This window comes from Neomonachus schauinslandi, chromosome 9 (assembly GCF_002201575.2).
Source record: "Neomonachus schauinslandi chromosome 9, ASM220157v2, whole genome shotgun sequence".
In the NCBI taxonomy this organism is placed as follows: Eukaryota; Metazoa; Chordata; class Mammalia; order Carnivora; family Phocidae; genus Neomonachus; species Neomonachus schauinslandi.
The window spans coordinates 107,905,254-107,975,423 of NC_058411.1; the positions used below are offsets into that span (position 1 = coordinate 107,905,254).

Sequence of the window (70,170 nt, forward strand, 5' to 3'; positions counted from 1 at the left end):
GGCAAATAGCAAATGGGTAACAAGAGAAGGTTTTGAACATCATTGTCACTTAGATGTAAACCACTCAGAATTTAATCCACTTTGTAAGAAAATTCAGATAGAAGATCAATGAGGTGAAGTAAAAACATGCAACCCTGAATTTGAATTAGAAGTATCAATAGATTTCATGATGTGTTTTATCTTTAACAAATGTAAAACACACACACACACACACACACACACACACCACTTAGCTCTGCTACTAAAGGGATCCAAAAACAATGACCAATCCATTAGCACCAAGCACCCTTAGCCCCCAGATTATGGTCTCTAAATACCACTTCCCACTAAAAGGAACGAGGGCTCCTTGGAGACATGGCTGACCCCAGATCTAGGACAGAAAATGTACAAGATGAGTTAGGAACATTATCTTATATCAGCAATGAAGTTATCAAAGACTACCAAAGTCATATCAAAAAAACTCAGGAGGTATCTTGAAGAGGATGATTTGAGAAACAATAAGGATAATTCCACTTGACTGAAGCATATAAAATATGTTTAAATCCACAAGTTCATAATGTTATTTTTAAAAAAGAAAACCCTAATTGGTCAGCTGTTGAGAATACTAACTTACTACTTTAAAAACTGGCAAGTAAAGGAAATGAATCAAACATTTATCCTGCATTTAAACTATACTTCAAGATAATCATATGGTTGATGAGGGGCAGTTTCTCTTTACAGAAGCATTCAAGCAAATAGATGGAGGAGTGACAGAATTAAAATGTCACCATTTTGTAGCCCCTAATGAACTCATGAATCTAAATGATGATCATCAGTGACAGCTAATATATAAAAGGAGAAACATCTAGATAGTGTGTGCTTCCTCACGGATCAATGAATTATTCTTGACAGACCCCCCCCAAAAAATCAAGCCTTGAGTTAATCAAGCTGAGATCTAACAATTTAGCAATCAGCCAAATTCAGACTGTGAGAAGCTCTAAGAACAAATAATTTTGTTTCTTAATGAATAAGGGTGTGTGTGTGTGTGTGAGAGAGAGAGAGAAAGAGAGAGAGAGCATAAGATGTGAAAGAGGAACCTAAAAGACGTATCAATTATAGTTGCTTTGTATGGACCCTATTTGGATCCTAACAAACAATTTTTTAAAAAATTATGAGACAGGGCGCCTGGGTGGCTCAGTCGTTAAGTGTCTGCCTTCGGTTCAGGTCATGATCCCAGGGTCCTGGGATCGAGTCCCACATCGGGCTCCCTGCTCAGCAGGAAGCCTACTTCTCCCTCTCCCACTCCCCCTGCTTGTGTTCCCTCTCTCTCTGTGTCTCTCTCTGTCAAATAAATAAAATCTTTAAAAAAAAATTATGAGGCAATTGAGGAAAGTTGAGTACAGATTGGGTATTTGATGACACTGGAAATTATTGTTCATTTTTTAGGTGGGATCGTAGTATTGGTTATATTTTTAAAATAGATCTTACCTGGTGGAGATATTTAAATATTTACTAATTAAATGTTGAGATATCTGGGATTTGCTGCATAATAGCCCACTGGTGGTGGTGGCCAGTAGAAATGGGTGGGGTAAGATAAAACAAGATTAGCCCTGAGTTGGTAACTGTTGAAGCTTGATTAATGGGCACAGAGAGATTCGCTATACTGTTCTCTCTACTTTGTATCTGTTTGGCATGTCTCACAACGAAAAGCTAAACTAATTTAATTCATGTTGTCTCTGCGTGAGATAGTTGCCCTTGTACCCCTACAAGATCATTAGAATCACAAACATCCAGGCTGGAGAGGAGCCAAGGATTGCTTATCCAGCCTTCAAGCATCAGTCCATAGATGAGAAGACCAAGTTCTGGAGAGGCCCAGTGATACGGGCTAAGATGACATGGTGACCTGAGGGCTTTGCTCCTCCGCCACTGGGCTTGTGCACCCCCAACCCAGGTCCATCCCCCACCTCGCCCCAACGAAAGGTGGTTTCTTATCAGGTCCTGAGTGGTCTGGCTTTCCTCACTTGATCTTTAATTATGAAATATTCCAAACACGTAGAAAAGATCAGAAAATAATATGACGCTACTGAAAGTCACTACACAGATTTTAAAAATGTGAACAATTTAACATTTTCTTCAGATTTTTTTAAAGGTAATAAAATTAATAGGTATAGCTGGACTCCCACCTGACCCTCATTTCCCTTCCTCCCTCCCTCCCTCCCTCCCTCCCTCCCTCCCTTCCTTCCTTCCTTCCTTCCTTCCTTCCTTCCTTCCTTCCTTCCTTCCTTCCTTCCCTCCCCACAGATAACCATTGTCCTGGTGGCATGATGTGTTCTTTCCACTCATGTTTTTATATTTTGATATATATACTCGAATTTAGAATTGTTTTATATTTATATTTGACATAGCAGTATCGTATCATATATTTCCTTTTGTAACTTGCTCTGTTCACACATTGTGTTTTTGAGATTTATCCAAGTTGATACATAAAGATCTAGCTCATGTATTTTAATGCCCACATATAATTTCATTGTAGGAAAATGCATAGATTATTTTTCCTTATGCATTCCCCCAATAATGGACAGGTTATTTCTAGTTATTTCTGCTACTTCAAATAATGGGGCAATGAAAATCTCCATGTACATCTCTTTGTACTTGTGTTTTTTTGTTTTTGTTTTTGTTTTTTTTTAAGATTTTATTTATTTATTTGACAGAGAGATAGAGAGCGCAAGTAGGCAGAGTGGCAGGCAGAGGGAGAGGCAGAAGCAGGCTCCCTACTGAGCAGGGAGCCCGATGCGGGACTCGATCCCAGGACCCTGGGATCATGACCTGAGCCGAAGGCAGCCACGCAACTGACTGAGCCACACAGGCGCCCCTGCTCTTGTGTTTAAGAGCTTCTCTTGGGTATGTACCTGGAAGCTGAATTACCAGGTCATAGGGTTGTGTTGCTTCCACTTTGCCAACTATTGCCAAATGCTCTGCAAAGTGGTTGATGCCAGTCTGCTCCCACAAGCAGTGTTTGACAATGCTCCTCATTCCCCATCCTGGTGGAAGCTTTGTATTATTAAACTCATGAAAGACTTGTCAATCCGATGGGAATGAATTGTCCTGTTTCACTTTGTTTTTTGTTTTTGTTTCTTTAAATTTGCATCTCCCTGATAACTAGCGAAATGGGGCATTTTCCACATGTTTACTGGCCATTCATTTTCCCTCTCCTGAGAGTTGCTTGTTTCTGTCCTCTACCCATTTCTCTGGGTTGTTTGCTCTCATGTACTGACTTGGGAGAATTTATTACGTATTCCAGATACCACTTCTTTGTCAGGTAAGCATCCTGCATGTATATTTTTTCATGTCTTGTAAGTTTTTCATCTCTTGCTATGCAGGTGTTTAAAATTTTAAATTTTAATGCAATCAAGTTGACCTTTCCTTTTCTTCATTATAGCTTTCGCTTCCTGTGTCCTGTTCAATAATCCTTTCCCTCCTCACACCACTAAGGCTGTTCTCCAATATTTTATCCTACAAGCTTAAAGACTTTAATCCCACTAGAGTTTATTTTTGTGTAGTGTGTGAGGTAGAGATCCATCTTCCCTCCATAAAGGTGGCCTATTGTCCTAGAATTATCTGCTGATGCTTTTCTCCACTGACACATAATGCCACATTGGTCATACATAGTTGGATTCTTATTTATACAGGGGTCTATTTATGGACTTAATTCTGTTCCACTGGTCTGTTTGACTGCTTCTAAGTCAAACTTAGCTTTACAGTAAGTCTTGATTTCTGGAGGGCTAGTCCTCCTTTCTTATTCCTCTTCGAAATTATACTTGCTATTTTTTGGTCCTTTACTGTTCAGATAAATTTTAGTGTCAGCGTATGAAATTATATAGAAAACATCCTAGTTGGATTTTGTTTAACATTCTGTTACAGGTTTCTGGAAAAGACAGCATTTGAAATAAAATTGGATTTTCTCATCAATGAATATGGTATAATGTAGGATCCATGTAGGTCTTTTCAAAAATACTTCCTTCAATAAAATTTTAGATTTTTCTTCATAAAGGTCTTGTGTAGCTTTGCTAAGATCAATTCATGGGTAAGTTTTCTTGCTACTGTAAATGCATTTTTTTCTTTATATTACATTCTTCTAATTGGTTATTGCTTATGAATAGGAAAGCTATTGATTAATGAATGTTGATCTTGGATCCAGCAACTTGACTAAACTCTATTTGTTTTAATTGCTTATATATTTTCTATGTATACAGTCATATTATCTGCAACAAATAATTACAACTTTTTTTTTCATTTCACTCATTGCACCTTGTTTATTCTTTTATTTTGTCTTATTACATTGGCTAGAGCCCCCAGAACTATGTTGAATAGAAGCGGTAATAATGATTATTCTTGTTTTCTTGCTGACTTTAAACCAACGCTCCTAAAACTTAACCACTATCTATGATTGAGCCACTGGTCTGGTTTAGCTATCCATTGTCAGATTAAAGCCATTTTCTTTTATTCCTAGTTTGGTACTTTAGGAAGAGTCATGACTGGGGATTGAATTTTGTAAAATGCCTCCTCTGCTCCTTTGATTGGTAAAACTAAGTCTTCCGGGTATGCTGGAAAATAATCTGTGCTTGGGGCACCTGGGTGGCTCAGTCATTAAGCGTCTGCCTTGGGTCCAGGTCATGATCCCAGGGTCCTGGGATCGAGCCCCGCACTGGGCTCCCTGCTCCGCGGGAAGCCTGCTTCTCCCTCTCCCACGCCCCCTGCTTGTGTTCCCTCTCTCGCTGTGTCTCTGTCAAATAAATCAAATCTTAAAAAAGAAAAGAATCTGTGCTCTTCAATAGTTGGTTATAGGGTTTGATGGGCTCAAGCTTGCAAATTATGCTATTCAAATCTTCTATATCCTTATAAATTACTCTTGGCTTGATCTACCAGTTTCCGTTAGTGGGATGTCAAAGACTCCTGTTCCTCCTTGTAATTTTGTCAATTTTTGCTCTATGTAGTTTTGGGCTTTTGTTCTGAGCTTGGGACCTCCCTACTCTGCCTTTAAAGTTTTTAAATTTATGACATTAAAGGATTCCCCTCCCTTCCTTCCTTCCATTTTTCCAACCTTCCTTCCTCCCTCCCTTCCGTCCTCCCTCCCTTCCTTTCTTCTTTCTTTTTCTTTCTAGGTAAGCTAGTAAATTTGTTTTAGTTTAATTTTATCCACGATGTCTCAGTGTCCACATGGTTAAAGGGAATCCTTATTAGCTTGCTGTTTCATTTGCCAGCACTGAAAATTCCAGACCCGCTTTTTTCAAACTGTGTAACCTATTATCAGCACACGGTTGCATCAGGCAGCTGTAATATCAAGGAGAGACAAAGGCTCCAGCCCCGTCTGACTTTCATCCAGCCTCCACGGTCCAGCAGGTCCCGAGAGCCCGCTTCTGAGCCATCAACCCTGCCCTGTCTGATCTGCCTGGAAGAGAGCTGAGTCGGGGTCAGGGTGAGCGCACCGTGGAGTTTTCTGGGCCCCGACTAATGGGGACCTAATGGACACGAGCAGGGCCTGAGCTGGGCAAGGATGGAGTTGGGGAGGGGGCTTCTTATCTTTCACTTTCCTGCTTACGCTCTTCACTTTGAGATCACTGATCTCCTCCTCTGCGCTGCGATCAGCTCTTTCCCACCTCTGGCTGAGAAAGTTCTATATGGGTAAGCATTGTCTTATTGATTTTTGCATTCCAGCACCTAGAACCATGCCTGTCATATTAATTCTCACTGCATAAATGTTGGTTGGATGGATGGGTGGATACAAGGATAGTTTGACAGATGGGTGGATGGATGGATAGAAAGATGAGCGAGTGGGGGATGGATGGATGGATGGATGGATGGATGGATGGATGGGTGGGTGAGTTCTAGGTTCTCAAGGGAGGAGGCTGGTTTCCATGGCTTTTCTTGGCTGCCTCTTTCCATGAAGAATTTTTTCACCCGTACTGTTGAAGGGGCAGGAGCCCTCATCCTCTGGATTCTAATCTTCCAAATATCAGTCCTGCCCTCCCTGAAAGTATGCTAGGGATTTAGGGGAGAGGGAGATGTGATTTGGGTGACTCATGGTGAGTCTCTTGCCCTTTCTGGGCCTAATTGTCCCATTCATAAAATTAAGAGCTCAGTAGAGAGACCTCTTCAAATACAAAAGGTCCAATTTTAGGGTAATGTTTAAAAACGTTGCACAGGTACTGGAATAGAGTGCATTTTATATTGTTATCATAAGAAAAAGAAAATGATGCATAACCATGCAAATTTTTAAAATATTAATGTTTGTTTGCTATACTTTACATTAAAAATAATGTTCATTTTCAAGCACTGCATTCTTGGAAAAAAAAAGTACACTCCATCATGATGAAATACTTGATGGCCAGGTTATACCATTTAGCATTCTTGCTAAGGATCTGTCCAGCTGCAGTATCCAGGGATCTGTAGCTCTGTACCTTCTCATAGATGCTAAAATTAGAAGAGTCACTGCCCATGTTGGGGTTGAGCAGCTTACGGGTTGGGAAAGGGGATAGAGAGAGGCCAGGAGGCCTGCGGCCTGGTCAACTGTGGCTTGGGATGACCTGGACACTTGTACATAATCTGATGTGGACTAAAAGCATGAAAGCTGCCTTCTCGCAACCATACCCTCCCCATTTTTAAAAACGGATCTCCTTGCTTTGAGCAATGGCAGAGTTGACAGAACTCCAGAAGTCAGCCCACTTCTTGGCTTCAATTAGGAACATCCAGATGCCCTGCTCCCAGAGAAATAGAATAATCTCAAGCCAAGACCACCCCGGGGCCACTGAAGTCCTGGGAGCTGCCCTCCAGGGAAGCTGGTCTAGCTGGGCAGATGGACAGGTATGGTGACATGTGGCCAATGCCAGGACTGACTGGGCCTGCGTTTCTGCAGGGTAAGGTTAGGGGTGACTTCAAAAATAGTATCAAGGCCTCCCTTCCCATTTGCTGTGAGTGGGCCCCTCGCCTTGGACTAGAAGAGCCCCTCACCAACGTACAGATGCTGAGGAGTCAGCGAGGGGCTGTTAAAATGCAGATTCAGCAGCAGCAGGACTGAGATTCGAGGTTTCTAACAAGCTGGCTGGGAAGCAGAGCAGAGTGGTGGGTGAGAGGCGGAGGAGGGAGCACGCAATGGGACCATCTGCGTGGAGAGGCTTGGCGAGCCGTGTAAGGGACAATGGTGGTGACAACAGGCGGGAGGCAAGGCGCTTGCAGCTGGGGCCTGGGATGTGTCGCCAGCAGCGCGGACAGAGTCCAATTTGGGGCTCTATGGCCTCCCCACCCTCGACTGGGAGCCTCCGGGGTTAGGACCAGATTTCGGTCGGCTCTACATCCTTGCCTGTGCCCAGGACATCTGGGTACAACAGCCTTCCAGAGGTTGTTCCCCCCCCGCTCAGAAATGGTCGTAACCACCTCTGCCAGGGCAAGACTGTAGGTGAGCCTTCTCTGATAGACATGCTGCTTGTCCTCTCCCTGAGGCTTACAAGCCCAACTCCTATCTTAGCACCGGTAGGCAATCCCCAGGCGGGTCCTGGGCACATGCACAATCTTCTGGTCAGAGCCCATCAGCTGGCCCTCTATCCCTCTGCTTCAATGCATCAGCGTGGACAGAGGAGTGTGATGTTCTACTGAAGGCCATGCAACCAATACAGAGCTATTGGCCACACAGCGGCCCCAGATCGGCATTCCTCCTCCTACCTGCTCTACCTGCTGGAAGCTTCTCTAGAAGCCTGAGCGGACATCCCTCTCCAGCTGGACAATCCCTCTGTGCATGCAGTCCAGCTGTCCTTTCTAGGCTAATGGACTGCTTTATTCTCCTTTTTAAAAACGTCGTTATTCCCTTTTTTGTGTAAAACGACAGTGGATTTAGTGGATTTAGAAGGACTTTGACCAAATACGGAGTTGGAAACCATGTCAGTCCCCAGCTTTAGGAGAGGTCTCTACTGGGTGCAGGAAATCCCAGAGCCTAGGAAGCACCCTAGCCCAGCCCTGCCTCCGAGGGTACTGGCCAGCACGTCCTATCCTACCCCTTCTGCAAAATCCCCCCTCCAAACGCCTTTACCCACAGCTTTGTGAACCGGAGACTGAGGTCCCCCGTGTGACATCTAACTTGAGACGTAAGATGGTGAAGGCTTTCAGAGTCCAGATGTTCATAGACATTTTACACTTGAAGTTCTTCGCATTTCATTTTTTGCCAAAACGTCTTGCACGGACGACTGTCTAGTAAGAATCTGGTGTAAATCCTCGGTCCTCCCCTCGGGGAACTTTATCCTGCATGCGCATCCAGAGGAAATCCCGGCTCCCACCCACCACTCCCCAGTGTGGAGACGGGAAGGCAGCCTGGGGAAGGCAGGGAGAACACTCCCCCTCACCATCCTGCGAGATCAGACTTTTAGGGGCTGGGGGCAGCGCGGGAAGTGCTTTGAAATGACAAGAGCTTCTGTTTAGGGATGACAAGGGAAATCACCCAGAATCCAGGGCATGAGGGTGACAGTGGTCCCCCTCTCTTTTCGGGGAGGTCTGACAAACGGGGGGGGTGTAGAGGCAATAAAACACAACAATCAAACCAACCTTTAAATAGCAACTTTTAAAAATATAAAAACAGCTCATTACAATGACTTTTCATTTTCTTTTTTTCTTCAGGAATCAACTTTCTTCTACCCTCACCCTCCCTTGTGGCTAGAGCCTTTAACGAGACACGGCAGATGCACATCCAAGACCCAGAGAAAGAGAGAAATTCTCCAGACGGCCCCTCCCCCACCTCAGAAAGGTACAGGGCGCCCGGCCAGTCTCCGTGGCCTCTCCACGGCCTCTGGGTCATGTCAGGGGAGCTGCTAGCCTGGAGCAAGATCACTGAAGACCAGCAGTTTCCACTGGGGCCCCTTCCTCCCTTCTCACCAGACGGAATCACACATTATAAAATAATCCATAAAAATGCAGTATCAAAATTATCTTCCATATGCTACATCCATGGAGAGCCCACCACCAGGACTCACATCGGCCTTTAGCTTTTCCTTAAAAGAAGAAAAAAAAAGACCAAGAAGAAGAAGAAAAAAAAATAATAATAAACCCAAGTCCTAATACCTCAGAACATTTTGGTACCAAAGAGTGGTACCTGCAGGAGACAATTTTTCTACCTGTAACCTGTTTGGGCTCCAAAGAGACTGAAAGCCGCAAGAAGTCACCACAGTGCCAAGACCGGTGTCCCCACCCGACCCCTGGTCCCCTCAGCACTGTTGTGCTGCCCGGGGTGGGCGGGGGGGAGACTGTCCCTTCGGACTCACAACCCTTGCAGGTTGATTACACTTTTCCCCTCTAGGGAGAGAGGATGGGGTCAGAGGCAGGAAAGGGGGAGAAGGCATTTTTATAAAGGACATCAATTCTAATTCTTTTTATTAAAAAAAAAAAAAAAAAAGCACCCACATCAGTTGCTATTTTTCTCTGGTAGCTCCCTGAGCTGAGTTGCTATGCTTTCCTCTAACTTTCTGTCCTTTGAAGGTTGTGTCCGAAGATCAAGAAGGGCCAGAGATGGAGTTCCTTTGCGCCTCCACCTCCCATCACCATAACCAAGTGCGCACCAAAGAGAGAGAGCGAGCGAGCGAGCGAGGCGAGAAGGAAAGGGAGAGCAAGAGTCGGACCCCTGAGAGAGAGGGAGGAGAGCGCAGGCGGCCACAGAGAATCCGACCTTCGTCAGCCTGGCTGGCCACCATGCAAGCCTTGCCGGGCTGCCCGTGCAGCCTGCAAGGGTCCCGACAGGCCTTGGGCTGCTCCCAAGTCCACAGGGAGGTGCGTTCGTCCCAGGGACCCCCCCTCCTCCTGGTCAGGCTGGTCACCAGCTGCAGCTCCCTTCCTCTGCCCCTCCACTCCCTCTCCATTTGGGTCCCCCTCCCTGCCTCCCCTTCCCAGATAGGGATGTCCCTTTAAAAAAAAAAAAAAAAAGCCACCACCACGAGTGGGTTACAAATACAGCAGGCGAAGTACACGGCTAGCGTTTTCGGTGGGAAGGGGCCTCCTCCCCCACTGACCAGTCCGAGATAGAGGAGTCTGTTATTTACATTTTTTCACAAATGTTGTGCGCTGCACAATCGGGAAAACGAGATCCCCCCCCTCCCCCAGCACAAACACCTGGTCCACTCCAGTGTCCCCGACCCAGGGCAGGGGGACAGAGCAAAAGAGAGGGGAAGGAAAGATGGAGATTCATGAGGGCGTCTGTCGGGGGGCTGGAGCCCCAAGCCTCCAAAGAAATCTACTTGTAGCATCTGCCAGGGTTGTGGACAGGGAGGAGGAGAGACATCCATCAGAGTCCGTGAGACACAGGAGTCCATGCCCAGGGGTCCAGACCGTGGCGGGCGCGCCCTCTCGGCCTGCCGGAGCACAGTCCTGGACCGCTCGGCTGCCCACCGCCAGCCTCCGCCAGCCTCGGGGCCCCTCGCGGGGTCGCCCTGTCACCGCCGAGTCTTTTTCTCCCAGAGTCTGACAGCCCAGTTAGAGTCCTTGTTTAGTAGATGACCTCATAAACCGTGGCCTTCTTGTCACCAGAGCCTGTTACAATATATTTGTCATCCGCCGAAATGTCACAACTCAAGACAGACGAGGATTCCTTGGACTGCAGGGGGAAGGCGAGGACAGGCAGGAGGGTGTGGGGAGGCAAAAAGGCAGAAATTCACTTTCTTGGTACGCAGCATGATTTCCGCTGTCTGCGTCACACCCCGTCTGCCGGCCCCAGAGCTCCAACCCCAAGCGCACCCAGCACGGCCTCCCCCAAAGCAGCCTGGAGAGGCACTTTCGGGGACAGATGCCCCGTCCTTCGGCTTTTCCACCAGGAAAGGCTCATGACCAGGGCCCAGGGTGATCGTGGAGTTGTATGGCTCGAAAGAGAGCACTGGAGGACGAGATTTTCCTCGGTTTACAGACAGGAAGGAGCACCTCTGAGCAGGGCATGGGCGTCAGTGGGCCGGTGCCAGGAAGGGGACCTCCGCCCGACCCGAAGCGTCCAGTGTAACGAGGGTTACACGTGTGACATGCTGGACGCCACCCATTCCCAGCACGGATCCTGAAAGTGGCTTGTCGGCTGGGAGCACAGGAGCATACTGTGCGTGCGTGCGTGCGTGCGGTCAAGACTATGTGTAAGTGAGAGCTGTATGTTGGAACCCAGATCTTGAAAAACCATGAAAAGCCTCTTCCTGCTCTCCCATCTCTTTCCAGACCCTTTCTCTCCTACCCCCTTCTCACTCCTTACACTGAGGTGTCGAGATGAAACACAAACTTACTTGAACATCAGGGAACGCTGCTCTGAAAAGAGCTGCCCAGGGCACCTCCTGGGAGTGCTCAGGCCACAGACCAGAGCCAAGAGCATGACTTAACTCCCCCTTGTTCTAGAAATCCCATAAGAACCCCCACTTAAAAGCCCTCACCCTATGGGTCAGACGCCACCAGCTGCAGTGTGTGTCCCGCTGATGTGTCCCAGGCCTTGGCTCTGGGAAACCCACCCTGGATCCCCAGCACGTAGGGGCTGGAAGGGGCCATCCCCATCCCCATCCCCATCGCCAGGGGCAGGCCCCAACCCGGGGCAGCGGCCCGGGCGGTGGGGGGCGGTGGGCGGTACCTGGAATATGCTGGCTCCGTATGGCGTCCTCCAGGCATTGAGGAGATTGTCTTTCCCAGTGCTCACGAACCACTTGCCTGCAGGCGGGAGGCAAAGGAGCGTCAGCTTGGGGCTGGCTGCCCTGAAAGCGAGACCCGCCCCAGACATGGCCGGCTGCCACGGAGATGTGGTGTCTGCCAGCCAGTGCTTAGGTAAGAGGCTTGGCTGGTGAGGGGCATTTCATCAGCGAGACCCGTATCTGACTCACAGACTGCCCCCCCGCCCCCCTGCCCAGAACGCCTCTCTGCAATCACGGGGGAGGGGTGGGCGCAGCCGGGATGGAGAACGGTGGGATTTGCAGTAAATCACAGACATGACACTTCCCCAAAAGATTCTTTTTAAAGATATCAGTGGAGGGGCGCCTGGGTGGCTCAGTTGGTTAAGCGGCTGACTTCGGCTCAGGTCATGATCCCAGGGTCCTGGGATCGAGCCCCGCATTGGGCTCCCTGCTCAGTGGGGAGCCTGCTTCTCCCTCTGCCCCTCCCCCTGCTTGTGCTTGCTCTCGCCCTCTCTCCCCCTCTCTCTCTGTGTCAAAAAAAAAAAAAAAAAAAAAAAATCAAAAAAAAAAAAAAAGCTATCAGTGGAGTGAGCCTTCTCGGTTTTATGACTAGAAGGCGGCAGAAAGTGCTAGAAATGGCAGAGCCCTGCGGTCTGGAGACCCAGCCAGCCGCAGCCGGTGGCCGGTGAGCGCTCTTACTTGCAGGCTGCTCTGCCAGGCTCAGCCCGGGCTAACGTGCTATTGCTCTCCAAAGCCTCACGGGGGGCCCGGGCCACTCCCGGAGAAAGACCCCCTGGCATGCAGAGAGGATGCGGGGTGGCCAAGGTTTCGCAGCCAGTCTGGGGAGAAGCAGATCCAACCCAGGGCTGTCAGCCATCAGAGCCCGCGGCCGCAGCCAGCGGAGGAACGGCCCCAAGGCTGAGAGTGCCGTTCCCCTGCCCCAGGCCCGCAAGGGCTGGCTCTGGCCTGCTGCTGTGCGTGCTTGGGTGCTTGGTGCCCTGTGGCCGTATCCGCACCCAAGGAATAAGGATGGGGGGGGAGCGGGGGGAGACAGTGGTCAGGATCGCGAGGCTGGATTCCAAGATGTGGCTGGCGTGCGGGCTCTGCCTTGCTCTCAAGCTTTGGGCCCCTCATCCGCGCCGGCTCCCGGCTCCCCCAGGCTCACCGCAGTAGGCGAACTTGAGCGAGAGCACGCAGCTCTCGTGCAGGTGCAGCTGGTACTTGTCCGGCTTGGTGTGGTGTAGGACCTCCACATTGCTGCTCTCCATGCCCACGGCCAGCCACTCCCCGGTGGGGCAGTAGCCCAGCGAGAAGATCTGCAGGGGGCGGCAGACCGGGCTCAGCTCCTCTGTCCCCCTGACCCTTCCCCCGGGGCCCCAGGGGCTCCTCAAAGGCCCTGCTCAGGGACCCCGAGGGCAGGGGCCCACCGCTCCCACTCCCATCACATCCCCACGTGCCATCTGCAAGGCAAAGCCCCTCTCCTCTCCCTCAGCCCTGGAATGCCTTGCAGGGGCGAGGAAGTAGAGGCTCAGAGAGGTTGCTGACTCTAGAAAGTAAGCGGTAAAGCCAGCATTCCAACTCCGAGATGTCACAAGCATTTCACTTCCCAAGTTATACAAGTTTCCCTGTGACTTTTGCCTTTCCTTAAGAAAAAAAGTGAATAAAACACTAAAATATTAAATATATAGTTAAAATATTTAAATAACACAAACAACAATGGAAAATAAGGCTACCTAACATTAACAGAGTATCTTCTATGAACCAGGCTACGGCTAAGGCTTTTAGAGGGATCATTTCAGGTGCTCACACCAGACCTGCGAGGTAGCTACTACCGTGCCCATCCCATGAGGGAGGAAAAACACCGGGGCCAAAGTGCTCAACAGTAGCGTTGCTGAGAATCAGTTCTGAGCAGTTGGGTCAAGTACATCCAACTCCAGGGCCTTGTTGGTTCTAGTCTATTGCTGCCTCCTCCAGGAAGCCTTCTGAGGTAGCTCAGGGTGGTCACAGGTCCACTTGCAATGACCACCTGTGAGGGCCCCCGTGTCCCCTGACCCAGCCAGTGGGACCCCAGAAGGGAAGGGCACACGCTGGCCTTGGGGAGGGGAGGAGCACACACACCTGGGAAGTGAAGTCATGCTGCTGCAGCTGCCGGCCCTCTCGCAGGTCCCAGGAACGCACGGTGTTGTCCAGGCCTCCAGTCCACAGCTTGGTGCCATCGTGGGAGATGTCTATGCAGCTGGCCCCGTCCGTGTGGCCCTGGAACTGCCTACAAAGGCCAAGCAGGGAGAGGGGGTGAGCCCTCCAGAACCACCGAGTGCCGAGGCCGGCTGTGTCTGAGCAGAAGAGGAAACGGAGGCCCAGAAGGGGGTGGCCCATGCACCCGCGGTCCTCTGGTGAGCTCGCAGCAGAGCCGGGCCTCCTCCCGACAGCCGACTCCGGGGCGGGCACGCCACCCTGCACCGCCTTCACCATGCCCGCTTCACACCGGGGACACGGAGACACGGGCGCGGAGTGACCGGCACGGGGTCATAATGGGGGTAGGATTCCCACGGGGCCACCGCTCCCGAGGCCCCACGAAAACCACCAAGTGACACTGTCCCCGACCTTCCGGTCTCGATGCCCTCCTTCCTCAGTTCTCTCCCTCTGCTTGTCTCCGACGCCCTGAATTCCACCACACCACGACTCCCCTCCCCCCGGAGCCTTCTGCAGGGGAGCCCTCCATCCCCTGCCCACGCGGAGCACCTGACCCATGGCTGCGCCCTCGCACAGGGCAGGCCTGGCTGTCTCCTCACCCGGGGGTCCTCGCCCACTCTGATGTGGCCACCCTACGGCCAGAAGCACCCCGGACGGGTCCCCGTTATGACCAGCGCGACCTTCCCGAGGACGAGGCTCCCCTGCTCCCTCGCGCAGCCTCACCTGACCAGGGTCTGGTTGTGCAGGTCCCACACGGCGATGTTACCGTCGCTGCAGCAGGAGAAGCAGACTTTGGCGTCGGGGCTGATGGCCAGGGCGTAGCAGGCAGGAGCCGAGGACGTCAGCTCGGCCTTGATGCGGGGTGTGGGCGAGGCCAGGTCCCAGATGGTGAGCGTGCTGGCCTCGCCGCCCACGATGAGCGTGCGCCCGTCAGGGAGCAGCTTGCAGGAGCGGATGTAGTTGTCCCTGTTCTGGAGGGAGAAGGGGCAACATGGAGCTCTGCCCGCCCCTCCTCCCAGGGACCAGAAGAATCGCATCCGGTGACACCGGGCGCCCTCGCCACCCTCCCCACCCCTGCTTGCTCACATCCCGCCCTCGCTCCCGGCAGCTGCCAGACCGTCCCCTCCCTCATCCACAACCCTTCAATCTTTCGTGCACTTCTTCACAAACTCAGGGAAGCTCGCTATCTCCACTTAAGGATGGTAAGTAAAGCCAGGGCTCAGGGGTCAGCCAGCCTGCTCGGCTGCCCAGCCAGGCTGCCCCTCGGCCGGCTAGAGGAGATGCCTGAGGTCCTGGGGCCTCACCAGGCAGTCCAGCTGGGAGATGGGGCTCTTGCTGCCCGGCTGGCTGATGTCCCAGATCTTCACACAGCCCTTGCCACCTGTATAGACGTGCCGTGTGGGGTTGCTGATGGTCACGGCGCACACCACCTCCCCATGGCTCAGTGTGTTGATCTGCCGGGCATGGCGTGGGATGCCGGGGCCTGCCAGGGCATCGTGGGGGAAGGGCACGGGCTGCATCTGCCCATCGGCACTCACGTGGAAAGAGTACGCTCTGAAAGGGAGAACCGTCCCTTCCGTCATCCCTAATCCTCTCAGTTCGCACGAGTCCTCCCAGGTCAGATGGCACCACCCCGACTGGCCCACGTCTGGGCCCCACCCCCAAATCTTAGGGAACCCAGTCACCCCAACCTCCCTGGCCTGGTTCTACCAGGGTAGAGGACTGCTTAACATCCCAGGCCTTGACTTCTGCTCCTGCTCCCATATACCCTTGGCTCCAGATTGCGTTTCCCACCATCTATAAATCCCCATGGAAAGGGTTCAGCTTGAATGTTACCTCTTCCTTTACAAGCCCAGGGGTAACAGGGAGGGAAAGAGGTGTGCCCCCCCCAGGAGGAATCATGGAGTACACATCGGAGCCGGGGGTGAGCCAGCATGGTCTACCTGCTGTTCTAGGCTGGGGGTGCTTCCAGCAGCTCCAACCCAGCGGGGCTCCTGAGGCCAGGGCCACTCACATCACTTGGCTATGGAGGCCCCATCAACTGCGGCGTTCCCCATCCCCAGTTCCCCACTCAGCAGGAGCCCCAGGGCCGGTCAGGAGTGTGGCCAGGCAGCTGTCTCCTGCGGCTACAACCTGGTCTGTGAGTACCTCTAGCGGGCAGACACCTTCTCGAGGGGAGGTCGGCCAGGGCTGGGGAGAGGGGTGGGGGGTTGTGTGCTTTCCCCAGCTAGCATGCAGCAAGCACAGCCAGAACTTACGGTTTCCCACCAGGAATGGAGGCGAGGCTTGAGGGCAGGCCGGTGGCCCTCATGGGAGGGTGAGGGTCAAAACCAACCTGCAAGGCAAGACCAGGCCAGCCCTTAGTGAGGGAGGCCGCCCCGCAGCCCCCTCCCTGGCCTCTTCCTTCACCACTTCCTAGGTCCTGCCCACAGCGCTGCCTCTTCAAAACCCGGAAGACAGAGCAGAGCCTGCTGTCTCAGAGGAAAAACAGGCCCAGCAGGCCAGGTGTCTTGCCCAGGACAGTGGGAGGGACAGCGTGACAGTCCAGACCCACCAACTCTGAGCCAGTGTTCTCGAGCCCCACACCCGCAGCTCTCCCTGCTCCACCAGGCAGAGCTGATCCGGCCCCACTTCATTCTCTCCCCTGGTGTCCAGTGGGCCCGTCATCTCAGAGAGAGGAAGCCACCCAGGAGAGAAACTGTCTCCTGAGAAAGAACCCCTCTCTGTCGACCCAAATCTGAACTCACTCTCGGTATAGCAAGCAGCCTCATTTACCAAACCCAGGCTACGTGGAAGTCACTGGACAGCTTTTGGGATTCCCATCCCCACACAGCCCAGAAAAAGAGAGGGCAGCCCCACTTTCCAGATGGAAAAAGACGGCCTGGGTGGGTGGGCGGGGTGGGGGGGGCGGTGCTGAGTTGTATGAGGTCACATGACGACTAACAGGCCAAGTGGGGGTGGGGCCCAGGTCTGCTGACCCCAAAGCCTCTGTCCCGTTCTTTTTCTAATAAACACTCCGCCCCAGAGGCAGCTGCCTGACAACCCCCACCAACTCCCCACTCCTTGCCCCGCCCCCCCAAAAGGAGCCAAAAGGTCTACGTACAGCTCCAAAGCTCACCATTGGCGATCGGCCATAGGCGGCGGCGGCTGCAGCGGCGGCCGCACTCATCTGTGGTGGGATGTTGTGCAGGCCGGCGTAGGCGCTCGGGCTGGTGAGCGAGCCGTTCATCTCGTGGTGGCTCATCATGGCAAAGGGGGCCGCGTAGGAGCTGGTGATGGAGATGGGCGTGCGCAAGGCCGAGGCTGCAAGGAGGCGGGCATCAGCCAGGGGAGACCCTCAGGGGGAGTGGGCCCACCCCTCCTTCCAGGACAAAGCTCAGGCTGCCAGAATGCCTCCCAGCCCAGCAGCAATCCTTCCTGCACTCGAAAGCTGCCTGCTCCAGGCCGTCCTCTTGGACTGAACCCATCTAACTGGGATCCTGGTCTTCGCGGTCCAAGCAGGTTCAAGCTGAGAGATATGCCCACCTCTTTTTACACAGCAGGACATGGAGGCCCAAAAGGGGGTTGTTGGGAGTCTCAAGGAACTAATGACACACATGGGGACAACCTGTCTGAAGCTCCTTCCACATGCCGAGTCCAACAGTGGCCCCAATAAGCCCTTGCCATCAGTTCTGACACATCAGGTGTCCACGTCCTCCTCAAACCTGACCATGGAGTCCCCCTGGAGGCAGGCCCCGGGACAGCCCCAACTCCCGCGTACTTCCTAGTGCTCTGGCCTAGCTGTGTGGCTCCAGCCCTGGCCCGCGGTAGACCCCGCCCTCCAGCGCCGTCGCCCCAGCCCCTTCGTGCCTACCCATTATACCTATCGGGTCCATGCCTGGAGGCTTGCCCGGCATCGACCGGAGCCCTGGGGTCGTGCTGGTGCCTGGAGTCGGGGCATCGTTCCTCGGAGTAGGTGTGTTGGACTTGAGCCCAGGGGTGGAGGATTTGTCGTTCTGAATAGGGAAGACATGAAGATTCCTTTTTCTCGAGAGCTGGGCATTTGGAGCTGGCCACGACACCCAGTGCCGGCTCCAGTTCTGAATCTTCTGCCCCACGGCCCCTCAATTCTTGCCCAGCCTTATTTGTCAGAGACAGTGGCGATTGTTCCCATTTTACAGATGCAGTAACCAAGGCTCAGAAACATTAACTGGTAGCACAGGGCCCAGCCAGTAAGTGGGAAAGCCAGTATTTGAACTGGGGCTAAACCCCAATCCATGTTCTTTGTAATCCACCCCTCTACCCTCCAATTATGACCACTCCAGCTTGGCCCTTTCCAGAATCTTCTCCCTCCACCCCCGCCTGCCCCAGCCCTCCACTTCTGTGGCACCAGTGGCAGACCCCACATACATGACCAAGGTCTTTGGTCTTGGAGGAAGGTGTGCTGCTGGAGGAGGCTACTGAGGCGGGGCTGGTGGGGGCATCCTTTTTCAGGCCGCGGGCCTTGTCCAGCCCGTTTTCAGGAGGGGAGTGTGCCGGGCTGACCCGGGGTGTCGCTGGGTCCTAAAAGCACAAGGGATGCAGAGATGCACTGACAGCAACAACCAGCCTGGAGTCTTCCCTGCGCTGGGGACGGGCCGGGAGCGCACACAGCTGACGGGGAGAGGACCTGGGCTGAGAGAGACTGGGGGCCCCAAAGTTGGGGGCGACTAGTTCCCAATGATCTCGTCTCACCCCTTCATCCCACAGATGGGGAGACTGGGGCCTGGTGGGGGTGGGGGATGGTGACCAGCCCAGGATCAGACACAAGTTCAGGACTCAAATCTGGGCAGTGGGGCCTCTTGGCCTCATGCAGCTCCAGGTCCTCCTTTCCTGCTGAGGCAGATCCCAAAGGACTCACAACCCCTACCCTCAAGATCCCGGGCGGTGGTGGGGAGAACAGAGCTGACCTGGAGGACCAGGGGGAGCAGGAGCTGGCCCTCGCCTGCATTCTCTCCCCTGGGCTCCCATCCTAGCAACCCCGGCCACCATGCAGCCAAGCCCTGTCCTCCTCCTCCTGACCAGCCGAATGCCTCACTGCCCTGCTCTGGCTGCCGGCCACGTTGGATGGAGCAGTAGCTGGGACACAACAGCTCCCAGCCAGGGGAGGAGCCGCCTCAAACCGCCCCCCCAAACCGAGCACGCTGCAACCTGGGCCTGTCCGTGCTCACCTCGTTGGAAACATCCACCACCAGATCGTCACTCTTGTCCCCATCACTGTCCTGCAACCGAGAGAGAAGCCAGTCAGGGGCCACCCCCACCACACCCCCAGGCAGAACCTGAAGCACCCCCTGCTTCCACCAGCTGGAATCTGAACCCAGGGCCAAACCCCACAGTCCACGCGCTCTCCCCTCTGGCCCACCGACGTCGGCTGTCTGCTCGCCCAGCCCCCTAGCCCTGTTCCGGGTCACTGCGCTCCATGCCCACTGGCAGCCTCACCCACACCTGCCCCATCACACTTGGCTCCTTCCAGCAGCTTCACAGCCACCATCACGGACGAGGAAGCGTGCTAGCCTCACGTCATCACTTCCGCCACTCTGTGTGGGAGGGGTGACCGCCTCGTCTCCCAGAAATGCAGCCGAGGCACTTGGGTGACACCTCCAGAGCCGCAAGAGGCAAAGCATGGCCCCCTTCCCTGGGTCTCAGCTCTCATCCGAACAGCCTGGCCCATAGCAGATACCGTGACCACACGGTAGGCTCAAAGCGTGGGGGCGTGGGGGATGGCCCCCTGGAGCAGATCAGGGATTCTGGGAGGGCCGTGATGGCAGCATGGGGCCCCCTGGCCTGTGTGGGGGGGCACCCACAGTTCTCAGGCACTCCCCATCCTGGCTGTGGCCCACGTGCTCACAGTGTGTGTGTATGAACCTGCGCCGCCACCCCCCACCGTCCCCCGGCCCGGAAACCCAGCCCCCCCCCCCCCGTGCCCCTGACTCGCCCCCGAGTCAGGCCTGTGGGTTCTCCCACACCCCAGCCCCCACCACCGACCCGTGCTGCCCAGTAGACGTACGTATCGGCTCAGACTATCCTTCTCCTCTGCTTTCCGCTTCTTGGCCTCCATGCTATAGTCTGCAGAGCCCCGGTGCTTCTCACTGGCCCGGAGGCTTTCAGAGGGCGACACGGAGTTATTCTGGAAACCAGAAGGAGATTCAGTGTGAACACACCATGCACACCGAGACATAAGCTAAGCGCAGGGGCCTCAAGAGGTCAGTGGAGGTGTTGTGTGTGTCCTGCAATCCTCCACTCCGTCGGAGCCTTACCAGGGAAGCCTTCCCAGCAATCCAGACTCTCTGCGGGGGAACCCTGCGAGCACAATTCCCTTTCGTAGCCACGACGCTGCTATTAAGTAAATAGGCTTGTACTGAGCTCTCTGCCTTCTGGCCTGTGGGACTTTATGTTCTAGGAGGGCCGGATCACCCCTCCTTCACCACCCCCCTTGGGCCAGCCATGCACATTTGCTCAAAGAAGGGATAAGCAAAATTTGCACTGAGTCTTGAAAGATGGGTCTCAGAGGACACACAGGGGCCACGTCCAATACTTCCATCTGCTGACCCCGACTGGAATGGAGAGATTGACAGGGAGGGAGGACGTCGGGTTGCCGATAGGCCTTCTACGTGTAGGTGGGCAACTTGGCGTTTTGTATGAACGTCCTACTCCTCCATCACCGGGTCTCAAGCACTTCAGAGAAATAGCAGTGTTAGAAAGAAACGAGAATTGCAACTTCATGAAGCCTTTCCCTCTGCAAGGTGGGAAAAGGCATAAGGGCAGGTGGAATCGTTCTCTTTGTAACGATGGGAATGCAGGGGCCCCGAGAGGTTGGGAGACGTGCCCAAGGCACCCCACGGGAGGCAACGTGAAGGAAACCCGAGCTGCTCAGGCCTGGAAGGGTCTAATGAATTCTCCCTTCAAATTCCAAAGCAAGCAAGCCCAGCAATAGTTTGAAATGCAAGGCCTGGGAAGAGCAGGGCCGGGCCGGTAGACCAACCTGGAACAGCACGGGCGGGCGGAGAGCATCCCACAGAGGATGGGGTCCGGCTGACTCGGGGCGCTAGTGGTGGCCAGGAACGCTGGCCCCCGCGGTGTGGCTGGTGGCACCGGGCTAGGGAGCAGGGACGGAGGATCTACCTGCAGCAGTACCCGCCAGAAAACCTGTGCCCTCCGGGCCGGGGCCGAGACAGTATCAGAACCGGCGCCCCTCTAGGGGGCTGCTGAGGTCTACTCCTTTCCAAGGGACCAAACTACACCTTCCTTCATCACTCAGCATTCACGCCCCGCCTTTCCTGAGCAGCCACCCTAGATCAGGCCCAGGGCTGGGTGCCAGGGATAGGGGAAGGAGCCAGACACAGCCCCTGCTCTCCCAGGGTGCACAGTCGGACTGCAGGGCAGGGGAAGTCCAGTCCAGCCACATCCCCATGCAGCGTGGACGTGCAGGACCCGGCCATGCGGGGACACAGAGGGCCGTGGGCAGAGAAGGACATCGAAAGGCAGGGGTGGGGTGGGGCGGGAGGGAGGAATGAGCCTCCACTTCACGTCTCCCCCACTTTCTTGGAGACCAGTCCCTGGCATTTGGGGGGGCGGGAGGGGAGGACAGTGTGGAAACCACAGAACTTCATTTCCTTTCCTAAGCTGGTTTCTGGGCAGCCCTTCCCTGCCAAGTTTCTGCCTGAAGCAAATTAAAATGGCAGAGTTATCAAGCCTTGAAGAAAAAATGGAGGTTCTAATGGAAGTGCAGCTCAGCCTTGCCCACAGCCGTGCGGGAGCGGCGGTGAGGCGCACAGAGCCGCAATTCAATTAGCCGCTGCGAGCGCCCGCAGAAAAATCAGCGGCATTTCATTTCCTCCGACGGCCACCCTGCGCTAAGCAGCGAGGCTCTGGGGCCCTCTCCTCCAGGGTGGGTGGGCGGGGGGGCGGGGAGCGGGGCAGAGGGGGGGGGGCGCGCGGCTGCTCGGGTTTCTCCTTGCGACCCGGTACGTGGCTCGGAGAACAGCGAGCTCTTTCTTCTCCTGCAGTCAGGCTGAAAACCCTCGCTGCTACTGGAGAGAGTCATGTCAGGCATTTAGCGGCATCGATCCAGCCCGCCTCTGGCTGGCAGGCAGCCAAAAAACTAAGTATTTTTTATTGCTTCGGCGAGGCAAGGAAATATGAATGAAGCTACCTCTAATTGGACTCCAGACTAACCCCTCTGGGACAGCTTCCAGCCCGTGCAGCCGTCCCCCTCCCGCTCGTCCGCGGCCCTGTCCTTCCTGCGGGGGCCTCATCTGTTGACAACCTGGTTTGCAGAGGGCTGCTCGCTGCAGGTTGCACAGCGTTGGCCGCCGCGGCCACAGGCGGACAAGCCCTGCTGCCTCGCCCGCACCGGGCCCGGGACAGATGGCGGCTTGACGCCTTCCCACCGGACTCCCCTGAGTCTGCCGTGCAAGGGTGTGGACCAGCGCTGCAGAGTGAGGAGCTCAGCTCTTGGGGGGTTCCCCGGGGGATTCTTTTAGCAGAAAGCTTTCGCAGACTGGGGCACAAAGCCAAATGCAAACAGCAATGGGGAGGAGGACGATGTGAAGACAGAGGGCGTCGGGCGTCAAACCCTCGTGTCACTCGGCAGCGGGTCCTTGTTAACCGGGTCACCTCCCGGATGCTGGGTGCTCTTGTGAGGGGGCTTCCTGACTAAGCGGGGAGGCTTGGCTGGGCAGGAATATGGCCGTGGCACAGATACAGAAACTAAGGCTCAAAGAGGCCAAGAGAGCCACCCGGCGTCCCATGAAGCCAGGACCAGACCAAGGCCTGGAGGGGTCCAGTCCACCCTCCACTCCTATCTACGCCTACCACCTCTCCAAAAATGCCACCTTCTGAGGATCAACGCTAAAGCAATCAAAGTGGATTTTCAGCTTCAGTTTTTCCTTTCTGATATACTGAGCCATTGCTGGGCCCAAAGGCGCACCTGGATTTCTGAGCACGTCGGCAAGTCGAGAGGGGACGAGAGCACTATTGCTAATTGGGATCAGCCTGGTGGAGGGCTGGGCGGGAAGGGGGTCGGGATGGAGCTGCCCGAGGAAGCTGCCGTCTAGATGGTTAGTTAACTGCCTGACCTTCCAAGTCCTACTTAACACGAGGTAATAACCAAAGCCATCCTCACAGATTAGATGGCCCCAGATACAAGGACAGCGATGAGGAATGAAATAGCTTTGCTAATCGCTGGAGGATTTTTTTTATCCAGACTCCACTGCGCTTACTCAGAAGGCTTATTCACTTGAAACAGAACCTCTGAGCCTCAGTGTGATCAGAAAGATTTACAACAAATCTCAGAGCTGGCAGACATGCAGAAAGCCTGGCCTTAATGCTTGCTTGCTAGCACTTTCCTAAACCGAGTTTAAGCCCAGAACACAGAGAAACCTCGGGCGTTCGGAGGAAGGGAGGAGGATACAGGATCAGACAGGGGACAGCCAACTTGGGAGGAGGGAAGCGACCCTGCCCAGGACACAGGACCCCCAGGCTGCTTATGGAGGCCCGGTGACTCCACAGACTGGCCAGCTGACCTCTCTGGTTAATCACCACTCATAAAAAAGAGGGTTAGAGCTCACTTAAAGCTACTCATTTGCCAAATGATGGACGGAAAGCCTGGAGAGACCCCCCCCACCCCAGGATCCCACCTGCTCCGCCCCCCGCACCCCAAACACACTCCACACGCTCCAGAGTGCTGACACTTACCGCGCTGGATTCTCTTTCTTTGGGGACGGAAGGCCCGGACAGGAGGGGGGGCAGGCCCCCCAAAAGAAAAAAAAAAAAAAAAAAAAAAAAAAAGGGAAAAGGTCAGTCTCACACAGCTGGCTTTTATGCTTTGCTAGTGGATGGGTTTTAAAATGGGCAGCAGGCCTAGCTGAGTCACTTGGGGTCAGCCAAGGCAGGGCCATTAGGTGACATTTCCTATTCCCGCAAATTAACCGCCCCAGTCCCCCACGCTCCCCCTGGCCACCAGTCCTGTGTGGGCCGGTCAGGGCTGGGGGGGTGGGGGCTGTGGCCCTGCTCTGCCTGACACACCACGAAGGGCACCCAGATCCCTGGTCAACACTTTTTAAAGCCACCAGCTTGCAAAGGATCTGGGTATTGAGCATGTTGTTGTTTAAAAGGAACTGAGGGAGTGGGTTTTGTTGTTTTTTTTAACTAACACCATTCTGTGCGTCTTTGCGGAGAAGCCTGGTCATCCTGCACAGCAGCTGAGCACTAGCTCCCTGATTCTCCTCTCAGCTGTGAGGACACCTCTCCTCTGCCAAGTGCACCAGCCCTCTGCAGGGACACGCAACTCAGTCTCTGCTTCCCACACTCACCTACCGCCCTGGCCTGGGCCGGATACCCTGGTCAACAGCCAAAGGCCAATCAAATCATGGTGTACACCTTCAACTTACACCATTTTGTATGTCAATTCTATCTCAATAAAACGGGGAAAAAAGTGTCTAAGGGCAGACACCACACGAGTTGGCAACTTTTGGAAAGGGCCTGCCAGGGAGCCCTGACTTTTCCTTCCCTGACAAACTATGCCCTCTTGGGCCCTAGTGGGCGCAGCTTCCAGGGTCCTCACGGTAAGGGCCCAGTGAAGGGGGCGGGCGTTCTCGTTCCAAGTATTCCCGATCATCTCCCTGCAGTAGAGTGATGGCTATCTCTGCTTAAAGACAGTCGACGTGCAAGTCTTTACTTGAGCGCCAACTGTGTACCTTTTCCAAGGCACCTACGCTGGTGAAAAGCCAGGAACTTGGCCCCTGTTCTTGAAGGACTAATGATCTTGGTGAAGACAAGACATTCTCCAGGGGCAGGCTACAAGAGGACAGCAACCTAGGGCTCATTCTTGGGAATTGGAAAAAGGTCCCCAGCACAGACTGGAAGGCATCTTGAAGGAATGGGCCTGGGCTGGCCCTTTAAGGATGGGCAGCGTGTAGCTGGGGGGATGGGAGGACGCACGAAAGGTCTTCCGGGCCGGAGAACACCCGGTACATAGCAGGGATTGAGGGGTAGTCATGGAGGTGGGCAGTGGGGCTCCGATTCCCATGTACCAGGAATTCGACAGATAGCACCACATCTTTTGCTAACTCCTCCCCAGGGTGACAACACTTGCTGTGTCCCCTCGCAGTAGGACCTACAGGACATCCGCCCTGCCCCCACCCCCAGCCCAGCCCTGCCCTCTGCCCCAGCTCTGGGCCGCACCTCTGTGGTCCAGCTCATGGTGGTTCTTCTCGTCCTTCACCGTCAGGTGGGCCTGGCTGCCCAGGGCGCCAAGTGCCAAGAGCCCGGCGCTGCTCCCCGTCACCGGGGGGATCCCTGGGGGCTGGAGGCCTGACGGGTGGGGTGGCAACTGGACCGGGGGGCCGTGCGTGGCGTGGGAGAGGTGCTGGGCCTGGAGCTGCTGTTGCTGCAATGAAGTGGGTGGTGAGCACAGCTGAGCAGGGACGGCGGGGGAGGCCGCTGGGGGGTAGGGAATGCCCCCAAACCCTGTACCCCCAGCTCAGTCCACATGCTGTCTGGCTGAAGCAAGTCTGTTAACCGACGGCAATTTAGGCACAAGACTTTTGTCTTCAAACTCTCCACCCTTCCCCCCACCCCAGTTTCAAGACAGAATTCCTCAGTGTACATTTCCAAGCCCGAGATAAAGAAAGCATGCATTTAAGAACCAAAGAATCATCAGGGCTCCCTCTCTGTTAAGGGGGATCCATTTTTAAGCGAGCAGTCACACTTGCTCATGCTTGCGTGCCTTCCAACATTCGCAGCCAGGGGCTCCCACCCTGCGCCTGTAACCTGGGAAGCTTCCCGAATTCTCAGGAACTCCAGGCTGGCTGGCTGAGCCAGGGCCAGGCCACAGAAGAAAATCCCTGAGATCAAGGGGAGCTTGGGGCCAGTGGAACGAGAGCTGATGTCGGCGGACATCAGAGAGGAGATCAGAGTGACAAGAGTGGAGGTTTGGCACTTGACGGACCAGGATTCAAATCCCGACTCTGGTACTTCCTAGCTGTGTGACTCCAGGCAGGTCACTCATTAAGTGATCTCACAACAACCGCTAACATTTACCAGAGGGCTTACAATGCCCACCCCCCTCTCCGTTGTTCTAAAATCTACACCCACATTAAGGTAACAGTGTGAACAATCCCAGTCGAGGTTTGGCTCCCTGAGGCCCCAGGGACCCCCACCCAGACTAGCCCCAGGGTGTTCTCTCCCCCTCCACATCCCACACCCCAGGGACTGGCGTGGGCAGCCTGGTCCTCTGCCCAGCAGCCGCTACAAAATGCCCTTTATCTCATCATTCCTAACTTTGCGCCAAGAACCACAGGAATTGTGGGGCGGGCTACACCATGGCCAAACATCCCTGAGGAATGGCTGGGGCCTTGGGTATGCTGATTGCCACCCATGCCAATATCTTCTCCACGAGTACGGGAGAAGGAGACCAAAATTCACTGAATGTCTGAGTTAATGCGCGGCACTTTCCAAATATTCTCTCTGACCCTCCCGGCCCGGGAGGGGGAAAGGAGGGTTTGTGCCCACTTTACAGATGGCAAACTGACACTTAGGGGGCTGGAATGGGCGGCCAGTAACTAGCCAGGTCCAACCACTAGTGGGTGAGACCTGGACTCAAATCTGTCAACCACCAATCTTATCCAAACAGTGTTCCTAAGGAGACCCCCCCCCACCCCAAAGCAAGAAGAGCTGCAGGAGAGACAAAGAGCAAAAATCTGACAAGCTTGCCTGTCGATATAGACTTGGCTTTCGGGCCACACCGGCAGACAACAGAACACAGGGGGAAGGTCTACAGTTCTGGTTGGAGGTGAGGCTCTAAGAGGCAGGAAGTGTTTGCAGTCAGGGGGTGAGGGCCCTGCTCTCCCCCAACGACCTGCAAATGGCAAACCTGGCTCATCTGGAAGTTACTGGTAACCACAGACACCACCACACTCCTGATCCCCAAGGGCTTTTTTCTCAGCTCTGGGTCAAAGGCTGGGACCAGTGTCCATCACTCAGAGCTGAGACATCCACTGTTGGATGATTTATGGAAGCTGCTGGTGCACCCTGACTCCAGATCTGCCCCGAGGTACCAGAGCAGAAACAAAGCCAGGGCAGGGGACCCCATGCAGAGACCCGCCCCAGCCCGCCCCAGAGACTCAGGCGCTTCTTGGGACACGGGAGCTTACATCTCACCTCCCCTATCCTTTCTTTTCAAAGAAATTATAATTCTTAGGTCTTATTACAAGAAAAAAAGTATATGCGGTCAGAAGATATGAAACATCAGTATGGATTAAAAAGTTGTTCTTTAAAAATTACCCTTCAATCCCACTCCCTAGAAGATTCCACCATTCCTCTCTCTAGAATTTTCCTTTACGAAAAGCTACACACTGTAAATGTATTCTTAAATCACGAGTCGCTTGCCAACCTCACTACTACTATTACTACTACTACACAACTGGATTTTAACTGAAGACTGTTCTGTACCAATCATCACGTCCTTTCCAACGGCTGCCCATCATTCCTCGGGGTGGGCCAACCATCCAACTGTATCTACACTCCCGGTCTTAAAATGGGTCTCCATCTGCAGCCCCGTTGTTTTAGACCAGTTGCTGGCAGGCCCTTTCATTTTGCCAGTGTTAACTATTTAGTAAAATCCCAGAGAGCAACGAGTGAGGTATTTAATCCACTTTTTTACAGGGCACAGCCAGGTGAGATCCCTGGAGGGAGCGGCGAGGAGGGGAGAAGGGCTTCTGGGAAGCAGCTGCCTGGGTCCAAGGCTGGCTCCCTCCATGAACAATTCTGTCTCTAGAGAAAGAGCTTTACTACAGATTTGTGCCCAGGCAGAGATGCAGTTGAATAACTCCAAACACCCCGATTCTTACCTTACCAGGTAAGCTCTGTCCTCTTTACCCAACCTTCTCGGCTCCCTGCCCAGGTCAAATGCTTCCTCCTCTGGAAGCCCTCCCCATCAGCCTGGTCAGCACGGAGGTCTCCCTTCTGACACCGGGGCCAGACAGGCTAAGGTGGACGTCCAGCTCTACCCTTTAACCTTAGAGGAGTCAGTGGACCTGTCTGGGCCTCCGTTTTCTCCCTGTGCAAGGCCCACACCCGTGATATTACCTGTCAAGGCACAGCAGGTGCTCAGTTCACGGTAGCAAAAACTATGAATGGATCACAAATACAACCATTTCGTTCATCTTTATGGGATGCTTGCCAACTTGTGAGTTCCAGGAAGACGGGGACCTTGTGTTATCCATCCCAGCACCTCTAATGGTGCCTGGCTTGTCTGCTCAGTGTGCATTTGCTGGGTAAGTCAGTGATAATGTTGCAAAAGGTAGACATGGAGAGGTTGGGAAGTAAGTCAGCACAGGGGCTCTGTCCAAAAGGGACCATCCACCTCCCAGATCCGCGCCTCCTCTCCAAGGCCCACTGAGATACAGCTACAACAGTTCGTGGGGACAAGGAGCATCCGTGGAGTGTGTCCTGCTTCCTGGAAACATGAACCCGTGAACCAGCATCAGAAACTTGGAACAAAGGCTATGGTGGCCTTTTGGAGAACAGCGGCTTTTCAAAGCTGCTGAGCTTCCAAGCCTGGGAGGGTGATTTTCTGCCAGAGCATGTCCGACATCAGTGTCTTCTTTGCAACAGAGGAAAGGAAATTTCCATATACTTCTTATCTTCCAGTACAAAAGCACCCCCTGTGCAGCCAGAAAGTCCCCTGAGAGGTCCTCTGCATGGTTTGAAGGCACAGTCAGGAGTGGCCCGGCGGGCTCCAGGAAGCAAGGACGTAAGTGCCGACCGCTAAGGGCAAGGGCAGTTGCCGGCGCTTACTGGGCGTGGGGTCTGCTCATCACAGTCTTGCTTGCAACACAGAGTGAAACAAAATTTTCTCCCCAGAGGGGCAGGGGGAGCTGGAGGGCAACGATGCACCTGCCCTGCTGTCCCCTGTCACAGCCCCACCCCTCCGCAGGCAGGCAGGGCACAAGCCGGCTGGCCTCGGGCTGCACTTCTAGCCCCTGTGGCCCGTCCCTGACTTCAGAGGACGATGTGCTGAAATACGGCGCCACGTGAGTGGGGGGTGACAAGTGGGGAAACATAGAATCAAGGCTACTGTCCAAGAAGGGACGGAGCTCACCACTTCACTGCAGCCCGTCTCCAGTTTCTACTCCTTCCAATACTGGGATGTGAAAGGAAGTCAGCAACCCACCCCCTCCATCCCCAACCCCCAAAGGGGCTAATTGCCTAGAACCGAGCCTGCTCAGGAGTACCCGTCCCTCCTGTAATATTTCATGCCATAACACAAGCATGTCAAAGCAGGTGGCCCGTGGGCTCCTAAGTGTGTGCCTGTCCTCCACGCGCATGTCAAGTGCCTGTGGCCTGAGCTCAGAGGGTAGGGCCACTCACAGGAGAGGCTGCTGGGGAAGAGCTCCCTCGCAGAGTAACTGGATTATGCACATCACGCTGTAATGCCTTTGCTGGCTGATTTAATGCTTCACTTCTCAGGTTCATGATTTGGGTTAAACTTAGTGACATCGCCCACGCATTTCCAAAGCGCAGACCCACTGAGGACACCCACCAGAGGAAGCCCAGAGTTCTGACTGCATAAAATGGACACTTCCTGCCCTCCCGGAAAGGGGAGAACAGCCCTGGGCCTTCCCTGGGCCCTGCCTCCTCACTCGGCTGGTGGGCCCCGCAGCTCGGCGCACGCTCTGTAATAGCTTTTAGAGTCCCCAACAACCCCTGCTATCCTATTTCGGAGGTGCGGACAGGCTCGGGGAGGCAAGCAGAGCCGGCACACCCGCACCCCACCATGCTGCCGCTGCCGGGCTGAAAGAAACTCATGTGTTCTGAAGCACGCCCTCTTCACCTTCTTCCTCGTGGAAAACTCAGGCGAGTGAATCCTGCGCATCTACACCCTGGAGTGAATGCAAGACCCTCGGGTGCAGCTTCAAAATACTGTGTCGTCTGTGACAAGCTACAGTCTCCCCCTTCCTCCTCCTCACCACCCCCACCCCCAAAAATCAAGTCAACACTTTATAACATGTCTTCCACTAATACAGTTCCAAGGGAATGCAGACCAAACTGTCAGCGGGCAAATGCGGTAAGAGCCCCTGCATCCGTCAGGTTCAATGACCTTGGGCCAGCACAGAGCAATGTAAAAGTATTCTGGAAATGGCTGCGAGGTCAGCTCACAGGGTCTACAATCCGCCCAGGGATGCCTTCCGCTAGATGCTGCTCCAGGGACAAACCCCACCCTCAGGCACAGGGATCTTGACTCTCTGAGGATCCCTCTCCTAGTAATGTGGATCCAAGAAATAGGGCCTAGCACAGTACGGGGTCAACAATAACGGGGCCCTGCCAGGCCCCGGCTGGCACACAGAGATCTTTGGGCCCGTGTTCCCTCAGGGGAATACTTGAGGTCCCCAGAAAGGGGTTGTGCTGGGCCAGCAAGCCTGGGCTCCCCCCATCTGCCCCTTCACACCAACCTGATGGTGGTTCCGAGTCTTCCTCTCCAGGAGACCCTAGAAATACTCTACTCCATGTGGGAAATAAGCCACGACAGGTGCCCACAGCAGATATACTGAACTGTCGAGCCAAGACACGACCTCGGAGTCCTTCAACCCCATGCCCAAGACAGCCATGAACACCAGACTGAAGCAGGCACACCATACGAAACTTACCTAGCCCTCTTCCGTCTTTTCACAACTGGAGAAACTGAGGCCCGGAGGCATGGAGGGCCTTGCCCAAAGCCCTCCTAATTCCCAGACCAGGAGGCTGGGCTACTTCTCCCTCCAGACGGGCAAATCCAACAACACCATGGTGTGGGGCGGGGAGGGGAGCAGCCTTCCCTTCACCGCCCTTTACCGCTGGGGCCAGGACCCCCACCCCCCGCCTCCACTCCAGCTTCCCCAGTCAGCTCAGGCAGCCAGCCCGCTCGGCCCGCTCCTCCCCGGCGGAGCGCAGTCAGGCCTGGCTCCCCAGTGCGAGCAGGCCTCAGCTGTCCCCAATTCCTGCCTGGTGAGGCTCTGTCAGGTGCAGCGACGAGACGGCCGCCTGCTTAATGACAGGGTGCCGGCTGCATTCACTTGGAGCCCGAGAAGCAATTACCTTGGAAATGGGGGTCACAGGCCCCACTCGCTGGCTTTAATTGAATTCCAATATCTGCCTTGAGCTGCCAAGACCTAACCTGCAGCTTCCTAAATACTACTTAAAGGAAGGGGAGCTAAGCCAAGCGGCACTTCCTCCCCAATCTCACCCTTTTTCTTAGAATTTAGAAAAAAGTTATTTCCATAAGAGGATTTTTAATTCCAAAGAGGGTGGCAGGAGCAGGAGAGGGGGGCCCACTGGGGCCACTGTGCGGGCGGGAGGGCTCGGCCTGGAGAGGGGACGGGACGAGGAGCTGGAGGAGGAGACATTTCGGAGGACAGAGTGCACGGCACACTTCCCGCCGCCGGGGCCCCTTTCCACCGCTATGGGAGACGTAAACTGGTCACCCAGGCGGGCTGCCCAGGGAAGAGCCCGGGGCTGAGTCAGGCCCCCGGGCCTCTGGCTGACTTTGTGCCCATCCTTGAATCACTGCCCCTCTCTGTGAAATGACAGCATTGGCAAGATCAGTGGTTCTCTACCAGCGGCCATCCCGCCAACCCCTAGGGACATCTGGCAATGTCTGGCGACATTTTTGGGTACTACCGGCATCCAGTGGGTAGAAGAAAGGGTTGCTGCTGGACATCCTATAATGCACAGGACTGGCCCCACAACTGAGTATCTGGCCCCAAACTTCAGAATGTCGAGGCTGAAGAACCCCGGGGTTGGCTGATCTCAGGGACGACAATAAGCTTTACGGTACTATGGCTTCCCCGTCAGGGAGCTGCCTCCCAGCTCAACGGCTAAAGACACTGACCGCTTACTCATAGTCCCCTTTCTGGACTCTCCTCTGCTCCTCCCACACAGTAGGTGGGGTCTGCTCCTCCCCAGCATCCCCAGGCTTCAGACCAGGCAAACGCTTCCATGCCCTCCCCCCGCAGCGTCCGGCAGCTGCCATGGGGCCGACACCAGGACAGAACCGGGTCACCGTCATAGGTCCCAAAAGCAGGACGACGGAGCAGTGGGCCAGCATCCCTCTGCCCCTCTGCCCCCAGCCTACCCCAGCACATCTGGCCCAGGGAGATGGTCCACTCCCTCCTTTAACAGATGCAGAAACTGAGGCCCAGGAAGAGGCAGGACCTGCCAAAGTTACACAGGAAAGAACTATAACCAGAATGCACATCTCAGGGTTTCCGCCCCAGACCGAAAATGCAAGAGTTGTCATTTATCCCACCAAGCAGAACATTCTGGGGCCTTCGGTTCCACCATGAAATAATGACATCACATAAGAACAAAAGAGAAATGAGGACCAAGCAGGGTCCCAGAACGTTAGGGCTGATGGGACCTCAGCCATTTGGGCCACTGCTTCCCAAACCTGACTACCCTTCATTCGGAATGATCTGGAAAACTTCAGAAACACAGATTCCCAGCCCCACCCCCAGACCTATGGAAAAGAACTCTGGGGTGAGTGCCCTGGAGTCTATATTGCTCAGAAGCCCCCCTGACCCAGCTGTCTGGGGATGGGAAGCAGTGATCTCACCGACCCCGTTCATTTTAGGGACAAAAGGTAGACAGGCACACCTGAGGCTAAGAGCTTTGCCCAGAGTCACATGAAAAAACCGTTTTTCCTCAGCTGCTTATCTTAAATATCCCTAGCCTCACACCAAAGCAGGAGAAAGATGCTCTGTGAATCCAAGAAATGCATTAAAGATGCAAGCCAGATAGGGACGCAAAAGAGGAGAGATCTGGCTTCCTCCTTTCATGGAGGGGTCCGACCAAAGTGGACCTCACAAAGCACTCTTGGGTATTTTTCCCAGTGCATCTGGGAAATCCCAGCTGGAATTCCCAAGGGCGCACAATCCACACTCAGGCAGGCAGCTCAGTGCATGGCGCAATTAGGCCCAAACCCCAATTCCACAGCACGTTTCAGATCAACAGTACAACAGAGACAGTTCTGATCCCAGCTGGCCAAAGAAGGGCAGACCTTTGCCAGGGAGGGGACACAGGGCAGACGGGCCCCCCAGGGGAGGCCTGAGGAGGAGCTGGGCATGAGCGTTATCTCAGAGCCTGCCCCCCTCCATGGTGGGGACACCAAAAGCTGGAGGAGGTTGGGGCTGGTGAGTTTAGAGGTGGAACTGAGGCATGTCAGACAACCCGTCAATTTGGGGAACAGGAGGTAACTGGGGGGGCTCGTGGGGAGAGAGCCCCGAATGGGTCCAAGCCATGGGAAGCCAGAGCCCTGGGGCCGCCATTCTTTGAGGCCAGCTGAGGTCAGGGTCGATCTCTGGTTATGGTAAATGAGAGGAATAAAAGGGCTATACACACGGTGAGAGGCAGATTGGGGAGTCCACGTACCCCGATGATGGCGTTTAGCTCCGTCATGGTGACCTGCTTGGCCCTCTCCACCGCCTGCGCCACCTGCTGCTGGTGCTGGAGGACACAGGGAGCGGGTGAGATGCACTGCTCCCCGGCCACAGGGGGCACAGCGAGGGCCGCGGGGGACAGGCCGGGACGCAGCCCCCGCACGAGGCAGAGGAGGTCCATGAGACAGGTGGCCCAGGCCTTTCTCCCTTCTGCTTTAAATGCTTTCCAATGAGCACGTATTACTTTTGCAAGCACGACTTCCCACACATTGTTTTCAGTTAAAACAGCAATGAGCCCAAAGACCCGCCTCCCTCTACCACACATACAAAAAAAGTCCTTCTGTGCCTTTGAATATGAGCTGGAGAGGAGAGGACAGTTCTCATTATTAATTTTCTAAATGCAGTAATGGCATTCGTCACAGAGAAGGGGGTTCCCATTTTCAGGAGACGCAGCTAGGAATGAGTGCTGAGTCAGGGTATCTGCAACTTACATTCAAGGAGTTCAGAAGAAAAGTATGTGAATCTAGAGGTACTCAATCCCTAGCTAAGTGAAGAGAAAAACGAAAATGTGTCTGGAAAGACAGAGAGAGAAAGTGGCATGATGAACCCTAATAAAAACCAGGGACTTGGTATATGATAATGATGTGTCAACTCAGGCTTGTCAACTGTAACAAATAACAACACTCTGGTGCGGGATGTTGGTAACGGGGGAGATTTCTGTACCTTCCACTCATAGGTTGCTGTGAACCTAAAATCACCCTTAAAAAATAAAGTCTATTTTAAAAAAGGTATGTTTTTGGTGCGTTCATTCCCTTCGGCCTTGAGATAGCACCTGCCTTGTATGTAGCTGTCTCCCTTACTGGGCTGTAAGCTTGAGGACATCACTATATGGTGTTTTCACATGGACTCGATCATTTACGGGTCGCTACTCTGACTCAGAGACCTAGGAGTCCGGGAGGGAGCTGAGGTGGTCCCAGCCCCTCAGTGGGCACGGAGGCCAGGGCCTACCCCAGCTGGAGGGAGCTCTGCTGGACAGAAACAGGTCCCTCTTAGGCAGCTCACCTGTCTGACCTGCATCAAGGGACCTCCTTGGAGACACTTCCCTCATCTCCCCCACTAGCCCAGTCCAGGCCTCAGGTGGTGGTCCCTTGGGAGGTGTGCTTAGAAGGTAGTATGACTGGTCATGCCTCTAGGGAGGACACTCTGTCCTAGGGGCTAGGGTCCCCCTTGGGTACTCATTCCCTTTATAAGGTCTGCCCCTCAGCACTATCTGGCCAGGCTTCTTGCTCCTAGACATTTCCAGGTGTGGGAGATGGGGCACAGACAAACAGAGGCTAGGAATGGCCGTTTGGATGGGGGTGGAGGCAAAGAGGGCTCCCACTGCCCATCGCTAGCCCCCTCACAGGCCAGGACCCTCCTCTCTTCGGTCTCAGGAAGTAGCAGAGAACCAGTTTTACCAGAAGAACGAGCAAATGTTCTCTCTGATGTACTGGAGCATTTTCTCTAAATCCTCAGGTTGCTAACTTCAGTCTCTATGAAAGAACAGGGGCTGGGGCTCCAGGGGGACCCAGGCTGCACCGTGCAGCATTGCACTGGAAAGACAAGGAGGACACAGTTAAAGAAGGTCTTACCTCTTGTGACAGAAAAGGCATGATCTGTGCTAGAATCGTGTTCAACCTCTTCGCAATCTCTGTCTGCAAAAGAAGAGAGACGGCATGAAGCGTAGGCAGATACATCAAGTTGCCGAAATGTCCCACAGGTTATCAATGCACTCCCCCAAAACCACAGACCCCCCAGACAGGCTCCATGCCCCTCCCCCTCAGCTGACCCCCTGCCAGAAGGCCTTGCTAAATCCACAGCCCTCCCCCAGCCAGGCTGCCTTGGCTTTGGGGAGCTCCAATTTCCTATCAGAGGGGGGTCTACATGTGTGGTTCAGACCATAGAGAGTCTGCCCACTCTGGACGGAAGCCCTGATTAAAAACAAAGCAGAACGGAAAAGGAATGACCCCACCCCCACACCCCACTGCATACCCCAGTAAAACCCATTATCTGGGTGAAGTGTTGCCCCATGACGACAGCAGGACAGGTTCTCTGGCTCTCAAAGCAGGTGACACCTTCCAGGGCCTCTTTCAGCCCTCTCCACTTTTCACTTTGCCTCTCCCCCACCAGACGGATCCCTCCCCCGACCCAGCCTGAAATCCCACCACGAATGATTCCCATTTTAGGGTTAAAGCAGTGCCTTCTCGAAGAAGCTGCTCAGGAGGTAACTCGTTGGAACCCCAATCCTTCCTAGAAGTTGATCATGAGCTGACCACTTCTCTGCTCCACCCCCAACATGCCAGCCAAGATCATATTTAGATAAATATCAACAACTTCTGCCGCCCCTGTCCTACGTTAACCCCCTGATCTTGGATCAAGAGCGGTCTGAAAAAAAAAAAAATAGTGCCAAATGGTTAACTGTGTCCAGACAGGAAGGCCTAGGCCCCCTGACAGACAAGGCTCAGGACTGCCTTTCTTATCTCCTGCTGAATCCTGAGGCCGCTAGGACTGAGGTCCCAGTGTGGGCTTCAAAGCTCTCATCAGCCCACAGCAATCTTCCAGAGACAAAACCATGACAACAGCCTTTACAAATCTCTGATCATCGTCAAATGGCTCTTGATGAGAAATCCTGGTGCACTTAAAAACAATGATGTCTGAAGGCTTAGAAATGGAGCCCAGACCTTGGGAGAATTCCTGGAGCTAGCACTCCACCTCCCTCTAACCCCCAGCCACTAATGAGGACGCCTCTGGTTGGTGAAGAGACAAGACAGGCCATCAACTGGGAACCTGATAGGCTTGTGTGGCCCTACATCCTGGGGCTGCCGGCCACAGTGGCAGGCTCCAACACAGACAGTCTGTCTACTGGGGGCGTACTGGGTGGGGACCAGGGATTGCTCCTCTCTCCTGGAACACTCCGATCCTCAGGGCAGGGCCACAGTTGCCCCTGTGGGCATCCGGGGTGGAACAATTCTTTGTTGCAAAGGACCGAATGACCCACTGAATGCCAATAATGGGTCCCACTTCCAAATTCCAGGGTAGAGAGGGAGTGTTCCCCTAGCTGAGACCTCTGGGCCTTATTGCCCCATTTGCCATTTGGGTATGCTCCAGTAAGGACACTGGACACCAGGGCTTCTCAGCCTCAGTGCTGCGGACATCAAGGCCAGATACTTCTTTGTGGAACGGAGCTGTTCTGTGCATTGTAGGGTTTTTAGCACCATCCCTGGACTTGACCCACTAGATACCCATCATTTATATTGTAAGGAATCTAGGAAGATGACTAAGTAATTACTGTATAAATTATTAATCTAAGTAAGTGGGAAGAGTTCTTCTCCCAAACAGGATCCTTTCTCATTTCTGTTCATCTTTCTCTCGATTGATAGTGGGGAAGGGGAAGGAAACAGGATCAGGGGTGTATATGGCAGGAGTTCTAGAACACTCCGCCAGTCTGCATCTCAGTCCATACCTGCATAGGGCAACACGGTCATTCAACTGACGGATGTTCACGTGCCATATCAGAATAGAAGGATATATTAAAAACAGAGAACAGACATAAACTAAACCAACCAGGCTCATTGGTCCAAAGCGTCTTACCACCAATGACCAGCACAGCAGTGCCTAGCACACAGTACGTACTCAGTAAATATTTAGCTGAAAGAATCTCACTAGCCTCCGTGCATTGATTTTCCAAGGCCCCCCTGGCTGCAGATCTGGGCCTGGCCCACGGTGACACCTGCCCAAAGCAGGTGTCACCTGCTTTGACATCTGTGGGAAGGGCCTCGGTGGATGGAATGTTGACATAACAACTGGGAGATGGGGCGGGCAGCAGCCCTTGGCCAACAGGGTGAGGCAGGGCCATGGAGCCAGACCAGCCACAAGCCGTCTCGGTGGGTCTCGCTGGGTGTCCGGCTGCTGCCCCCACCCCTGAGCCAGGAAGGCAGGCGGCAGGCAGGCTTGGAACCTTCCCAGTTACTTTGGCCTACGCAGCAACTACAGCTCTCGCAACCTCTGGGGTGGGTGGTTATAAAAGGGTTCCCATCTGTTGCTTCCTTCCCCTAGCAAAGAGGTCAAGTGTCAGGGTCTTGGCGGTTCCAGGCAAAAAATGAAAAGTAGCTGGCCTTCCCCTTCCCCATACCCTTTAGCAAACATGTGGCCACAGGCTTCCCACAGGTGGGATCCTCCTGCAGGGTTTGGTCGGGAGCCCAGCATCCTCTGGCTATGAGGAAAAGGGACCTGCTAAGATTTCCCGTAGCTGTGCCCAGCTCCAGGCTTGGCATCCAGGCCACCAGGTGACCACCACTGGCCCCTGAGAAGCCTTGCGGGTGGCCCCGAGCAAGTGCCTAGTCTCACCCTTCCACCCTACTGGAAGCAGTTCCTGCCACCTTCGCCCACCTCCCAATACCACCCACAAACATCCACCGAGGGCCATCAGAACCACTCCACACAGACAGGGAACCTTCTGGAGGCCGGGGCTATGGGCATTCAGGCCCCGTTCTGGGCCTGAACTCAAGGCTGGCCTGGTTGCATAAGACAGAATGACACAGGGTTGGGAGGTGGGGCAGAGGGGAGGGAGGGGGCGCTGCACACTTGGTGAGTGCTTACAGTAAACCAGGGCTTCCCTGTCCCTGGGTCTGGGGTGGGTGGGTGGAGAGCACGCCCACTATGTCCCTCCAAGCTGTCACTGCATGGTGATCGCCTGCCGCGGAGTGGCACTCCCCTCCCTGCTGGTCTCCCCAAACAGTAGAAGCAGGGAGTGAGCCTTACCCATCTCTCCGTGGGCCGCCCCACCCACCCTGGGAATGGGCTCGGCTCACTGGTGAGTCAAAGAATGGACAGGAAGACTATCCCCCTCAAGGACTGTTCCTTAACATTGATTTTTTGAAGGGTGCTGATCCCAGAGGGCAAGCTCCTGGAAATACAAGCTGACCGGACAGAGCCCCTCTTAACAACAACAATAATAATAATGATGGCTACCACACACCATCCCAGCTGTTCCCAAGCATTTCCCACGTGTGAGCTCACAGTAACCTTCCAGGGAAGGCCCTTACCACGACCATCTCCACGATTCAGATGGGGAAACTGACACTCGCCCAGCAATGTAGCAACCCCACTAAACAACTTCCTACCAAGAAGCCCAATTTCGACATTTTGAGAGAGCTTAGAGAAGTATTTTTGAAAGAAAAACTCCCATCGGGGTTAATCATGGACAGCATTTCCGATTAGAACAGCTGTTAAAACAGCATTTGGTCCAACTCAAATAAGCCCTAAATGTTCAGTTCCAAGAAGGGGAGAGGGGAATCAAGATATGTGACTTCCACAATTGGGACAGGTCACAAATCACAAAATGGAACTAGATCACATGCTGGAAAACTCCTCCTGGCAATCCAGGGCACCGTGTCATCAATAAGGCAGTCGCGGTCCGAGTGAGGCTGGTCTCCATCCTGGCCTCCGTCCTTGCCTCCGAGTGGGTCGCGTAAAGCCACCGCCTTTGAGCCAGATCTTCGGATGTGGACCTGGGAGAAGGTAGGTGCTTGCGCCGGGGAGACGGCTGCCTTTGGAAAGAGGTGTTTGGGGAGGCGGGTGCAGCCTTTGAAAGTTTCTTTTCAAGTGTGGTTCAAAGAAGGCAGCTTGGCTGGTGGGAAAAGACTGTTCCCCAGAAGGAGCTAATCTAGGAGACGCAGACAGAAGCAGTTCAGAGAAATGTGCCCAGAGACCCTGTGCGATTCAGAATCTGTGCTCCCAACTGGGCGCGGGGAGTAACATCTGCCCCGCGTCTCCGGCGAGATTGTTAGGCTAATAAATGACTGAAAACAAGATAGTGGGGGGCAAGTGTAATTTCCCAAGGAGCAATCTGCTCAGTGCGCCTTTGTAGCTCCCATTCGCGCGATGAGCATCTCAGGAAAGCAGGACCTGCGACCCTCTTGCTGTAAACCGAGGGTCCTTGAGCATCTTCAAGCTCTGCTTCTCCCATCACACTCCAGCATGCACGGTCCGGCTCACCAGCCGGGGGGCCCAGACCCAGGACACCGAAGGAGGGGAGTCGCAATCTGCTCTTGGTCCTCGCCCCACAGCCTCCTGCTCCTGGCCTTCAGCAGCCAGCCAGTCTTTGGCCTCCCTTTTCTTCTTCTTGAAAATGTAGCTGACTGCTCAACCCAGTCCACAGCCACCTCCACCCCATGGTCCCTCTGCTATTTATTTTAAACTGCCCCGTTGTCTGTCCCCGCCGGCTTTCGGGAATGCACACTTCATTTCAACCTCAGCCCAATAAAAACAATGAGAGGGAGAACTCTGCCAGGGGGAGACCCAAAGCCACGCAGAACCAACCTGGCTTCCACCCCCAGCTCTGCCTCCATCTAGCTGTGTGGCTTTGGGCAAATCGCTTCCCTCCTCCAGGTTCCAATTTCGTTGTCTGCAACACAGAGTGGCCAAGTGGTAACTTGTAAGATCCGGAAGCTGTCATTTCGCCTTAGCCTGCTAACCATTCCTGAATGGTGCTGTGACATGTCCTTCCTCCCTACAGCTCAGGAAAAGAGAGCATGGCAAGAGTTTAAAGGGTGATGAGGAAGAGACGAGCCCCGCTGGCTGGGGCTCGGTCCCAGGACCAGGCTTCATAGCACAAACGGTTGGAGAGAGCAGGGACATCCCATCTGTCAGTGCCGAGCAGCCACGGTAGGAAGGGCTCATCCTGCTCGCCGGAACGACAGCTTACTCCTCGAGAAACATGCGTGTTTGGGGTGGGGACTCGGTCCGCTCCGCGGTTCTTGAATTTTCATCAGGTTTTACCTGGTTTCTCTGACTCAAGTCTTGGGGTGTTCCAAGCAAGTAGGCTTCATCTCGAATTAAAATGAGAGGGGCACGGGGGTGGGGGGGAGAGGAAGCCGGGGGCTATACAGAAGGAGGAGGCTGCAGCAGCCGGGTGCCATAACCATGAAGTAATCAAATGCTGGAAAATGCTGGAACAATGTGCCTGAGTAATTTTAACTTAAAATATCCCACTGCATGTACCAGGCAATTCTAAATTGATAGGCCCTCAATTATTGGACTATACCATGAAATTCCTTGCCAGGCAGGTTCTCCTCAGACCGAGCTTGGACAGCTCTGAAATAAAGCAAGTGGGTGTTTTATCAGCGGCGGGAAGGAAGTCCAGGGACAGAGGGGTGAGACCTCCAGCAAAAGCCGGGATGGGGTTCCCCAGCCCCACTCCAGCCCTGCCACGGGCTCTACGGGAAAAGAGCACCAGTGTCTTAAAGAAGGGGGCAAATAAATGATCCATTTAGCAGCCCAGGGAGATAATGGCCCCTGCTTCTGGAGGGGCTGGGAGGGTTTACATCATAGATCACTCAATGATAGGTGAGCCTCCATAAAGGCCCTTTTAGCACTGACATATTGATCAAATTATATATAACTACAATGCCATTAAATATTTATGCCTTCGGAGGAAGCCTGCTGAATTCTTTATGCCGGGAGGGCTGGATACAAGAAAAGGCCCAGCCCGGTGTGACCCTGAGGATCTGGCTCCCGAGGGAGGGAATGGGACGCTGGCTGGGGCCAGCCTGGGCCGGGCATTCTGCACTAGCCCCCATGCCCTTCACGCAGGTAAGGATGGCAGTGAACATACGACACGCTTGCCCCCCACCCAGCTAAGACAGATGAAAGGCGAGAGGCCAGGGTGCCGGGCTTAGGACGTGACCCTCCACGTGCCACCCTGGAAGGAATTCCACCTTCCCTTCCTCTGCCTACCAGGAATCTCTGGCACTTTCTCCCAAGAGTTTAGGGAGTAAGGAAACTGGGAATGGTGAAGGCTCCCAAGGAAGGGGTAAGCTCCTGTGGGGGGAGGGGCGGGAGAGGAGGCATCTAGGCCACTGACCCGGGAGAGTGTTGGCAAGGCGAAGTCCCAGGTCTGTCCTGCACTCGGGCCTCAGTTCCCACTGCACAAAGGAGGGAGATTCGAGTGCAGTATAACCAGACCTCTCAACAATGAGTTAGGTGCTGTGTGAGAGCAAGCACCCCCCGTCCTGAGGAGCATTCAATGGCCACCCAACAGGGACACAGGGTCAGACATCACTCCAGGGGAGGGACCTGGGCCTAGGTGGCAGCCAAGTCCCTCCCTGGCTCTCAGACTCTACGACTTTCATTTTTCAGACTCTCAATTTCCATCCACCGGGCTTCCTGTTAACAAGATCCAATAATCTTTAAATATTTGTTCACTTTAATTTCTTGGTTCCCAAACACATTAAACTCCGCTTGCCTCCCACCCCCACTCCAGGGGATGGCCCTCAAAGAGCTTGCTTGTGTAGAAAGAACAGGGAAAGCCTTTGCAGATTAGACCTTCCCCCAACACTGCCCATTCATCCCAGGCACCATTAGCACCCCCCCAGCCCCTGACGCCCTCTGTCCCCTCCCTCCCCTCAGATAACCCTCGGCCTCCCTCCCCCACCTTCCCAGACTCCATTGGCCAACTCCCGCCAGGAGGAAAAATTCTCAATTCATCCCTGTGGGGTTGCCATGGCAACCCCCAGCCACCTAATCCCCCTTGGAACATTATGCAAATCTCCCTTTGCCCCTCAACAGGCTGTAAAAGTCACATTACCCTTGCAGAGGCAGCTCGTTAAATTTTGGGGGTCTCCCTGTAAGGTCAGCACTACGAATGAAATGCTGGCTATGACTTTTTAAGAACAGAGGCTCACTGGGAAATCCGGGTGGCAGGAAAGGAAAACAAGGTGTCCGGGGAGGGGACAGGCTGACTGTGGGCAGACACGTTCTAGCCGCCCACCACCGAGTTCACAACCGAAAAGCACGTCTGTCCCTCTTAGACTGAAAGGGTCAGAGGGTCCTGTCTCCCCAGACAAGGATGGCAGGAGTGGTGGCATTTCATAGGCCATAAAAAATCAAGATCGGTTATTTAGAAAAACTTGTTTATGGGTTGGGATGGGACCACCTCCCAAACCACCAACATATGCAACACCTCAGTTTACAGATAAGGAAAACAGGGCCCAGAGAAGGCAAAGAACTGTCCTACATCACAAAGCCAGACAGTGGCAACCAACTCTCCCAGCTCTTGAGCCAGAATTCTTCCTCCTACACCAAGGGTTCACACCCGGGGTGGGGTGGGGGGGCATTTTTGCTCCCCAGGGGACCCTTGGCAATGTCTAGAGGACAGTTAGGGGTGTCACAACTGGATCGGTGCTCCTGACAACTAGTGGGTAGAGGCCAGGGATGCTGCTAATCTTGGGGAACACAGGACAGCCTCACCCCAAAGAATTATCCAGCCTCAGATGTCAATAATGCCCAGACTAAGACACCCTGATCTGCACACGGCAGCCACACATTCTACTTAATTCTTAAAGGCCTTGTCTGGGGCCTTCCCAGCCCTGCAATCAAAGTCCTGAAGTACAGGTGAGTCCTGGGGGTGGGCATGTGGGGAGACCACGCCTTGATATGGCTCGGGGGACAAGTGGTTGGCCCATGAGTGAAACAGACAGAGTTTCTCGTTCTGAACCTGCCCCGGTCCACCGGAGCCCACGAGCCAGTCACTCACCCTGTCCAGATGTCCGTGCTCCCAGTAGGCAGTGCTCATGGCTGGCATGCGGGGCCAAGCAGCAGCACATGGGAAGGGCTCTGGAAAGCCCTACAACATCCACAGCCCCAAGCATCTTGGCCTCACTCTTTGAGGCCTTGGCTACTTGTGGGACTCCATCCCGCTGCTGAGGACCTTCCTACACGCAGGGGACTGTGCTAAACAGTCACTGTGCATCCCCCACCTTACATACTCCTCCTAGCACTGCCTGTAACCGCGGGGTCCCACAGAGGAGGCCACGAGCCACGTGGGGCTAGTGAACGTTAATTACAACTCAATGTCAAACTCAGTTCCTCGGTCACAGTAGCCACGTCTCGGATGGCACTGCTCTGGCGGGTAGGGGTTCCGATTCTCCCCCGCCCCAACCCCATACAAACTGAATTTCACAGAGGTCCCCCAGTCAGCCCCACGTCACACGGCCCGGAAGTCCTGATGGAGGACTCAAACCCAAGGTTGTCTGACTCCCAAGCCCATGGCGTAGCCATCGGGACTTAGCACCTCCCGGCGCCTGGTATTCTGCACGTGACTGCCAGGACGCCCCTCTGAAAACCAGTGACTTTTGATGGAGAAACTCTGAATCCACCACCAGCACAAAGGCGCCAGGAAAAAGTCTTCTCAGGCACGGGCCCCGCTCCCCACCGGGGCCTGGGCAGGGGGAAGTGAGGGAGGGCCAGGTAGAGGTCCCTGCAGAAGTGGGGTCTGACCCAGGCGAGAGAACTGAAAAACTCAAACAGGCTAAGTGAGAGACGTATCCAGACAGCACCCGTACCCGCCCCCTTTAAGAACCTCCTACGAGCTGCGTACCCCATACAAGTGGCAGGCGACTTGCAGGCCAGCATCAAGCCAGCAACGACAGGACTCTGGCAGGGGCAGAGCTGCTCTCTCCATCTCAGGCTGGCCTCAGGGAGATTCCTTGTTCCCTCTGGGATGAAGTGTGAGGGCCTAAAGTTTGAGGAGGGTGGGACACAGGACATAGGGCAATATCCAATAGCCAACCTCAACTGCTCTGGTCTTTCCCTTAGGATTTCTGCCCTGAGGCAAAGCCAGGTAAGAACTGGACTGCTGCTGGACCCCCTCCAGTGGTGAGGGGGCTCGGAGGAAGGGGCCCCTTCCAGGAAAAGCAACGGGGAAGGGTTTAAGGAGAAGCTAAAGCTCCTCTGGACCCATCAGTCCTGGGGCCGACTCACGGCCTCCACCTGCTGGGTCTCATGCTCACTCTGCTCCCATCGGGCCACTGAGCCCCTCACTCTAGGCCATTTGGGATCACCTGTGGCTGCTCCCGCTCTCACTGAGTCTGCCCTGCCTCTTCCTGGACACGAAGTCGGATAGTTCCTGTCCCCCAACCTAGACCAAGGACTGACTCCCATTCCTCACCCACTGGTCTCCCCAAGACTGCCTGGCTCTTCCCAGCAGAAACCACCACTGGTTCACAAAGCATGCCCTTGATAGGACAATCAGCTTCACACTCAGGGATCAGGACGGACCTGTTGAGGGCAAGTATTTGGGGACTGGGTAGAAGGCCTCCTCCTCCTCCAACCTTCTGGTTGCAGACTGGCTGGGTGGTGTAGGAGTCCAGAACCAAAGCCTTCACACCCAACCAGGAAGAGTCCCCTCCCCTGTCCCCAAGGTGCTCCTGGTCTCCCCAGTGCTGCAGGACTGTGGGAAGGACCCTTGCTCATTTGAGTCTGCTTGTGAGGGAAGATGTCGCTTTTGGGGGCAAACAAAAAAGGAACTTCTACCATTGGGCTAGACTAGGTTTCATTCCGTTTTTAAAAAATGACAACAAAAACCAGTTGAAGAGTGTAGTGTGAACAGTGGTCACCAGGGATTTAAATGGGCAGTAGGGTAAGGCCGTAGCACATGGAACTCCACACCCAAAGAGACGGCCAAGGCATGCCAAGCACGGTTTACCAATTTACCTCCAAGCCACTGACTCTTGCCTTCCTGCTACTTGGTTTCTTCTCGGAATCCCAATTCAGCATGTTTTCTCTTCCTCATTCCTTCCTGCCCCATCTCTGCTTTATCATCTTCCTCCCCGCTCTTTCCTCACCACCTCCTATCTTCCCTTTGTACATCTCAACTGTCCGCAGACCAAGACGAAACACAAAAACAAAACAAAAACCTCCAATTATATTAAAGACGCTTCAACACAAAAGCTCATGACACTTTTACCTTTCTCTCTCCAATCACAACTCTGCGGCCAACAGATCTCTCTCGGAAGCAGGAGAAAACCTGTATCCTTCCCAGAAAGTCCATAATGCTCTACAGGGTCAGGGAGAACCCCCAAACTAGGACATTACCCTCCATGAGTCCCCCCAAAAACGTACACTGTGCACCCAATATGGGCCCAGCACCACGCAGGGCTCAGGGGCCCCAGTGAATACAAAATGGCCCTGTCCCTCAGGGAACTCACAGAGTCGGCGTTCCACACACACCCCCCAGCCCCTGCCGCCCCGTCCAGTTTAAGAACACAGCCCTCTAGTGCCCCGAATATATCCAAGTCATCTCCACACCCCACGCTCTGATGCTTTCCTCCTAGGCTGTGTTTGTCCTGCACCCAAATGCTTGTCATTTGGGGTTCTTCAGATTAAAGGGCCTACTGTGCTGTGCAAACAATCAAGTGCTACAGAAACACCAAAGGTTGATATTATTACAATATTTGGAAGATGAAAACTTTCAAACTCTTTGCACTCAATAAAGGCCTTCTGCTGGAATGATTTGGTGGTGGTGGGGGCAACTACCCCAGGACCCCAGGCCCCTGTCGGTGTCACTCACATACACGGTGGGTGGAAGGAGGAGGCCCCTTTGGACACACACACCAAGCCCATTCACACTCCTAGCCTTTGCCACAGCCAGACTCCAGGCCCCACCCCCGCTTTCTGGTTCTTTCTTCACCCTTCAAAGGATGCCATTGGTGAAGGGGAGCTTTGGTGACAGTGGGGTGAGGGAAACCTCTGCCGAAAGGGCTGTGTTGCATCTTCAGAGTAATGAAGTCGGCTGGGGTGAAGGGGAGGGCGGTTTTGTTCTCAGGCTAAATCTCCAGGGCTGAGTAGATGGGACCCCTGGTTAAGCCTCTAAGCCCTGCATGAACCTCCACTTAAGAGTAAGTCCCTGCCCTACGGACCCTCGTGCTTTCTAGAGGAGCTTCCGTACAATGAACGGCCTCCCAGAATCTGATTTGAAAGGGGCCAAGGGCTCCGAGGTCCCTGATGGCCTCTCCAGTAAGTACAGCCTTCCCCCGCAGCTCCCCCAGAGGTGGCCTTCCCGGAAACATTCAGAGGGCTCCCTGGAAGCCTGCCCCCCCACGAGGCTGTGACACCCTTAGCCAACGAAAGAACTCAAAATCAATACACAGGGGAGAACAGCACCCCCAGTCCCTCCCCCAGAAACACTGGGCCGGGGCCGGGGGTGTGAGCAGTGGCCAAGGCCTCACAGCAAACCAGCCCACCCGACAGTCCCTACTTAGGTGCAGGCAGGGAATGCCCCCCTTCCCCAAGTCTCTCCTCAGCCCCGACCTGAGGGCGGAACATGTCGTGTGAAAGGCAAGAGAGAGGCAAGAAAAAGCCAGGGGAGAGGAGAGACGTGTGAGAGGAGCCAGCATCTTGGCCATGAGTCTCAGGGAGCATTTGTTGAAAACAAGATATTGTCCCTTTAAGCATATAAAAACAAGGCCCTCGAGCACGCAGTTCTCACTCTGGTACACAATTATAGGAGCTTTCAGCTGTCTAGCACTACTTCAAGTGCTCTCTTAAACCAGACTGTCAATGGCATGTTGAAAGCTATTTTGCTGGCTGCTATCATTAATAGCAAAGTGGAGAGAGCTGGCTGATGAGAATTAAATATGGGGGAGGGGCGGGTCAGACCTAGTCATTACAGAATTACCCACACGGGAAAGGAGGCAATGCCACTTGGGGGAAGAAAGCTCAAGGCGGCAGGCTGGGGTGTGCAGGCGCGGGAGGCCTCGGCCAGCCCCGGGGCCTTCCCCCGCTTCCCCCCCCCACCAAGCGCAGCCCAGGGCAGATGGCCTCGGGCCAGCCCTGCAGAGCCATATGGGGACAGAGGGAGCCGCAGAGTCGGGAGTGTGAGAGCAGAGAGGCTTTGGAGATCACTTGCTGCAAAATGTCACCACCTCGCCTCACTCCCCAAGTGGAGCCCCCACCCCAGGCATTCCAACTTGTGGACTGTGCTTCCGCTGGCCTTTCCAAGAGCGGCTGCCACCGAGAGAGAAAGAGAGAGAAAGAGAGAGAGAGAGAGAGAGAGAGAGAGACCTCCTCCTCTCTGCGGGCTTCTGCCTCAGCAGCCCCTGCCCTCCCTTTAAGGCTCAGGTAACAGCCCTTCGGTGTAGTCTTCTCTGACCCGACTACCCTTTCCCTCCCCTTTCCGGGGAAGAATAGGCTCTTCTGTCCCGGGTGTTCCTCCTCCGTGACACTGGGCCATATTAGCGCTTACCTCACTGCGCTGCCATGACTTATTTAGATGCCAACTCCCCAGCCGAGGGAATGGTGTCTTATTCGGCTGTGTAACCGGCCCCAGCCCACACCCAGCACATCCCAGGCCCCTAATAACCGTTCTGGCAGGAATCCAACCCCCTCATTTTCCTGATGAAGAAACTGGATGCTGAACAGTAGGAGGAAGCCTGCAGAGCTGGTGGCCAACCCACAATTAAAACCCTCACTTCCTACCGCCAGAGCTCAGGGAATCGGAATCCCACCCTCTGACAACCCGAGTAATTCAGAGTAAAGGAAAACCGGCGTGTTTACTGAGCACCTATTTCGTGCTAAGGGCACATAACAGACCCCAGCCAAGGGGCTTCCTCCATCCACACAAAGACGAGACGCTGAAGTGTGAGAAAGGACAGAAGGCGTGTGCCAGATCACAAGGGGAAACCCCACTGAGATTTGGCCTTGACTACCTTTTCGCCCCACATGTCCCGGTATTTTGTGCAAACAGACCTGGATAAAAAAACACTTTCCCATGCAGGAGGGAAAAGGGAGCTCATTCCTTGACCAACTCACTCCTAGGACAAAATGGAAATGAAGGGCCTCTGACATAGACCAGACCCTTCCTATACTAAGTGGAGGAGGAAGAATCCGAAGGGAGATTCAGCTCTGTGCCCTCTGGAGGCCCCTGGTCCAGGAGAGGTTCATGGAAGGAGTCTTATTAAGAAGCCAGGTTTCCCACCCAGGCTCCGTGTCCTTGAGTAAGGGCAGGAGCCATTTCTGTGCCCATCTCCTAGGTCATCTCAATGATCAAACGTATGAGAAGGGAAAGAGCCAGAGAACCACACCAACCCTACTCTGTATAGCTCATTAGGCAGTGAAGAATAAGGGTCCAGAGAAGGCTGGGGTGGAAGGCAGTCTGGGGCCTGGGGGAAGGGGACTTTGAGCTCGGCAGACCCCAAAGCTGACCATGGCAGGCCCCCAGGGCAGTGAGAAGAACTGTGTGACTGGAGAAAGACTGTCCTAGGCAAGAGTGACCAGCCGGGAAAGGTTAGGCGGAAACCAGGGCCTACGAGGGGTGCGTGGATGCCTGGAAAAAACACTACTCCGGATCTCCTCTTAGTTCAACCCAGATGCCATACAAACAGGCACTCCTGGGCCGGGTCTTTGTAACCTTGCCACCTGCCGGAGATCTTCCAGCCAAGCCCCTAATTATTCAGGGGATGAGAGGGGAGGGGACAGAGATTTGCCATCTCCTTCTTCAGCCCTGTGTTCACGGCTTTCTGTATCCTCGGGTAAAAAGTTCACAGGTTTTACCACTTTACCTCGCCAGTGAACCTTACCTCTGGGGTTGCTAGTTATGCATTCGGTTTATTATTACGCACATCAAATCATTGGTTGTGCAAATAGCTGGCAATTCGGAAGAGGACTGTGGGCAACAAAGTGTTCAGCTGATATGGTTATACAACCCGAAATGGGGTACTTTGTACTTTGGTATAACCAGGTTTGTAGCCTTAGCTTCTGGAGATAATAAACAGAAAGAAGCAATAATACTTAAAGCCACAGAGTGCGACTGGTTAGTAAACAAATATGCTTCACTTCTTGAGTCTTGCTAAACAGAGACCTGGGGACAGGACGAAAGGCCCCAGGAGCAGCCCTAGCACTAACGTGGGACTGGGTGACTGGGTTAGCTCAGCTCTCCTCCCGGGCCTCAGTTTCTTCATCTGTAACATGGAAGGTTTGGATGAGAAGCCAAAGGGCTCTCCCAGTTCCGGGATGCCAAAAGAAACTTGGAGGAAGCGTCGCTCCTCTGGGTTTGCAGAAAAAGGGTGACCGTTTGGCTTGGCATGGCGCTGCCCCAGAGTCCCAAATGTCTCAAGTCCTCTTTTGAAACCTCAGCGCTGACCGGGGGAGGGTGAAGATGGCCTGACCCAGCTTCTCCTGCCTCCAACCCAACGCCCAACAGGTGCTCTGGGGCGCTCCTTTCTAAGCCGGCTTTGTGACCGGTGGCCGACACTGGAGAGCCCCAGCAGGAACAGGATGGGAACTGACGAGGATGAGCTGGGCAGTCCCCATAGCCTCCCTGGCCTCGCCAAATCACCCTTGACATTCTGCCTGGAAGCAGGAGCTTGGAGGAGGTGGGTGACCCCTGGAAGGCTGAGGCCTGGCCCGTGATTCTGTAATCTTTGCTTTGCCATAATTAGGGAGGTAGGCAGAGGAGTAGGAGGAAAACCCATTTATTACTTCTCTGGGATTTGACAGCTTGGAGAAAGAGTGAGAAGGAGACAGAGAAACAGCCAGGAAAGGAGCCAGCCACAGTGAGTTTAACCTCTCGGTAAAAGAAAAAATGGGCTGGACGCACCTCATCAGCTGCCCTCTGTCAATAATCAGGGCCCATCTGGCAGAACCTGAGGTTCCCAACTAATAGGCATTTCCCATAGAGACAGCAAAGGAGAGCTTTAAAAAAGAAAAAAAAAAATGTAGTGGCGGTTGGTGGAAAAGCTGGGGTGTGGTGCACGTGAGCAGGCTGAGGACCCCCACACTTCCCAAGGTGCTGGCTCTGGAGCTCACCTAATATATATAAAGGTACAGCCAGTCCACCCCCGTCCACCCCCGTCCCCCCACCCCCCCCCCCAGCTTAAAGATGAAGAATCCAGCCTGTTTGTTCCAGGCAGATGTAATCACACGAACAGTCAAGTCTAGAGGGCAGGACACTGCATGAATAATTCAAGCACTCCAGTCACTTGATTGTGTGTGCAGATAAAACACCAGTCAACCGCTAAACAGGTCAGCTGATAAACTTGTTTGCTCAGGCCTAACCACCATCCGCCAAATGCACCCAAGACCCACACTACAATTAGTGGCTGGGTTTTCTTCTGCAGAACCCTCGCAAGCCTAGGGAGTGGCCAGCCCCATTAGGTCAGGATTGCATTTCTTAGCCCCGGTTTCTTCACCCCCTTGCCTCTTTGTTCCTCCAGAGCCACCGGGCGATTTCACCCCACTCAAGACAGTGCCCTGAACCCTGCAAGGGCCCTGGCACTCAGAGCACACTCATTCATGCTGGGAAGCCAAGGGGAACTGGCTGGAAGGCAAAGGTGAGTGGCAAGCGGGGTCAAAGCGCCCAGTGGGGGAATCCAGAGGCCTGGACTGGAGTCCCAGCTCTGGCCCACTGGCTTCCCTGAAGCCTCAGTTTTCTGGCCTATACAAAGGGTGCAAAGAATCCCATCTGTCTGCCTCTAGCAGCTGGGAGGATTACAATGAGACCATGTCGCCAAACCTCAGGCATTCTCCCCTTAAGAGCCCCATCTGGGGAATAGCCAGAGGTCCCAGATGCGCACAGCTGCTCTTGAGGCAGACGCCACCACCAAAGGCATTAAGACAGTTAACTCTTCCAGAGTTCAGTGTCTCCCCAGGACTCCGGGAACACGTTTGCTCCACCAGCCAAGGTGGATTCTTTGTGCCAAACCATCCACTCATAGACGTGGCGAACACCACCCATGCAAACCTCAACATGCAACGACATATTACACCTTAATTATGAAGCTCTTAGAATAACTGCTGCTATAAATTTTAAAACTGTGTGCAATTACCCTCTTTAAACACACCCAAGAAACTAAGCACCGAGGGTGGGGGGGGTGGGAAGAGGCAGTTGAGAAAGGGAGGAGGGGGCACCTTGCATAACACCCCAAGGTCCTTGAACACCTGAGACCCCAGGTCCATGGCATGCATTCAGACTGGATGAGTCAGACCCAGCCGGTCCCACCTAAAGTTGGGCAGAACCTGTCTCCAGTTCATTCTTCTGAAAAGAAACATCTCTATGTACACAGCCGTGTTTGCTTATGATTTCTGTGGGTCAAGAAGCAAAAAGCTGGTAGCCTTCCTAAGGAGCTCATAACCCCTCAGGAAGCCACAGACTGGCTTCCCACACTGCTCCATAAACTCAGGCCCCTTTCGGGCTGCCCTCCACCTAACACTGGGGCTCCTCCAGTAAAGAAAGGAAACTGCAGATCCAGAAGGCTCTAGAGGAAGCCGCTGGAGCAGGCAGCGATCTACAAGCATGCCTGGGTCACCTGCCCTTCTCACCTGCCCGGGTCCCTGCCCCCTGAAAGAACAAAATTTAGACCTTGTAAACGACTGTTCATTTAAGGCAGAAAATCCATTCAAGTCACGGTCACCAAAGGCTAGAATGAGTCAACAGCCTTCTGAGATTTCAAGAACACCAATTGTTAAAAAGAACAACCGGTCTGCGCCATTTATTCGTGCCAAGTCACTTCTAATCGCTGGCCAAGCCAAATTACAGGCAGCCTCTCCTTGGAACACAAATACACAAACAGGCCTCTCCCACAGCCCAGCCTAGCACTAGTTACTGATATGCACCGAGATAAAGCCTGTTTGTATTTGCTCCGTTTGAGGTATACTGTTATTAGAAGAGCGACAATACGAGGTAGTTTACATATCCATCAAACAACAGCACACTAGCTAAACTAGTTTGACTTCAGGATTTCAAAGCTGAGCTCAACTACCAGCCATCTCAAAAGTCCTGGCGAGGCTGCCCCTGGGCAAGTTACTTCACCTCTCCGCTTCAGCTTCCTTCTCTGTAAAATGGGAACCCGGCTGCCTTCAAATTAAGATAGAGAGGAGAAAGCGGCCTTGGAACTGTAAGGCATTATACGGCTGTAGTTCATCCTGGATTCATATTTTTCAGCAGTTAGTGGCTTGTTCCCTTAAATTCTGACAGCTCAGCCTGGCTTTTAAGACTCTTGAAGTTTAATCTTATCAAGGCAGAACATCAAATTTTTGCGACCGCCCGTGTATACACACACACACACACACACACACATACACACACCCCTCCTGCATTTCCTCTCAAGAATTTTACATTAAAACATTTAAAAGCAGCCAGCCAGCCCCCTCTGGGTTTTAGGAGTTTGTAAAGCAGATCCTGAATGTACAACTTTCCCTTTGCTCCTTTATCTTCCACCAAGATCCAAGACCAGGACTAATTCCACAAGCTCTATTGCTAAAAGCTCAACATGTCCAAGAAATAAGCAACACCTCAGACCCTGCATTTCAGAAACTGGATCCATTCACTCTTCAAGGAGAAGGAGGAATAGAAGGTCTAGGCTCATTTTCAAAGAGAAGGGGCTATCAGAAACCCATGTATTGTATGTTTTTAACCATCAGATAGATTTTTTAGAAAGAAAAGCACTTACCTGCTTGTGCATTTCAATGTTCAGGCCATAGGACATCTCATAGTACTAAAAGTAAAAAGAATCCCCATTAATGGGCAACACATTGATCTGTTCACTTTCCAAAATCAGCTTTTGGGGCAGGTTTCTGGCCAAGTCATTACTTTTATGATAAATCAGCTAAAGAAGTTCAACCTAAACCCCGAAGCCACCTAGAGAGAGGGGTTTAAGAGCTGACAAGGGGCGAGTGCTGTCCTCATCTCTACAGAACATTATATATGCAATAGTACCAGGAGCCGAGCCCTCCCTCCCACAAGCATCCATGTGCCATATATCCTGTTTATACAAGGTTCGGGTTCAACAGGGAATCGTGTGTACACTGGGACCCTCTTGTCCTCTGAGAGTTATTTAGCAATGTGTCGAAGGCCTCTTATGTGGAAAGCAGTGCAGGGAGGGCGCTTAAGTGCCTTCCCTGTCCTCTCACAAACAGAAGATTGAAACTCACTGAACAGCCGCTGGGAAAGGGGTGAGAGTCTACCTACTGCCCCAAGGCTAACAAGATTCTCAGTTGGGGTATCCCTGAGGAAGGAGGGGAATGGAGGCAGAGGGCTTTAAAAGGCTCCTCCATGCTCACAAAACCCAGGGGTAAGCAGTGGGGGAGGCAGAGAGGGCTTCTGTCCCACTCGGTCTAGATCCCAGGGCTGCAAAGCCGCAAAGTTTCCAAACACTCCCAGGAGGTCTCTAAGAGAGATTTTATCCAACCCTGACGTGTACTGATCCAATCCTATCTTACTGGCCAAGACAGGGCAACCAGCCCTCTGGGAAACCTTGAAAACACAAATGAAAGGGGCATAGAAGTAGCGCCGAAGCGCCCCGCCTGGACTTGGTTTTCTCTGCTTCTCTTTCTCCCCTTCTCTCGCCCACCCTCCCGCAAGTGGCCCGGGCTAAAAGGGGTGGGGGGGGAGAGCTGGTGGAAGGTCGGGGCACACTCGGATGACATCGGCTCCCAGGGCTGCCCTGCGGCTGACTGGCCGCGGCGTGCTGGGACCCCGGCTGCAGGGTCCCCGGACCCCCGCCCCCGGGCCGCCCCCGCCCCGGCCCGCGGCCGCCTCTCACCATCACGTAATGGCGCTGCATCTCCGTCTTCTCGTTCGCCAGCTTGTCGTACTCCACTTTGAGGCTGCGAGGGCAGGAGGAGCCGGCTCAGGCCTGGAGCCCGCGCAGCCTCCTCCGAGGCTCCAGCGTCAGGGTCTCCGTGAACCACTTTTCCACTTCCTGACCGCCCCCGGGGGTACCCCGGTCATCCCGCAGCCTCTGCGCGGAGGGGGCTCGGGTCCCCGCCGCGGGGAGGGGAGTGAAACAACTTGAAACTTCCCGCGACCGAGCGCGTGGACTTCTCGGGGCCGCGGGGGGCGGGGGGGGCCGGCTCGCGACCCCCGGAACACGGAGCGAGCCCGCCGCGACCCCGACTCTCACCCCGCGGACGGCACGGGGAGCCGGGAGGCTGCGGGCAGCAAAGGGTTAAGGCGCCGCGCTCGGAAAGGGGAAACAAAAGGCGGAGGCCCCGGCTGCCCCGCCGCCCCGGGTCGGGAGCCCCCACCGTCCCCGCGGGGGGTGGCAGGAGGCGCGGCGGGGACGCCCCTCCCCGCCAGCCCCGGGGCGGCCCCCACCAGCCTTACCTGTGATATTGAGCTTGCAGGAACTGGAATTCGTCTTTGATCCTGTCACAAGACTCAGCCACCGTGAATTTAAATCCCGGCTGCCCGGGTTGATGGGGAGCCTAGAGCCCGCGAGGACGAGACAGGGGAGGGGGCGGGGGCGTCAGACGGGGCTCCAGGCTGCCCCAGCCCCTCGGCGGCTTCGGCCGGCTCCCCCCTCCCCAACCCGGGAGGCCACCCTCACAGCCCAGAACGTTCCCAGCAAGTTTCCCCGCCGCCCGCCGGGGGGGGGGGGGGGGGGGCGCCCCAAATCCCTCCCCATTGGCGGCCGGGGCTTGCATCCCTTGCACTAATGGGCTCCCATTCCCAAGTAAGACAGGAACTGGGAGACAGCCGGGTGAGTTGGGGAGATTTGGGAGAGGGGCGGGGGGCAACGTGAAAACAAACAGTTCGGCTGGAACACGGGCAGCCCCCCACGCCACTCGGGCGGAATTAACCTCCTCTCTCAACGGCGCCCCCCCATCCCCATCCCCTTTGTGTGAACGCGCGCGCACACACACACACGCATACACACACACACACACACACGCACACGCACACACTCACCATAAAGGTAGCAACAAGCAAAATGGAGGTGCCAGATAAACTGCCTCGTTTACCCTGCCATGATAGATGCTTAAATAAACCGAGTTGCAATTACTCACCGGATGTCTGCCTTGCGGATACATGGCAGGGAGGGGTCGTGATTCCGAGAGCGTGGAAGCGCCGAGAGCTCGGGCCGGGGAGGTGCGGGGGAGGGGGGAGCCAAGCCCCAGCGGGGGGCGGCCGGGAAACCGAGAGCTCGCCCCCGGCCCCCCCAGCCCGCTCTCGCAGCGAAATCCCAGAGTCGGGCGCCCGCCCCAAGTGGAGACAAAGAGCTGCGGAGCAGGCGGCAAAGTCGTCGGCCGGCGCCGAGGCCGGGCGGCGGGCTCGGGCTTTGTGCGCCTAGGGCTCGGCGGGCTGCGGCCGGCCGCCTTCCCCCCACTGCGTGGAGCGCGTCAGAGCCCGGGGCTGCGCGGACATCGTCGTCTCCCCAGTGGCTCCGGCGCGGGATCCCGAGGCCGGGGTCCCCTCCTGGGGCGACTGCGGGCCCCCTCCGGATCACTCAGCGCCTCGCGCCGGGAGGGGGGCGCGCCGAGGCAGCCCCAGCATCCGGGGCGCGCGGGTCCGATCCCAGAGGCGGCGCTCCGGGAGAAGAGGAAGGAGCCAAGCACCGAGGTGGCGGCTGGGGGCCGCAGGAGCGCCGGAGGGTGAGGGCGGGAGCCCGGCGCTGGCGCTTCGACGCCCCCCCTCGGAGAGGAGAGCCTGCTGTTCCGTCTGCTACTGCCGCCGCCGCCGCCGCCGCCGCTGCAAGCCCTTCCCAGGGCAGAGGAGGAAACTCCAGGCTCAGTAGGTGCAAATCAGCCGCCCTGGCATCCTAACTCCAGCGGGCACAGGAAGCCTCCGCAAAGGGGTCCTCGCTGCTCCCAGCTCCAGCGCCGCGTCCTCTGCGAGGAGCGCTCGGCGCCGCCGCCGCCGCCGCCGCCTCGGAGCGCACAGGCAGGAGAGCGCAGCCCGAGACCCGGGAGCTCTGCGGCTTCCTTCCTTCCCCTCGGCCCGGCTCTCCTCTCCGCGCCCCGACAAACCCCCCAAACACACACACACACCCAAAAAAGTGCCCCGGACCTGCGGATACCACACACAGACAGGCGAGGGGGACGAGCACGAGGTCTGAACTGCCGCGAGAGCAGTTCCAAATAGGGACTGAAAAGTAACAAAATAATGTGGCAGCTTCGCCCGGCGCTGGCCAATGGGAGCGCGCGGCCCCCACGTGGGGCCACCGGACTCGGCCTGCGACTGGGCGCCGCCGGGCGCGACGTCACAATGCCCTCTTGTGTCTAAAACTATGCATGAAAAGTAGCAATCAGGCCCTACCCGCTGGTGACTTTCGCATGGGAGTGAAAAACAGCGCTCCTCAGATCAGGAATTAACCGAAAGACATATAATAAATAGATATATATTATAGTCCTGGGCTGCTAGACTTTTTTCCCCCCGCCTCTTTCTTTCCTCCCCCCCCCATCTACTAGCAAATAATTATTTGGCGGGAGGGGGAAAGAGAGGAAACAGGAATAACAACAAAAGAAAAAAGACAAGCTGTACGGTCCTCAAAACCTGTGGCTAGTAGTAACGTATCAGTTTATTCTGCAGTGGCGGCGAACGATTCCTCCCTCGAATCTCATTAGGTCTGCAAAGCAGCCCAATTAGATACTATAAAACAAACAGAATCACTTTGTCACTTTAATGTTTTCACTTCGCAAGATTTAAGACTGATAAAATGGTGGATCCCGAAGTTGCCACCCACCTGAAAAAATTTGCTGGAAACTGAGGGTGCCCCTCTCTTTACCCCTTCTCCTGCCCACGCCCCCCCCGCCCCCCCACTGGCCCCCAGCTTTTCTTCTTTGTTCATTCGTCCTTCTTTTCAGAAAGCCAAATAAACAGTGTCTTTGATGTGCGGCGGCTGCCTGCGAGAAGTCTGAGGAACTCTTGCTTGGCCAGCGCAGATGGAAGGGCCGGCTGCCGGCGGACAACCGGCCCAGTTCGCGCTTTCCCCACTCGGGGCTCCTTCCCGCGGCTCCCCACCGCGCACCCGGGTCAGGGGAGAGGAGGAGGGGATGGGGAGGCGGCCCCGCCCTGCCCCGGCCCGGGAGCTCCCCGTTCCCACCGGGTTTACCGGGCCTGCTCGAGGCAGTGTCACCGCCTCGGCGGCAGCCTGCGGAGGGGCGCGCGTGCCGACCCGTGGGTGTCTCTGCCGCCAGCCTCGACGCCCCGGGAGGCGCAGACGTTCGCGCGCCCCCCTGCACCCCCACCGCCGCGCCCCCGGGACTCCCCGCGCGGTCGCACGGGCCACTCGACTCCGCGGGCCGGTTTGTTCGCAAACCGGTAGCCTCGATCTGCCGCTCGGGGTTACGTCAGGGCAGACGGGCCCGGGTGGGGGGAGGTGTGGGGGAGCGGCCATGCCCCGGACTCCCGCGGGCACCGCCGGGTGGACGGGTCCCGCGGGGTGGGGGTGCGCGGGTCCCTCCCCGGCATCTCCATGAGAGCGCACGCACCCGGGGGCCGGTGGCGGGCGCGAGCGAGCGGGCCGCGCGCCCCCGGATCTATATTTTCCCCTCATTAGGATCTGGAGTTCGCTCTTGCATCTTAATGAGGAGCTGAGAGCGAGCGGGCGCTCGGAGGCCGGTGCGCAGGGAGTTACACGTGAGCGCCCGCCTCGGAGTTGAACCTCCCAGCGCCCGCTCCGGCCGCCAGTCCTGAACCGCGCTCCTCTCTTCATTTATTTATTTTCCTAAATAAAAACATAAATCGTGTGCGGCGCGCACCGAAGGGGGGGTTAGGGAGAAGCCCAGCTTGACAGATGCGAGCATCTGGCCGCAGCATTCATTAGACACAAAATGGCTCCTCTTTGGAGCTTCCTTTTCCCCTCCCCCTTCTCTGCCCTCCCCCTTACGTCACGGGTGGGCGCACCCGCTTCCTACCCGCCCCGCCCCTTTCTCGCTCCTGCCCCCCACGTGGGAGCCGTCGACCCCGCCCCCGAGCAAGGCCCGGAAGACCAATCAGAGACCGCTGAGGGGGCTCTCCGTTCCTGATTGGTGGAACTGCGGGGAGCTGTCAGTCCGCGGCCAGAGCTGTCAGTCAAAACCACGAGGGGTGGGGGAGCGCTGACAAATGCCGAGGCTTCTGAGCCTCCCGCTTGCAAATAGTGCTTGGAATGGCTGCTTAATTAGCTTTGAATGGCTTTTCCTTCCAGCTCAAACAATCTGTCACTACCATGTGGTATAAAGGAGCCATGCATAAAAAAGTAAGCAGAGGCTAAATATCAATTTGATTTTGTGTATCAAAGGAATATTTTATTTTTCTCCCTAGTAATGAAACGTATCAATTTAAATAATAAAAGGTAAAAAACACACACACAAACCAAAAAAGAAAAAAAAAGAAAGAAAGAAAAAGGAAAAAGAAAGAAAAAACCCCCTAAACTCCACGGTTCTCTGACTCCTGCGCACGCCTGAAACAGGTAATTTCTACGGCCCACGTTTAGGAGGAAATCTGAAGATTTCTCCCTCCCCTCTCCTCCCCTCCCCAAACTTGCGTCGTGTTTTGTTGTTGCCGTCCAGAAGTCTATAAGGAGAGATGGGGGAGGGGTGGCCTGTAAAAGGGAAGGTGGGGGCAGGGAGGGGGCAAACTTTAAAGGGAGCCCTTTGAAGCTGCTAATCAAAGTGGAGGGGGTTTTAAGACCCCGTAAACTGGGGATCCCACAGCAGGTCTCGATTTGGGAGCCAGGAGGAGGGGGGGGAGTAGCGGGTGTGCGTCTCGCCTGGATTTATTAAACACAATGCCTTCAAGATGCGCCTCGTCCGGCCTCCCTTTCTCGATCTCATTCCGAACTGGCTCCGACGGCGTCCGCCCGTAGTCGGCCGACTAGTTCTGGCCCCCAGGTCAGGTCTACTCGGATTGCGGACAGAAGAGCCCAGCAGCTCTGTCCCCGGTTCAGGCACGGCTCTTGCCCCCCGCGATCCTGGGGACCGCACGAGCCTGGACACTCCCACAGGGTGGACTCCGGTCCAGTTCACCTGTGAGCCCGGGCGCCTGCGCGGGGCGCGGCACCTTGGAGGAGTGTGCGGCTGCATAGATGGACTTGGGTTTGCCGAGCGCCGCCTCCTCTGCTGGGCGCCGCTGGAGGGCCCGCCACGCAGTCAAGAACTATTAGCGCACCAGAGCGCTTACTATGCACGAGGCAGGACGCTGTTACCCAAGCGAGCACTCTCTTCGTCCTCACCTCACGCCCTAGGGAAGCGGCCTGCATGGTAACCTCATTTTGTAGAGTAAAAAAGAGAGGCTGAGAAACCTCCGAATTTGCCCCAAGCTGGGCAGAAGTCTCAAGATTCGAATCCAGGGCAGCCCCCTCAAGAACCAACCTCAGCGCCTCCTTTGCTTGCGGGAGGAGGATCCGTGCAAGCATTTGCTAAAGGAAAGGCCTTGATTCATTCCTATTCATTCACTCTTTCATTCATTAGCAGCCCTTTCTGAGGGTCAGGCTGTAGGGTCACAGGCCCCGCTCGCCCGCCTCCGGAATCCTACTCGCTGCGCACCCCAGCATCACTCCCAGCTCTCCAGAACAGGAAGTGGGGCGGGAGGTAAGTAACGAGGCCAGCCCCCCCTTAGGCTTGCCACCGCTCTACCCCTACCCGCGCGACACCCCACAAGTTAGAAGAAAAAAAAAAAACAAGGAGAAATATACATTTCTTTTATGCTCAAGAAAGGGAAAAGAAAACAAAAAAACATGTATACAACACCATGTCCAAAGCGCTTGACAATTATTTTTAAAGAAGGAGGGGAGTGGAGAGAAAGAGTTCAAACGTCTCTGTCTCCAGCTCTAATTGGAAACGTTTCAACTGTTTATGTTACAAGAAGTGTCAGGGTCATTTGCTACCGGAGAGCTGACTTTTCATTGGCTGCTTAATTGAGTACCTCGGAGTCCACCCCACGTGGGAGAGGAATTCCTGGCACATTAAAAAAAAAAAAAAGTCACCCGGGTGAGACAGAAAGTCCGGCGTGGATTTGCCGAACCGAGTCTCCCCAGCCCCTCATTTGGGGTGCAGGGTGGTTGGTGGGCAGCTGTTTACCAGCTCCAAGAGCTTCTGCTCTGGTTCTTTCAAAAAATTGTCAAACGCTTCAGAGAGGGTTTTAATATATGTTTTCTCCCTTTCTCAGAAATTAAAGGGTCTGGCTCAGGTCAGCCACCAGGCTGTGGCCTCCTATTTGAGGACCTGATCCCAGTGCCTTGGGTGGAGTTTTGAACCTCTCCCTGTCATCCCTTCTACTGCCTCCACTGACTTTGATTTTTTTTTTTTTTTTAAGACCTCTCCTTTGGACTGCCCAGAGGGAAGAGAAATCTCCTTCACCCATCTCCCTTTGGTTGATTCTGTAAGGCTCCTCTGATTATTGGCCTTTTGCTAAGGCAATCCTGCCCATCCCCCCCTTAGGTCCTTCCCCCTGAGAGCCCCCCCACTATTCATCCCAGGCCTTCTCCCGCAAGCAAGCACCTGGCCATAGAGCAAGAGAAAAGAGAATTTTTATTTATTTAACAAACTCTTACATAGTGCTTACTCCGTGCCAGACACTGTTCTAAGCACTTGACAAATATTAACACACTCAGTCCTTTCCTAGTGAATGAAGTGGGTGCTATCAGGGTTACTCCTATCTTACAGGGGGGCAATTGACACACTGTGGTACAGTGACTTGCCCAAGGTCACTTCAGAGGCTGCCAGACTTGAACCTAGGCAATTCAGTTCCAGAGTCTTCACCACCCCCTGCCACTCGCTCTAGGAGCTTAGCTTTCCTGGGAATGCAGATCAGCCTTCAGGACACACCACAGGAAACTAGAGGGCCCCAGGAAGTCCCAGAGGGAGCCCTCTAGAGCACATCTGGGAGCCACTTCATTTCAGGGAAGGGGACTGAGCTCTGAGAGGTCGGGAGATTTCCCAGGGTCTCCCAACCCCTCTTCCAATTCTCTGGCTGGTCCAAGTTATGTGACTGTGGGGACTTATTTAATCTTGCTAAGCCTCCATTTCCTCATCTGTAAAGTGGAGATTACAATCCTGTCTACCGCAGAGGATTGTTTTGAGGATCGATGGAGATAATGCACGCGATGTACTTAGTACAGAACCTGGCACATGAAGTGATCAATAACAGTTAGCTATGGTGGCCACGATGATGATGTAGAACCATGGAGGGATTCAAGTCCTTGTGCATTTTCTGGGTGCCTACAGAGACAGTAGGGTCCAGTGTCAGGGCTCTTGGGGGGAGTAAACCAAGCAGTAACCACGCCCAAGTGAGAACACCCAGTTCCCTTCCCCTGAGCTCCCCCAATGCCCTCCTGACATCATTGGGTGGTCCCCTCCTTCTCTGGAACTCCCACTCTTTATCTTGGCCCTCAGTTGACTTTGGAGATCCCTACTGTCCAAGGCTCCCTGAGGGGTGTGTCTGTGGGGGGGAGGACAGGGGAGTGATTCAAAGCCACGCCTTGGGGGGGATGTGTGTGGGGTGGTGGGAATGCAGGTAGAGAAATCTGACTACAACAGCAGTGGAGTTCTTAGCATTTCTGAGAAGACAAGCCACAGCAATGAAGTATCTGCGTATAACTGTGCAGTCTGGTTCTGTGGGAGAACAGGAGTTGTGGGGGGGGGGGCGGTTCTCAGAGGACTTCTGGGAAGGGTGGAGCTTGAACTCAGTCCAGAAGGATGGACAGAAGTTCCAATGGGTAGAAGGGAACAGGATGAGCAAAGAGTTCTAAAAGAAATCCTCCCCTCCCCCTCAGCCTGCACCAGGGTGCTTTCTGCTTCCATGGATCCTTTCTGTGTTTTGCTATCTGACAAGGTGTCTTTGCTCCCTAAGGAAGGGAGCTAAGAGCCTGCTTCCCAAACACCTCTGCCCTCGTCCCTGCTTCCAATGGCATCTGTCTCTGAAGGCTCTAGCCTGTGTATCAGGAGGCCTTGAGGATCTGCATGATCCTGGGCAAGACCCTAAAACTCTCAGGGTCTCAGTTTCCACATCTGTAAAATGGGAATGGAATAGTGGCATCTGATTGCTTACCTGGCAAAAATGGACAGAAAGCCTACTCTATGCAAGACCCCTTCGGAGGTACCATAATCTAAGGGGAGCCCTTACCTCTGGGACGTACTCAAGGTCAGACAGCTCCTACTTACTTCAAGGCTGTGTATAGGGCCTAAGAGCTAAATAGAGTCTACATAGGGAAGCAGTATTGGGTACGAGGACGGAGTTGACAATCAGGGAAGCTACCTGTAGAGTATGGCCCCTAGTGTGGCTAAGTGGAGAAGGGAGAGAGTTTCAGATAGGGGCAAAGGTGCTTAGCCAGGACACTCTTGAGAATGCGGGGGATGGTTTGGTTGGCTTGGTGGCCCAACTGGCAGAGGAGACCGCCACCTCTCTCCAGAAAGTTGAGGAAGCCAGGCAGTTATTTATGATGAGCCCTCCATCTCAACCCGGGACTTTGTCGGGGCAGGTGTGCAGAGTAGGCAGGGAATGTGCTTATTCACCTGTCGCTAAAAGAGGCATCCTCCAAGCCTCCATCCAAAGCCAGGCTGGACTGCATCACACGGCTCCCAGGGTGCACTTTGCTGACCTCTATTGACTAATGGCACGGGGTTTCCAACCTCGTGCTGGAACCAGGTAAATATTTATCAAAGTGATTGGGCGTCCTAAAGAGATTTGTGCTGTTTCTTTCTTTCCTTTTTAAGGATTCAAAGCTGAGGCTTAGGAGATTAAGAAATATTTTGCTGGTATTAATGGCTCCAACTTCACAGGGGTGAGGCCCACGCTGCAAGAATGACCCAGGCCGGTGGAGGGGAGTGCTCGGGGTCAGCCAGGATGATTAAGGTAGGACTCTCACCAAGCACACCTGGTCTTTGCTGGTGGGGGTGGGGGTGGGGGGAGGTGGGGGGAGTGGAGAGGAGAGAGGCATTTTGCCTGGCAGCTTTGATTTTCACTTCCAAATCTGCTCTCAGCTTTATGTCCTTTCAGTGGATGAATTTATAAATGTGTGTTGGTCACATATATGCGGTAATTGTGAAGAGTTTGTTTATCTGTTGTGTTCACTTATACCAGTGGTTCTCAACTGGGAGCATTTTTGCCCCCAAGGGGACATTGGACACTATCTGGAGACATTTTTGGCTGTCACAACTCAGGGTAAGGGTGCTCCTGACATCTAGTGGGTGTAGGCCAGGGACACCCCTAAACATCCTACAGTGCACACAACAGCTTGACAGCAAAGAATTATCTGGTCCCAGATGTCCCTGGTACTGAGGTTGAGGATCGCAGACAACACTGTCTACGTCCTGTAATCTGAACAAGTACGATGGGTCCCTATGTCCCCATTTGCAGATGAACAAACTAAGATACAAGAAGGAAAATCTCGAGTGTGCAGGAAGGGAGGGAGAGGCTGTGGAGCTTGGCCCCTCCCTTTCCAACCCTTTTATCAGGGTCTTCAGACTCTCCTCTTTTCTCTGTTCTCAGTGCTCTCTCTATGTTAAAGTCATTAAAACCAAGCAGCTCTGGGATCCTACGGTGTCAGGTTTAAGCCATTTTAAAGGTAGCCCTACGCATTTGTAATTATGTAGTCGCTCAAATAGAGTTTCTCTATGAGGGGCTGGCTCTAGACAAGGTCCTGGGATCCCCTGGTAGCTTCTACAAGCTGGGACAACAAGCCTGGGCCCGCTGAGTGTCTGTGTTACACTGGAAGACAGACCCTGGGACGCCTGGGTGGCTCAGTCGGTTAAGCATCTGCCTTCAGCTCAGCTCGTGATCCCGGGGTCCTGGGATCCATCGAGCCCTGCATCGGGGGACTCCCGGCTCAGCGAGGAGCCTGCTTCTCACTCTACCTGCAGCTCCCCCTGCTTGTGCTCTCTCTCTCTGACAAATAAATAAATAAAATCTTTACAGAAAAGAAAAGAAAAGAAAAGAAAGAAAACAGTCCCAGCTCTGTAAGACATCAAGGTGGAAGGAGAAGCTGCATTAGGTTATGGGGGGGAGCGGTGGCTCAGAAATGGCTTATGTTTTGGCTTCTTTGGGAGTGCCCTTTCTGGAAGGGGGTTTCTGCCGGAGGGAGACTGAGGCAAACAGAGAAGTGTGGGCTGGGGCAGGGAAGAGAGGGCTGGGGGAAGGGGGAATTGGAAACTCTGGAGGTCCAGGCTGCAGGTAGACCCTCGAATTCTGGGAACATAAAAAGATGGGGTGGGGGGTGGGTAGGGTAAGAGGGAGGGGGCTTCCGTAGTAAGAAGGGATGAAATCAAGAAGATAGACCATTTCAGATTTTGAGGTTGGAGTAGAATTACAAGAAAGACTCGTTTTGAAAGCCTGGAAGTCCAACTTATTCTGTCACTACTAACCCCTACTGCAAAAAATTCAAAGAACGAAGTAAATTATAAACAAAACCAACACACCCTTACTTCTGTGTTTTCAGCTTAAAGTATTTTCCTATCTGTGGACTTACAGGCAAGAGACAGCAGAGAGAGCAGGGAAACTATCCCCATTCGATAGATGAAGGAACTGAGGACCAGAGAGAGTGAAGTGGTTTTGCCCACCACCACTGGCAAGCTGATAATGGTGAGTTTGGGACAGAATTCAGCTTTTTGGCATTGGAATTCGCTGTTTCCATAGGGCCACAGGGATCCCTTCTGCTACTTTACTCAGACCGGCTCCAATTTTTTATCTGTTTTATGGGTTAAGTTCTACAGAATATTTTGTTTGGGGGAACAAAAGGGGGAGTTTCTTGGGCCAAAAAAGAAGCCTCAGAATTACTGAACTGCGTAACATCCATCCATCCATTCCCAGCTATGATTACAAAATTTTCTCCTGCTCAAAGGGGAGGCCTGGAGGGGCCTGATGATGCCGGAGAGCAGAAGGTCTTGGGGCATCTTCACACTCAGGGAGCCCTGCAGCTCTGAGCCAGCATCCCACTGGCTATTGTGAGATGTTGCTGGGGGAGGGGGGGGTGGTGAAGGGAAGCGAGAGGCCCAGGGCCACATGCACTTCCCAGAACAGGTTGGCGGAGGAGGAGGACTTAAACTCAGGTCTTGCTGACCTGAGTGAGAAATGGCCCAGCAGCCCAGGAAAGAGCTGCAAATTATTCTGGGCCACCTCCCTCCCACTCCTTTTACAGAGGAGGGGAAAAGAAAACAAAGGAGATCCAGAAAAATGCAGTGACCTGCTCAAGTCACACAGCTCATGCGTGGTAGAAGTGGGATTCCACACCAGCCCTGTCCAGCTGCAGAGTCGGCGCTCACAGCCATGCCACCACCCTACCCAACACCAGCCTGCCTCAGCAGCCCACCATGTCTTCATGCCTGGGAGGTCGCAGGATATAATAAATCTCTGCTCTCCGCTAAGCGGGAGCCTGGCGCTTCCTGATACATCATCTAATTTATTACCTTGCCCCCCTTCTCCCCCCCCCCACCCCCGGTCCTCATCATCCATTCCAACCTCCTTACTGGGCATCTGCCTTCAGTGCAGAGGCCGACAGCTCAACATCACCCTTTTAGACTCCTTTGCTGCTAGGACCCTGAACAAAAATACGGTTCCACGATTAGATGCTTCCAAGCAAGGCTGGCGAGCAGACGTATGGCAGAGACCGTCTCTGGCTACCCCAGTTATTTCTCACTGGTGACATGTCTACAGAGATGGTGGGTTTCTCTGCACCCAAGTTCCAATGTCTAGTCACTAGCTCCATAAATGTCAAGGGTAAACTGTAGTGGTCGGAGCAGGGAGGGCAGGTGGTGCAGCTTTCTAAGCTCTGAATCTTGATGACAGCAGGTATTCTTGATATTAGTCATTTCCCCGTCTTCCTAACTGTGCCAGAGAGACAGCCCTCTCCCCAAGACTCCTAGAAGAAAACGGAAGGAAAAAGCTTTATGGCATTGGATCTGGCAATGATTTATTGGATATGATACCAAAAGTACAGGCAATAAAAACAAAAATAGACAAATGGGATCACATCAAACTTAAAAACTCCTGCGCTTCAAAGGAAACAATCAACAGAGTGAAAAAGGCAACCTATGGAATGGTAGAAAACATTTGCAAATCCTAAGTCTGGGGGCGCCTGGGTGGCGCAGTCGGTTAAACGTCCAACTCTTGGTTTTGGCTCAGGTCATGATCTCAGGCTCCTGGGATCAAGCCCCATGTCGGGTTCGGCGCTCAGCACGGAGTCTCCTTGTCCCTCTCCCTCTGTTCCTCCCCCTGCTCTCTCTCTCTCTCATAAATAAATAAAATCTTTAAAAAAACACACACACATTTGATAAATGGATAATATCCAGGCTATATAAAGAACTCCTGCAACTCAACAACAAAAAAAACAATTAACTGGATTAAAAAGTGGGCAAAGGACTTGAATAGATAACTTCTCGAAAGAAGATATACAAATGACTAACAAGCATATAAAAAGATGCTCAATATCATTAATCATTAAAGAAATGGAAATCAAAACCACAATAAGATATCACCTCAACCCCCATTAGGACGGCCATTATAAAAAAAAAAAAAAAAAGAAGGAAGGAAGCATTGGTGATGATGTGGAAAAAGTTGAACCCTTGTGCACTGTTGGTGAGAGTGCAAAATGGTGAAGCCACTCTGGAAAACGGTATGGAGATTGCTCGAAAAATTAAAAATAGAAATTAAAAATAGAATACCATATGATCCAGCCATCCCATTTCTGGATATATACCAATAAACATTGAAAGCGGGATCTCAAAGAGATATTTGCACACCCATGTTCACGGCAGCATTATTCACAATAGCCAAGAGGTAGGGGCACCCCAAATATCTATTTGTGGATAAATGGATAAAGAAAATGTGGTCTTGGGACACCTGGGTGGCTCAGTCGGTTAGGCATCCAAATCTTGGTTTCGGTTCAGGTCATGATCTCAGGATTGTGGGATCGAGCCCCAGGTCGGGCTCCATGCTGGGCATGGAGTCTGCTTGAGTTTCTCTCTCCCTCTCCCTCTGCTCCTCCCCGCCACACACACACATGCACCCTCTCTCTAAAATAAATAAATGAATCTTAAAAAAACAAAAAGAAAAGGGGGACTATACATACAATGGAATATTACTCAGGTTTAAGAAAGAAGGAAATCGGGGCACCTGGGTGGCTCAGTTGGTTGGGCGACTGCCTTCGGCTCAGGTCATGATCCCGGAGTCCCTGGATCGAGTCCCGCATCGGGCTCCCTGCTCGGCGGGGAGTCTGCTTCGTCCTCTGACCCTATCCCCTCTCATGTGTTCTCTCTCTCTCCTTCTCTCTCTCTCAAATAAATAAATAAAATCTTAAAAAAAAAAAAAAAAAAAGAAGGAAATCCTGGCACACGCTCTACGATATGGAGGAAACTGGAGGACATTATGCGAAGTGAAATAAGTCCGTCACAAAAAGACAATACCGTATGATTCCACTTATGTGAGGTATGTGAAGTAGTCAAAATCATAGAAACAAAAAGTAGAGTGGTGGTTGCCAGAGGCTGGCGGGGTGGGGAGGGAATGAGCAGTTGTTCAATGGGTATAGAGTTTCAGTTTTGTAAGATGAAAAAGTTCTAGAGGCCTGTTACGCAACAATGTGGATACAGTTAACACTACTGTACACTTAAAAATGGTTGACAGTAAATTTTACGTTATATGATTTTTTTTTAAGATTTTATTTATTTATTTGTGAGAGAGAATGAGAGACAGAGAGCACGAGAGGGAGGAGGGTCAGAGGGAGAAGCAGACTCCCCGCTGAGCAGGGAGGCCGATGCGGGACTTGATCCCGGGACTCCAGGATCATGACCTGAGCCGAAGGCAGTCGCTTAACCGACTGAGCCACCCAGGCGCCCTCGTTATATGATTTTTACCACAATTAAAAAAAAAACAGAGGCAGCCCTTCTGGCAAGTGAGTTCTGGGGACTTGTAGGCATGGTTCCTACCGGTCAGCCCCCAACCCTCTCCCCTGGCCCTTCCAACCCTGTCTCTCATGCTAATTCCTTCCAATGAATATTGTCTGTGTCACGGAGCTTGAGGGGCTCCTGCTTCTTCCTGCAAACTTCCCCAGCTGTGCCAATCTCAGGCTGGCTTGGGCTTTTGGGATTGTTTTGCCTTTCCTTGCTGTTGACCTGTCGCACGAGAATGGGGACTGAAAATCCAGTGACTCGTGGCCGTCCAGCCTGACGACAAACAGGTGAATCTGTGCAACCTACTCTCTAGAGCATACTCTACTATTCAGAACTCAGGTGCTGTTGGTGGTAGACAGAGCTGGGTTAGCATCCTGATTCTCCTGGGGTTTTTTGGGGTTTTTTTGTTTTTGTTGTTTTGTTTTTTTTGCTGTGGGACCTTGGGCCAGACACTTGTCTTTGCTAAGCTTCCGTTTCCTCATCTGTAAAATGGGGCTATGAGTCGTGCCTCCCTGCACGGAGGTTGTGGAAATCAAGCGGGATCACACGGGTTGGCAGCATGCTTTCCCGGACTGCTAGTGATTCTCAATGAATGAGGGTACGTGCACCGCTCTGTCTCCATGTGTTCAGATCCCCCAACTTCTTTATCGACATCTAAGCTTAGATGCTTTTCTTCCTAGGGCCAGATTCTCCGCTCCTGGAACTGAAATATGTCTCACATTAGTGGGAGGCAGGGAAAGAAGGGCGGCTGGAGCCCCAGGGGCCTGAATGCTGGAGGTCAGCGGTCTGATTACAGCCCTTGGAATCCTTGGAAAGGGAGATTGGAGGCGAATGCCATGGGTTGGCATCTGCAGAATTCAGGGCAGGAGCAGATTTGGCCATCAGACACACAACGGGGACTGCGAACGTGCCCCCCACTCCCGCCCTGATGCTAAATCAACAGACCTGATTTGGGAAGATGCTCCCTAAAAGGAGCGGAGGGAGATGGACGGAGCAGAGAATTTGGACAGGAATGGTTGGTTAATGGGCTTGAAGGCCAGGCTCAGGGACCCGGCCTCCATTCAGAGGATGCCGAAGTCACTGACTACTAGGTGTCAGGCTCAGGCTAAGCTGTTTACACCGTTGTCTCATGCAACTGGGTAACGAAAAGGTCATGGTTGCTGTGGTGGGTTGTTGCCCGGATGCCCCCTCGGGACTAGAGCTCAGGGGCCCCCACCGCAGGGCATATCGGAATGTCCTGCACTGAGCTGAGTCCCCCTCTGGAACTGCCCTCAGCAGAGCAGAGCCACCTGGCCCGCAAAGAGTCACACCCCCTCCAGGAAAGTCGGAATCCAGTGACAGGTGGGAAGTGGGAGGATAAAGGCCCAGAGCCCTACCTGGCCTCAGTTTGGGGCCGCTCTGAAAGGCCAGGCCAGCTCCAGAGTGCCCTCCACTCCCCCACCCCGGGTCAGCTGAGACCTTTGTGTGGCAGCATCACCCTGGCCCTGAAACATTCTCCCCTTTAGAGTTGTCAGATTTAGCAAGTAAACATGTAGAATACCCATTTAAATTTGAATTTTGGTTAAACAATAAATAATTTTTTTAGTAGAAGTATGTCCCAAATATTATATGGGACATAATTTTACTAAAAAAAAAAAAAAAAAAATCCTTCAATGTTTATCTAAAATTCAAGTTTAACTGGGTGTCCTATATCTTATCTTGTAACCAGGCTCCATCTCAGAGTCTCTTCTTCGGGGAGTCTGACCCCATGAAGGGAGTACTGCCATTGTCCTGTTTTAGAAGTAAAACTGAGCCTCCAAGAAGTCACATCACGTCAGTGGCCCTGGTTATTAAGGGAGGATTGAACAACAGCAGCAGTGGGTTTAGGTGCGGGATGAGCTGGAGGGGGAAGGCGTGCAGAACCTCCCCAACCTTTTTCAAAGCACCTCCTCTATCTGGGCCTGCAGCTCCGGCGGCGGAGAGGGCTCCTTCCCGGGTTTTCCAGCTAGCCTTCGCCGGGCAGGGCTGAGCCACCCCGGAAAGAACATTTTCATCAGCCACCTTGTCTCGGCCTCTCTTGGCCTTTGCTTTCATTGTCAGAGTCTGTGTCAATAGCTGGAAATCCAGGCAGCAGTACAAGCAGACATTTCGCTCCTTCCCCAGCAGAAATCTCACAAAGGGCAGGGCTCCCCTCTTTACAAGGAAAACAAACAGGTCTCTGGGCTACCAGGGGATGGGGGTGGGGGTAGGGGTGGGCTGGGAGGAGCGGGGCTGGGGGGAGGGGCCCGGGCAGCCAGCGGGCTCAGCCTGGCCCAGGCTCCCCGCCGCACCCCCTGCACACACACATCCCACTACATCTGCCTTTCCCCGCCAGATCCGGACTGGACTGGGGGGGGGGGGGGGGGGGGGCAGCGTCTTCCCCTCTGTTCTGGAGAGTGCAGCTGGCTCAAGCCTCGGTATTGCTCAGCTGGGCCATGGCAATTCCACTCCAGTCCTCTCTGGGAGCCAGGGTGACCTCGAAGACAAAT

General features: G+C 54.0%; 1 protein-coding gene across 14 annotated transcripts; it reads right to left on the minus strand.

The window, feature by feature from the left end:
- Positions 1-8,534: 8,534 nt before the first annotated feature.
- TLE3 (TLE family member 3, transcriptional corepressor) lies at positions 8,535-55,663 on the minus strand. Of its 14 annotated transcripts, XM_044918251.1 has the most exons (22): positions 54,869-55,663; positions 54,186-54,286; positions 53,623-53,686; positions 52,531-52,575; positions 34,897-34,959; positions 33,258-33,332; positions 29,432-29,441; positions 26,557-26,582; positions 25,035-25,239; positions 23,547-23,563; positions 19,858-19,977; positions 19,022-19,072; positions 18,222-18,374; positions 17,695-17,827; positions 16,951-17,135; positions 16,091-16,167; positions 15,137-15,386; positions 14,556-14,803; positions 13,758-13,905; positions 12,805-12,955; positions 11,603-11,679; positions 8,535-10,603 (listed from the first exon to the last, which is right to left on the minus strand). In XM_044918251.1, exons 1-22 carry the CDS (start codon positions 54,890-54,892, stop codon positions 10,496-10,498), a joined length of 2,331 nt encoding a protein of 776 aa, XP_044774186.1. In that variant the 5' UTR covers positions 54,893-55,663; the 3' UTR covers positions 8,535-10,495. The 14 variants fall into 14 exon arrangements, with proteins under 14 accessions (XP_044774186.1, XP_044774187.1, XP_021549709.1 ...); XM_044918252.1 differs by lacking the exons at positions 26,557-26,582; positions 29,432-29,441 and having other exon boundaries at positions 16,936-17,135; positions 17,722-17,827; XM_021694034.2 differs by lacking the exons at positions 26,557-26,582; positions 29,432-29,441.
- Positions 55,664-70,170: the final 14,507 nt, after the last annotated feature.

Coding starts and splice junctions, on each gene's coding strand:
- TLE3 (XM_044918250.1), bottom strand. CDS start 54,892: ATGTATCCGCAAGGCAGACATCCG. Junction 52,576..53,622: donor TGCAGCGCCATTACGTGATG/GTGAGAGGCGGC, acceptor TTTTACTTTTAG/TACTATGAGATGTCCTATGG. Junction 18,375..19,021: donor TGGTGGATGTTTCCAACGAG/GTGAGCACGGAC, acceptor TTGTGCTTTTAG/GACCCAGCGACACCCCGGGT.